General features: G+C 43.1%; 2 protein-coding genes across 2 annotated transcripts; both read right to left on the bottom strand.

Moving 5' to 3' along the window:
- Positions 1-38,484: 38,484 nt before the first annotated feature.
- Positions 38,485-48,411, bottom strand: LOC142791602 (acetylcholinesterase-like). Its single transcript, XM_075885511.1, has 2 exons — positions 46,913-48,411; positions 38,485-38,718 (listed from the first exon to the last, which is right to left on the bottom strand). Exons 1-2 carry the CDS (start codon positions 48,409-48,411, stop codon positions 38,580-38,582), a joined length of 1,638 nt encoding a protein of 545 aa, XP_075741626.1. The 3' UTR covers positions 38,485-38,579.
- Positions 48,412-58,922: 10,511 nt separating this feature from the next.
- On the bottom strand, positions 58,923-64,253 carry LOC142791600 (acetylcholinesterase-like). Its single transcript, XM_075885508.1, has 3 exons — positions 64,111-64,253; positions 59,844-61,343; positions 58,923-59,301 (listed from the first exon to the last, which is right to left on the bottom strand). The coding sequence occupies exons 1-3, from the start codon at positions 64,125-64,127 to the stop codon at positions 59,163-59,165; spliced, it is 1,656 nt and encodes a 551-aa protein (XP_075741623.1). The 5' UTR covers positions 64,128-64,253; the 3' UTR covers positions 58,923-59,162.
- Positions 64,254-72,089: the final 7,836 nt, after the last annotated feature.

The raw sequence follows: 72,089 nt of genomic DNA, 5'->3' as shown, positions 1-72,089 counted from the left end.
CCTGTATATTTTGTAAATGTATTGAAATAACAAAATCGACCGTTGTTGTGGTAGTTCCTGATTGACTCAAGAGCTGCCCTACAATCTGTGCTCTCAGCACTGCGTTGCGGGCCGTACGAAGAGCTTGTTTTCGAAATTCGATATCTTCTCCACACTTCAAATGAGAAAGGGCACCATGTGACGTTTCAGTGCTGCCAAGTCACTGTGGTGTCATAGGGAACGAACATGCCGATACTGCCGCACGAGCAGCTCTTGAAGGTACACGAGAAGAAGCCATACCACTTTCGCGTACCGATGCTGCCAGTAATCTTCGACGACTTGCGCGTGAAGTCACGTTTTTACTATGGTGCCTAACAAGCAACCAGACCACCCAGACGAATCGTCAACACCACCTGTCCTCTTTGATGGCTCTCCGCATGTCCACTGGGCTCAACCGAAGAGAAGCCACCCTTCTTCATCGCTTATGGCTAGGGGTGGCATTTACAAAAACTTATTCATTTGTCGTAGGAATGGCCGACAACGCTCTCTGCGATGCCTGTCGTTGCGAAGAGACGCTGCACCACATCCTGTGCGACTGTCTCTTGTATGACATCCAGAGACAGTCAATGGCGTCCGTTCTTGCGCGCATCGACAACAGCCAAATGTCTGTGGACACTATTCTTTCAAGTGCCCGAGAGAAGGCATTGCAACAGAAGGCGACAAAAGCTCTGTTGAAATTCCGACGCGACACGTACTTGAACAAGCGGCTGTAACAGCAATGTCACACCGCGAAATACAAGACTGGACTATGACTGAGTGTGCGCGAGTGTGCTGCCGAATATGCTGTGTTTATCTCTTCCCTCTCTCCTCTCTATCTTTCATCTCCCCTACCCCCCTCCCATGCGCACGTTAGCAAACCGGCTGCCTATAGGCTGGTTTACCCCCCTGCCGTTCTTTTCCTCCTATTTGCTTTCCTTCTTATTGAAATAGCAAAGTTGAGCCGACGCTTTATTCCAGGAATAGCAAGATGGCGCCGATGATAAAGACGAACAACAGAAAGGCGGATGATGGTTATTTACAAATTAGGAAGTCCAGTGAACGCTTACAATATTTCTTTCATTCATATTCTCCCCCCCCCCCGTTACACTTGGAAGAAGTGCTGGGTACTTTACTTAAAGCTAACGAATGATAAGAATAATCAAGCAATGAAAACACTCTTTTCTCATGCAGTGTATGCCTCATCACACATGGGCGCCTGAACCAAAACAAGCCCACACGTCTAAAAAGTGGTGAGAGCTTTAGGATATTTCTCGCTCCAGAAGGCAAGCATTATGGCCTCGCTGAAAGCAACTAAATACACATTCGATGGGCTAACACTACCTTGCAACCCGTTACCCTTAGCATGCATACAAATTTCCACCTCTCCACCTAGTCTTTTTTTCTATCGTTTACGGTTCTTCAGTCATCCTATTATATGGCCAGACATCGTTTGAAAGGGAAGGACACAATGAAGCGTGGGCAATTCCGTAAAACTATCGTTGTTCAGAACACTTTCCATTCCCGAAGAGATGATCCGACCGATCAGGTTTACGCTGCAGGTCGGGAAACCGCATGCAGCCCCAGTGCTCGGACAAGCAGAATTTCCATTACGAAAAAGCGATTGCGAAAGCCCCAATACAACACACTCGCCTTTCTCTCCCAACTTTATACGCTGAATTGGGGATGTATCCTAAAGGAAAAAAAACAAAAGATGGAAAGCTAGAGAAAACGTTAACATGGACAAGGAAACGTGAGTTCATTCGAAAGAAGACGTTTTACCGAACCTCTTCGCGTTACATCGGTTCCCACTGCAGGTACGCCTATATATGACTTGCTCTATGCGAGGCGAAAGCATTTGTTTGGCTTATCGAAACAATTTTGATGCCCGATTCAAGAAAATGGTGATGAGTAAAAGGGGCTTGTTTCTGAATTTATAAAGAAGGCTTTTGAAGCTCTGCATGCCTAAACAAACAAATAAGTAAAAAGGAAAAATGTATGAGGGCAAAAGAAGGGGGTAGGAAAAATGTCGAGGAAAAATCTCTCGGCCAGAAAGAAGACGACCGAATGTTATGAGTGATTATATTGGAGAAAAAACTGATGACGTACGCCACCTTCACTTCCTGCATTGCGGTGCTCTTCATGCTGGTGGGTCGCATGCCTGTGCGCTCTTTGCTTCAGGCGTGAAAGACGCTGTTCCTGAGGAAGCGTACGTCCTCGCGCTGCTCTAGTGGCTAATGTACTCGGCTACTGACCCGCAAGTAACCGGATTGAATCCCGGTTGCGGTGGCTGCATTTTCGGTGGAGGCGAAAATTCTGTAGGCCCGTGTGCTCAGATTTCGGTTCAAGTTAACAAACCCTAGGTGGCCAAAAATTCTGGAGCCCTCCACTACGGCGTCTCTCATAATATTATGGTTGTTTTGGGACGTTAAGCCCGACATATCAATTAATCATATGTCTACTTGGGACAGGTAGTAACCATGAAGCCGAACCATAAGAGTGAAGTAACTAGAAGAATAAGAATGGACTGGATCACATTCGGCAAGCATTCTCAAATCATGAATGGTGATCTACCAGTAACCCTCAAGAGAACGTATAAAAAAGCTGCATCTTCCCGGTACTTGACTAGAGAGCATAAACCTGGAGGCGTACAAACAGGGTACACCTTAAACAGGGGACGACGCAGCAAGTGATGGAAAGTAAAGTCATAGGGGTAACCTTTAGAGACAAGAAGAGAGCAGAATGGGTCAGGGAACAAACAAGGGTGAAGGATATCATCGGTGAAATCAAGAAGAAGAAATGGACATTGGCCGGGAAAGTTGCACGTAGGCAGGATACCCACTGGCAATTAAGGGTAACTGACTAGAATCTCAGAGAAGGCGAACACACGAAGTGGAGGCAGAAAGTTCGGTGGGCCGATGACATTAAAAGTTCGCCTGTAGAACATGGTAGCAGAAAGCACAACTTGGTGGGTAGAGTATGGAAGAGTTCTTTGCTCTGCAGTCGGCGTAGGCAGACTAATGGTGATGATGATCAATAATCAATCCCCAGGAAGCTTTTCAACGTTGTGCGAGAATACCTTTGTCCTTGAAGAAGGTTAGCAAATTTTGACGAGTCGCATACTGCGCCAAGTCAAGCGCGAAGTATGCCGCCTAAGCTGGCTTTTCCACTTTTAGTCTTCACTACACGTAGGCGATCGAAGCTGATTGCGTGATTTCGCTTTCTTTGCGGTCATTTTAGATATGTCCTGCTTGCAATCTTCGTTACTTTACACTAGTTTTTACACAACAGCTAAAAATACACCTTACAGAGTATGCTGCTGCTTATACCGCACTTGCCTGAGTAGAAGAATCGCAAGCAGAGATTGTTCTTTATGGCAGTAACATACGTAAGGGCATCTATAATAACACGCGTAGTGTTGTTGTTGTTGTTGTTGTTGTTGTTGTTGTTGTTGTTGTTGTTGTTGTTGTTGTTGTTGTTGTTGTTGTTGTTGTTGTTGTTGTTGTTGTTGTTGTTGTTGTTGTTGTTGTTGTTGTTGTTTCACTCTCCTGTTGCTGTTCCAGCGTTTCACCGGCTAGGCCTACAACAGGAATTATTGACCCAAGTAGCACCAAGTAGCACCAGGATGTATCGCAACATCCACAATCCCCCAATCAAATTACTTGCATGAGGGGAACAGTGGAGTTCAATTTTGTAGACACACGAGCAAAAGCGATTGTTTTGTAATGTAGTCTGACTGACATATAAAAAGCCGACGTGTTAAATCTGTAATCAGACCCTCGATGGCTGTCTGTCGTCGTCGTACTGTCAGAGATTCGTTTCGCGGGACAGAGCCTTATCTAATAAAACGTTCATCTTTTACTAGCTTGTTTGCTGCATTGTTCACAGTCATATTAGGTGGCAATAACCTGCACTCGTAAGCTAACTGTAAAGGGTTAGTGCATTAAAATTAGAGGAAGTCACACTTATTAGGTTTGAGTTCAACTGGGTACGGTCAACTGATGGTAAACTAGAAACAAAGAAGGCAAAAAGAAAAGTCAAGAGTAAGTGCTAACTGGGGTTGCCGTTGTTATAATTAGCAAGCTGGGTGCTCGCCCAGTTTGGGTTTCCCTCTTTGAATGCCGAAACTCTTTTGTGGCATTCCTATTCCTTGGTGAACTGAGTGGCGTTTCCACAATCTTGTTTCATGAAAAATATATTCCATTTAGAAGGCTTTGAGGGTGGCGGCTTTTCATTTTCTATGTATTGGTGATTACATCAATTTGCTTTCACTTGTTTTTGTTCCTTGTCAAGTACACGCTATAGAAATACAGAATTATTGAGGTTTGTGGCTTTTTTTTTTGCCTACAGGCTTTCATTACGAACCACGTTGCTCTAAGCTATACGTTGATCGAACTGCGCAACAAATGCACGCTCAAAATAAAAGCTCGCAAGTTGCAGATTATTTCACCAAATCTCCCAGGAACACTTTTTATTAAAAGCTCATATGAAGTGCGAGTACCAGTGCTTCAGATGAGCTAGCCGCTTCTGGTGTGTCTTATATCCATTTTGCTGTAATGCATCGTTACGAAACTGTAAAGAACTGCTTCTGCAAAACATATGCAGCTTTTAATGTATATCTGTGCGTCCATTCGTACAAATCTTTCGCGCCAATTCATGACGTTTTGTTATGCACCACAAAAAATTACAACACAGTCACCTTCCATCCTCATGCTTTGCATAATAACATCGATTCCCAGGATGCATGGCATCTGCCAAAGTATCTATGTACTTAACCACATGGTACGTCCTTTTTTTTAAATGTTGTTATTATTGTAAATGGGCAATAAAATTGTTGGTTTTTTTTTGTAAGCGTTTATTCTTCACTTTAGAAAATAAAACAAACAGTAAAAGTGAAATGTGTGCTGAATATAAACAGTATGTACTCTAAAACACAAAGATCTCAGAATATTTGCACATTTCATGAAAGTAAGGTAGTGTATAGGAGAACGTTTTGCCTTCATTCAAAAATTAGTTCGCGGGCTAGAACTGCCAGTAACTAAAGGTGTCAACTAATATTGAAATCGAACTTATTATTGACTTCAACCATTCCATTCAAACCAGTATTTGCGAACCGCAATATTTAGCCCCTAAATCGTATATGCGATAAATGATGAAAACTCTGAATGTGCAAGCTTTAGAGCAGCATCAAGACATCAAAATGTTAAAGGCAAGCGCCAATGTGCCTTATTATTAGAATAAGTTTAAAAGCTTCTATTGTGATTGATTGATATGTGGGGTTTAACTTCCAAGAACCACCATATGATTATGAGAGACGCCGTAGTGGAGGGCTTCGGAAATTTCGACCACCTGGGGTTCTTTAACGTGCACCCAAATCTGAGCACACAGGCCTACAACATTTCCGCCTCCATCGGAAATACAAAGGCCGCTGCCGGGATTTGATCCCGCGACCTGCGGATCAGCAGCCGAGTACCTTAGTCAATAGACCACTGCGGTGGGGCAAGCTCCTATTCTGTTCATCTCGTTGATAGCTAAATATGGCAGTCATGCAGTGCTGAAACAACATTGGTCGAAACGCGATTCTTGTGTAGTATTGATTTCAAGAAATAGGTTCCTCAATTTTCGAGGCTAAATTCACGGCTCTTCTGGTTAATTACTCCCTACGCGATGGACAAATGCCAGTTACCAACCACAGGTAACACGAGATCAAAATAAAGCAAGAAAAAGGTTTGCACATTCACAACCATTGACTGTCCCCAAGGATTGGCTTGCAAAAAAACAGCTGCACTTCGAGGTTTTTAAGGGCGTCCACGAGTGCCTATCAGCGGCACTGGTAGGGGACCAGTGTAGGCATGAATTATTCGGGCACGAATGGCAGCGACATGGTGACACTTCAATAGCTGAATGGATGAACTGGTTTACGAAACTGCGAGCGATATTTACCGCCCAGCTCTTGTCGACAGCTCGGTGACAGCGAAAGCTGGCATTCAGGCAACACCTGCGCCACTGTGTAAAAGTTTCCGGGCCCGCCTGTAAAGAACGGATTGATTTCCTGCCACCAAAACTTTTTCCGCGGAATAGTTGAAGCCAGAGAGCTTTAGCTCTTGGCAGAAAACCCACAGAATACCGAATGCCATTTACTGAACGGGAATACCTGTTTTGTACTCAACATCTCTGGCACCTATGACCACAGCCTGCTTATTTTCTAATTCATACCAAAGTTTCTTACTTTGTGAGTGGAAAAAGAAAGTTTGCCCATTCAATCGATCCACTTTCACATCCTTGCCGTTGAGTGTGTCCACTGGCTGATAAAACGAAGAGTGAAACGCGATTTCACACCGACAAAACTGCAGCAACTCGCTCCAAAAGGTGTTTATAACTATATTATTTTTGTATTTTGTACGCCTGCACTATGTCACGTCTCTTTGGTGTGTTGAAAGGGACAGACACGTCCGAGTTTTTCCTCGAGAATATTTTTATTTTCTTGTAATAATGAAGAACTTTATTCATGTAATCAGTCCACCGTCTATCGTAGGTCAATAAATCTACAGAGCCAACATTTGCAGAAGCAGTCTAACACGTCCGGACCCCTAAAGTGCACCGATTCTTACAGAGATGCGAACAGTGTTCTCGAGTGTGTCACTCAGTTAGCTGCTTTTTCACAACTGTTCTCTATATTTCTTTCTTGATATTGTTCGTCGAAATGTTAGACCATGTTTCACCTATAATATTAACAATAATGTGACATGGAAAGAAACATTATACGAGTTAGAACGGGCCGTACCATTGATCAAGTGCTGCCTGCAATATATCAAAACTACGTTATGGTACCCGGCGCGGACAATGCGTCTGAAGTGCCAGCCATACTGAACGTCTTCAGGTGTGATATTACAAGTTAATCAGTACTTAATGCAGCTACAACCAAAAGTTAGAGTACATCTACTGACGTCAAAGGTTTGAAAGCCTGGGGTTGTGTTTAACGTTAGCGCTGATGACCAAAAACTTTGGACATTATACCTGTTTGATTATTTCTTGAAGTTCACCTCAATACAAAAACGCAACTCAGTCTGCGGTTTTTCCAAGAAAGCTTTCTTCTCAAATATGCACCATCTTTCAAGAAAGTTCAGGTGGCAATCTTCAGAGGACTTATTCTAAGGCATGGATCATTAATGACATTTCACCGCAACCTTCCAACCAGGCTAAGTCAATGTTTTGGCCATGACCGAAGCTGTATCCAAGAGGTGCACTAACCTGATGAATGATATGAATAAATAACGCCAGCTAAATATTGGCCCCCGCATCTGCATGGTAATCTGCAAATGTCGTCGAAAGACGATAGTCTTGCGTGCGGAGAGAGTAAACAAAACATTTATTTGATGTTCTCCTCAAGAAAATCGGTGAATGGTATTCCGGAGGCGCGGCGTTAGAGTGCCTCGAGCGTGCAGCGGAGGCGAACGAGCACACCAAGCCACGTCTCACGTGGGACATCAGCGCCATCATGTAGGTTTTTTTTTTTTTTTGGAAAACAAAGCACGTGGCCCTGAGACAGGCGTGCGCGCACGTCTGAGGAGTGATAAGGTGTAGAATGCAAGGCGACGGGTAGGTGCTACCATTATGTTGTCTTAGCAAAGCATTGGAAACACTCGCTTCTTCGTGCAAGCGTTGCAAGGTCAGCGCAGTGTGATAAGCGCTATGGTCCTTAGAACTACTTATGTATGCCTTTTCTAGTAAAAGACGAACATCCAGAATATATACGTATTGTAATGATGCCTCAGATATGCGCAATAATTGCTTTTTAATTGACAATCGCACACGCATGAACACTGATTCTTGAGCAAAATTGGTGGGCGCTGCGGATGGGGTCAGCTGTTCGGGGTATCGGCTGGTGTTGTTTAGAGTACCCGGTTCACGGTAACAGTGGATAAACCGACAAATGTACAGACAGACAGACAGACAGACAGACAGACAGACAGACAGACAGACAGACAGACAGACAGACAGACAGACAGACAGACAGACAGATGGACGGATGGACGGACGGACGGACGGACAAACAGACCAAATTTTTCGCGTCGAAGGTCCCCAAGAAAGACTGTCGTCTTTAAAAAAAACATGCGCAGATAAAGAACCTTACTTATTACGATGCTTTCATGCAGTTTTCGGCTGTAAAATTATTTCATAAAAACATGGAAGTTGCACGTCAACACACATTTGTATCCATTGTATACCTCAGCTTTTAATGTTCCCTACGAAGGCTAATTAAGAAATGTTATGACCCATGGATATATACTTTGCGTAATGTTTCATTTTAAAACCCGTAGAATTACTTTCATGCTGAAACGCGCTATCCGCTTATTTTAGTTTGGTTATCAGGTTTCACTGCTTTATGACGTTTCCAGATTGACGCATGTGCAGAGTCTGAAATTTAAAAAAAAACAGAGAAAGCAGAAGTAACAGTGGCCTAAGGTTACCCACATGAGCGCCTGACTTGATAGTTGTCATCCAGAAACAACGAGGTGAATTCATCTTTAAAAATAGATTTGAAGATCAACTTCTAGGAGGATGATTAGAGAGCTGAAATTCATGTCATGTTTTCACTCAAGAACTCCTGGTATTCAATGTACACCCTTGTCCAAACTGCTTTGTCGACAAAAAAAAGAAAAACAAGACAAAATGCGAACAGCAGACGCGACTCAGGCGGCGCAAACACCCAAAACTTGGTCACAGTCGAATAAAATGTTCTTGAAGACTCTACTAAGTCGCGCAAAGCTTGGCACAGTGAGGCGTGGGCCCGTCACTGCTTTTATATTCTCCATCAACCAACCCGCCTGGTTTCGAAATAAGTGGCCTCCTCATCGCAAGTACGCTCTTTCACGGGACACGCCATGGTTGTGTCTGCACGATTGGCCACAGCTAGGCTATATAATAAAGAGCGGAGGTTACGTCGGTGGGCCACGGCCTAGCTACAATGCATGCACGGCTTGGTCAGGTGGTGCGGCATCTGGTCGCTGTGATTGCTTCCACTCTCATTGTCTTATTTTCTCACTCTTAACGCCCATGGATTTTAATGGGACGCTATGCGCAGTGATTTGCCCCGTAGAGCGCGGCTTTCCATAACATCGCGTCAGCTTCTCTCTGCACTTCACATCTTTTGGATTTAAGCTGTCATGGGGTGCTTCGCGCGGTGTCTTCATTGGTTGCAATGCGTGGTGGTCTCCATCGCAAAACACGTGCTGTGCTCGGCAGTTGCTAGGCAACTGCGTGACGAGCGCTTTCTGGCAGTTTTTTTGTTGTTTGTATGATCGTCTGTATCGTAGACAGTGTGCTATGCACGGGTGTCTCCACTGCAAAGTAGTGCGTGCTGTGCTCGGTGGTTGCTAGGCAATGGCGTGGCAAGTTTTAACATGATAGCATTAGAGAGCTCATGTCGCTGAAAACCCGCCGCCGGTGTTACCCCTAGTTCACACTGAATCATCCGCTTTCTACAGCGACCGAAATCCTCCTCCACCGAAACGCAGCGTCGTTTGCACTGGACGAGCCCAGCGCCGCCGAATATGCCATCTGCGATGGTGCGACCACGGGATGACCCCATTGGTTGTGAAAGAAAAATCATCTGTGCGTCTGTGACCGAAAAATAAAGTTACCGAGATAGCCGTGGGAGGCCGCTACTTGTACACGCGTGCGCGCGCGATCACACTGAAAAAGCAGCTCGTTTGAAGAAAAGTGCTCAAGGTCACGAGGCGTGGTAGTTTCTTTGCTCTGCCACACCTCCCTGCTTAGCTTCCAGCGCTTTCGTCGAGACAAGAGAAGAGATAATGCAATTGCCGCACGCGACAAATCTTTGTAACTCCACTCTCACTGGACGACTTAAAATTTTTGCGAAGTTGAATTAGTGAGGCAATAAGCCCTTCTAGTGAATTCATTCCATGGTTACTCGAAAAGGTGCGTCAGGGCCCCTTAAACGCATTTCGTTCGACATGTGTCACGACGAAAACGAGCCCATTCGGCGATAATAGCACGCGCTGGTCCAATCTACTGTGTGCGTGTTTGTGTGCGTACGTGGGTATGTAACAAAACATATTATTAAGTATGCACTTAGCGGTTGAAAGGTGCAATAGGGGCCGGATTTAGCTATCGCATTCAACACTTAAAGGCGAAGCTTAAGGGTCCCCCAATTTTTTTCACAACAGCACTGCCGTCTTTATGGTGGGACTAACAGCTTCGCTGTTAAAAAGGTGAAGCTATATTGTACTTCTGGGTAGGTTTATTTATCAATTTCTATATTTTCTTTTTATATGAGCTGTCCTTCAGCGCTTTCTAATGGCATGTTCGATAGCCTTTGTGATTGGCGCCAGTAAGCTATAGCGCTCAAGCACCTTCCCACAACCACGTACTAAAACGAGCAGCCTTTTAGCTTGGCCTTTACGAAATATATCTCCTAATCACTCTCTATCTTTTTCCTCTCTTCCTTTCGTTACCAATGAACGTAAACTTTAACCAGGTGGTAATCACTCACAGTTAGACAACGCAAGCGTATACCCCACACATAGTGTTGTCAACATTGAGAGAAAAGTGCTTGAGCCACTTTCTAAAGTAGCGAGCGAACTTTTGAATGATCGGGCATCCTTCCTTAAAACTTAACGCGACGTTGATACCATAGGTTTCTGATACACGTTGCCAAAACAAGCATGATATCTGAAAGCTTTTATAGCTTGAATGCTTGTGTGAGGCATTTGCTCTCTTTCCTTTTTTATTCTTTTTTCTTGTCTTTCTTTCTTTCTTTCTTTTTCTCTTTTATTTTTTTTTTCGGGTGTGTTTCAGTGTGGACTTGGCCCCGTAAAATGTAGGAACGGCAACAGAGAATAAGAGAGGGAACGATGCCAGTAAAGGCTGACATACAAAGACACTGTCTTCCCCTGTTCTCACAGCCACGCTCAGGGCTACTTCTTGTTTCTTCGATGACGTGCATTTCTGCCAGGAACTCGCTGATGACAGCGGGTGAGGTTTGACAGCTACGCGCTTATCAAGATGTTTCTGCTTTCGGCGTCGGCTTTTCTGTCATCTTTTCGATTTTTTTGTTTATATTTCAGAGAGTATACATATCATTATATAGAGCGTTCCTACTTTCTGACGCCGACATTGCTTGATGCGCTCCATGTTGGCGGTAAGAACCTTGCCTTTCCGGAGGTTGACAGCGCTGCAGTGTGGCGCCTTTCTCGGACGACAGCGTGCGACTGCCTCATCATGCGAACCGTATTGTTCCTTTATTCCTTCACTTCCGGTCTTTTGTTGAAAGCAATGTGAACGCAGTGCAGGCTCGCCTTCTTGCTTTGATGAGTTTCCTGAACATAGGAAATTGCTCCTTCCATTTTTTTTTTGTTATACCTGCAAAGTGCCATTATACGGTGGCCATGCTGGGATGCGTAAAGACACGTCTAAGACTCTAGCGCTGTGGTCGTGATGAAGGACACGACGCAAAAGTGATGCTTTTTAGAAACATGAATTTTTTAGAGGGGAGTGCTCTTTACAGCATTACGTCGATGCCACTGCAGCCGTACCATGCGACGATATGAAAACGGATATTATTGGTTTTCGATTGATTTCGTACTGCAGTCGTTATAACCCAATAAATATTCGCAACGCATTATACGTTGAGCGCAATAATACATTTAAAATGCAACTCCAAGACTACACTGAATTGATTTGTGTTCCGGAAATATATATCCTAAAACGAAGGCTCGTGCGTTGCAAGAGTCGGTCCCTAAGCACTGTAGAAAACAGTGCTGTGTTCATTGTTGTTGTTGTTGTTGTTGTTGTTGTTGTTGTTGTTGTTGTTGTTGTTGTTGTTGTTGTTGTTGTTGTTGTTGTTGTTGTTGTTGTTGTTGTTGTTGTTTAATCGACAGCTAGCCAGTATTCTTGAGCTCAGTCACATGTTAAATGTAAACATCACTTCTAACATCACTTCTATCATCACTTCTATCACTTCTAACAGTGCGATCTTGCGGGTTAGGTTATTTCAAGTAGTTACAATACAGCTTTGCTCACACCTGACTCGCAGGGAAAGGGTGACAATGTTTATCTTAGAGTTCGGCACGTCTTCTTGTTTCTACGTAGCTTTGAGTCGTGGTTGCAAAGCTAAGATTTTTTAGACGGATAGCTTATACAGTTTAATTCACCAGGTTCAATGAAAAAGGCTACTGTTCAAAGGCCTGCTTTGCTTGGTTTTTCGGCTTGTTTAAATAAACTCTCATTTATTACAGAGAAACAAGTGAGCCAGAAAATTTGAAGAAGAAAAACAAGGTCAAAAAGCAGTTCACTTGTGTAATACATGTCTGAAACAAATTTTTGAAGGAGCTCTGATTGATTGATGTGGGGTTTAACGTCCCAAAACCACCAAATTATGATGACAGGCGCTGTAGTGGAGGGCTCCGGAAATTTCGGCCACCTGGGATTCTTCAACGTGCACCCAAATCTAAGCACACGGGCCTAAAACATTTCCGCCTCCATCGGAAATGCAACTGCCGCAGCAGGGATTTGACCTCGCGACCTGCGGGTAAGCAGCCGAGTACCTTAGCCACTAAACCACCGCGGCGGAACAAAAAAAAAAAGGAGCCCTGAAACACCTTTTTGAGGTAACCATAGAATGGGTTCACTAAAAAAACTTTTTTCCTCAAAAAGTCAATGCCCCAAACATTTTGCGAATACGTTCAGTACGAGCGAAGTTACGAAGATTTGTCCACACTGCAATCACATCCTCTTTTCTCTCGTCCCGATGAAAGTGCTGAAAGCTAAGTAGTGGGGGATGGCAAGGGCTAAAAAAATACGTCGCGCACGCCTCGTGATATTGAGCATTTTTTTGTAATACTCGTTTTTTTTTCTTTTTTAGTTTGATCTCCCACGCATGCGTAGACAAGTCACGGCCTCCCATGGTAATCAATGTAACCACCAAGCGCGCCACTGTCAAATAAGATATTGGCTGATAGAAGGACTTTTCCGAGTCATTTTTGAGCTTCTTCCGTCATTTGTTGACAGAAGAGAAAGCAATGTTTAGCTGATTTTGATAATTTATTGTGAATTTCAGGTTGCGTGCTGCACTGTAATTTTCAGCTCGCGTGTATCATGGGAGCCTCTGCTACTGATCGGCATTGATTTCTGACTATGCTGAAAAAGGTTTGGAGAATCTCTTAAAGATCAGAGATCCTATTGTCGAGTATGCCAGACAGCAACGCTTTCGCACGGAGCAATCTTGCATCGCAGTTTTTAGTTGCCTGGTGCGAAGTCTAAGAATAAGATGTTTGAGAAGAAAATGGAAAGGGTGTCCTGGAAAGCGGTTTTCTAGCCTGCTACTTCTAACGTGGGTAAGGAGAAAGGGAAAAGAAAGAGAAGGAGGAGTGCATGATGTGGGCTTACTATGGCATAGCGCTATGACAGTGTGTCCCTGCTGACACAATGTCCTCCCAGGCTATTGAATCCCGGTTTAGTATGTACGTAATTTGCTGCGACATATTTTGTCTGGAAACTTGCGCGCCGGGAAATAGTATGAAGCTTGAAGAAGCCCAGCGTTGGCATTTCTGTTTACCACTTGTCCCTTTATCTCACGTGTTTTTATTTTTGTGTTTTTGGTTCATTTCAGGAACCTCCACTCAATTTGAAAGCGCCATCGTAAGGTCGTTTTTGTGTCTTGCAAGTGGAAGTACTGAGGGTCCCCTTGGTTGTTGGTGCCCGCATCATCATAACAATCCATATAATGTATGCATTGTAGTTTATGTTATAGTACTAACTCATTGTCATTTTTTTAATTGTATCTGTTGGTCATGAATCGGAAATAGCTGAATTTTTAGCGCAGCGCACTCAATCATATACAAAAGAATGCAGGAAATAACTGACGTTCGAGCACTTCATATCATCTGCTCTGTTTGTTTGTTTGGTGTGTGTGTGTGTGTGTGTGTGTGTGTGTGTGTGTGTGTGTGTGTGTGTGCGTGCGTTTCCTGTGCTGCTAATACCTTATTTCCTATCTTTTCATATTTTTCTTGAAGTGGTTGAACATACGAAAGAAAATATAAAAATACGAAAAAAAACATCCTCATAGTACCACCCTAACATAAAAAAAACGGGGAATATGCAATGCACACCTTGAAAAACACCGGGATATTCCAGCATAAAGACTAGGAAAGTAAATGACGCCACAAATCAAGAGCGTTGCAAGTCGACTAAGAGAGAAAGACAAACCCCAGAGCTGTAGAAAGTCTTTTGTTTTTTGTTTTTCTAGTGATATTCGACTCATCGCACGAGTGTCTAAACATCAGCCGCATCAAACATGACCCGGATCATGCAAGTTTAAGGACATAGCGAGCCATGAGATATAAGAAAGTGCGGGTTGAAGTGAATGTAAACTTGCGTGTAACAACTCTTGATTATGGCGTCCCTTTCAAGACTAACCAAATGGAAACGGCTACACAAGTTAGAATCAACATATTTGCAAAGCGCAAGAAAATGAGTCGTACGCAAGAAAGAAACATCAACAGGAAAGAGCGCTGTGCCAACTTTAACAGCGTAACTGTTCGCTAACACGCTCGGTTATGCTGTAACTATTATACTCGTTTTTTTTTAGGCTGTGCAAGTATGTGGATTCCAAATCGTGCACAAGTTTTCTGTCTCCTGACACGTGCCACTTAAGATGGATGCCATTCTTCAGTTAGGGTACGCTTCATTTGTACTGCAATTATCTGTTATATACTTGTACAAAGCCTTTAATGCAGGCGCGAAAGCGACGAACGCGAAACATGCGCGTGGGACGCGTCTATCATGAAGAAGGGCACTGACACTCTGCAGGGTCATCGTCCTGCAGAGAGCTGGCATACATTCTCCTGTCCATCTTAATTTGCGCTGGCACATCTTGAAAACGAATGGAAGACGTCTGAAGTATGGCGCTTTATTAAGACGCATTTAGGCTGTTCTTTCCGTCTTTGAGCGTGCGTTACTGGCATCCTACGAATACATTACTGTACCCTGCAGTACAACTATTTGCGTATACAGTCTGCTTAATCTCAGTCTAAACCGTCTCGATGACCAGGTGCCACTTCTTTATCACCCTTATAACTTGGAGAAAACGTTCATTTGAGTTGCTTGTTTGATTTGTGGTCTAGTAAAGACACAGTATCTCGTTGTGGGTTTATTCGCTGACGTGCTCTCCACAGACTACTCAAGTGCTGGATATGTTTCTTTGATATTCGTGTTGAGTCAGAGGCTCGTGCACTTCTGCCTACAGCTTGTTACATCAGGGCATGTCAGACAAGCAAAATCTCGTTTTGTCGGGATCATTCTCTTACGTTTCAATGCAAGCATTAGCGCCGTATACACATTTCCTACTGAAACGGGCCTGCTTATGAGGTAACCTTATGTCGATACGTTTCTAAACTGAAGATAATTTAACGTTTTCATTGTGTACAGCATTCAGAATGCAGCCATATCGTAAATTGAAACCCTAAACTGAACGTGTCAATGAGTGATGGTTGTTGCAGCATTGAAAAGCTTCACACGACTTTGTGCGCATCAAATATGTGGACATCTTTGACAGATATAGCAGCGCTGCTCGAATAATTAGGAACGGCACAGTGTAATGTGTTATCGTAGTAGTTACTATAGCAAAATACACTTTAAAGCGCACTTTCTATGAAAAAAATCTTAATGTACTAAAAAAGAAAGAAATAATAAAGAAAGTCACTCGGGAGAGGGGGCAGAGAGGGAGGGGGGGGGGGTTGAACCAAAATACTTGCCATACATGTGTCTCCCAAGGCACACGATCACGTGACAGGTGTTGCCCAAAAATTGCAACGTTTTTAATATAACGCCACCTGGCGCGTGTCACCTGGTGCCAATTTACATGGCTTCGTCCGCGATCTCCGATGAACAGTACCATTTGGCACACACTTTTTTCACAATGTGTCCTTGTTTGAAATGCCATGAAAGTACTTCGCAGTTCTAACAACTAGTATTACTTCTATACTAGAAAAATAGGAATAGATGACAATACTTCTATAAAAATAAAGCATTGTGATGGAGCAGACACCAAAGCTTTGCCCTTGTCTGAAAAAGCGTCACATCGCTTCCTAATTTGACGTGGCGCAACGTGGCGAGAAACCTGATAAATAGCCGTATTATGACCCGCGTTGTACGCAATTATTCTTCTATTCTCCACCGTAATTTCAGTAAGCTTCATTGCGAAATCAACTTAATGAGAACGCTGTCTGGTAATCGCTTTTCTTTTGAAAGCAGCGATTGCTGATGCTGAAAGATTGCCTAACATCGGTCCCCTCTGTATGGTTTACAGAGCCCTTTATAAAACCAAGGTGTCAGAGTACAACTTTTAAATAGTATTTTATTAGTTTAATGAAAGCTTCATAAGTACTGAATACTCATCGACGCACTATTTTTATAATGAACAATCAATTAATGTACCTTGATCTGCGAAGCTTTGTTTCATCTCGATTCTGACAAATTTTTCCAGATAATTGTTCACAAGAAAACAAATAATCATTCCAATGGTGTCTTGTCACCAAAAGTTATTCCCCGAAATTGCCGAAACCATATCGCCTGAGGCTATGCTTCCAAGCAAATATTTACCACGTATTTCAAATTTTTTTATGCATATCGAAGCTTCAATGCATATTGTATAAAATTTATGCAGTAGTTTTGTCACACTTGTAGACGCCCAAGTTTAAAAAAAAGAAAACACGGAAGAATTCCATGAATTTGCAGTCGGAGCAAATCCTAAAATCATACAAAGACCTGTATAGCCAGTCATAATAGGTACAATCATTCTGTGTTGAAAACGAAAATAGTTCAGCTACCTGACAGAAAGCACTAGAAAACTTTGAAGCGTTTATATTTTGTCGTCTCTTTGAAATGGGCCACGTTGCGGTTCTGAAACGAGAATAAAACAAGTGCTTCATTCATCCGAAAAAAAAAAAACTTGTGTATTGACTGCACTTACGCTGCTGTAATGCAACATTTCACAGAAAAAAAATTATATATTTTAGGTATAAAAAGAGCACAAGCACATTTTAGTGATTACCGTTAAATATATTTTTTATGTCATTGCAGCTCAGCTGCTATTCATATTGAATTTTCACTTTCAGCATATGCACATGTGCATATGCTTCAAGGGTATACAGCTTATTCACACACTAAAGCACAGGCGAAAGTGAAAATAGGCCATCGAGAGAGGGAGACAGACAGAAGAACAGACAAAAGTGAAAGCAAAGCGAAAAAAAGATGAAGCCGTTGTGACATCCTGAACATGGCACGCATCTTTATCATTAAAAAAAATAAAATTATTTCAGTGTCACCCACTCAAACGCTACAGATGTCAGTACGGTGGACAATCCATGCTACATTCGAAGTAGTAAAAACACGTTCATGCACTCCTGTTATCAGAAATAACAAATCATACATCTTTGTGCACTGCTTATACTTGCGTTTTCAGAAGTGTTATAGCCTGCTATTTTCAAGTTTCTTACGGGAAACATTCTCGGTATATGTCTAGCCAAAGGACCTCTACATCTGCGCAGAATTCACGACTAGTGGAATGTTTCAACGATATTATACTTTTCTCTCTATAAGCCATGCTTTGCGTTCCGAAAAATCCTGAATATACGAGCCAACATTGCATACATGTTCGTATACCATACACTGTGTTCTCTGTGGGTTCTGAATCGGTTCTGATTAGGGCCAATTTAGGGTGCAGAGTTCTCCTAAAAGGGGAGACCAACAGAAGGAAATGCGATATTCTTCTCCCGATAGTTCTTCCTTCACGCTGAGCTGCAGTTACCTTATATTTGCCTAGAATTGAGCTATCATTTACGACGCATCGTAATAGGTGCGTCGACTGTCGCTCATCAGTTTAGTAAATATTTCTGTTCCGTATTTTATTCTCTCCCGCATAAATGATTACATGAAAGCCTTTTTCCAGTGATGTCATCTGAGTTTATAACTTATGAGGGTATACTTTCTTTGCTGCTGAGCCTGAAAACTAAATTGTCAGCTGTATCAGATAATATCTCTAACACATTCTTGCGTAGGCATGCTGAATACGTTGCACACAATATCACTCCTTCGAAAATTCTCTCGTTCCTGATGATTGGCGGGTGACACGTGTAATGCCAATGCTTAAGAAAGGTAGTCGTCTCTACGTAACCAACTACAGGCCTATTTCCTTAACTTGTACGTCATGTAAGCTATTGCAACACATAGTCACAGATTACTTCACCACATTTCTTGAAGAAGACAGCTTCTCATAGCCATCATAGCACGAATTTAGAAAAAAAATTATCGACCACAGCGCAACTACAATTCATGAGTACACGTCGTTGCTTGATACGGGGAATCAAATTGATGCTATTTTGTTTAGATTTCATTTAGGCGATTGATCTTGTCACGCATACCAAACTCATTTCTGAATTGCATAATCTAGGCCTACTTGTTAACCTAATTGACTGGATTCACTATTACCAACGTAATTGCAAGCAGTGTGCGAAAGTGAATGACTGCATGTCTGGTATTCTACAAGTATCCTCTGTTGTCCCTCAATCCAAAGTTTGGGGACCTGTTCTCTGTTCAGTGTACATAAATAACATTGTTAACCCTATAGACACATTGCTAGTACACATAAAGCTTTTTGCAGATCGCAGCATACTTTTTTAAAACAATGGCTCCTCCAGGTGCCTAGAAACACCTGCAATCCAACTTGTGTGCCATTTCTAATATAGTGTGAATACTTTTCAGTGAAATTGAATAGGACTAAGTCAGTTGTCATGCACATTACAAATAAAAAACGCTATTTTATACATATCTATCATCCCAACAACTCTCCTTTCCTTGAGGTTGCACAATATAAAAATCTAAATTTAACAATTACAACCCGCTTAGTGGTCAAGGCACATTAATAAAACATGCTCATCTGCTTCTAGAAAGCTTCGTTTTTTTAGGCATAAATTAAAAACAGCACTATCAGAAATCAAACTATCGGACTAAAATGCTTTTGTAACACTGAAGTTAGACTATGGTAGTGTGGTTGGGGCCCACCTCTAATTAAAGATATTAGAAAACTTAAGATGGTGCAGCGTTAAAGCAGTTCCCCTTATCTTTAATGCTTTCCACAGAAACGACCCACCAACATGATGATGACCATTAATAACATCCCTACTGTACAATACCGAAGGGCAGCTGCCCTGCTCAAATTTCTACACTCGCTTTAGTTCCGTTAATTCAACATTTATCCAGAAACTCGCACAATAATTTGAATTTCAAGACAAACTAGGCGTACACGCGCTTACACGCTTGAATATTACTTCGCACGTACAATTTTTTTATGATTTTTTTTCTTACCTCGGACCATCAATGAGGGTAACGATTTACCTTTTGAAGTGTTCTGTGATAATTATAAACATAATGCTGACAACTATCTATTTTTCTTTTCTTAACAATACAACACAACCTCTCGACTGTCTCACAGTGCACTTGATTTACATTCTGCAGTTGCGATTTACATTATCTTGCTGTCATATCCATTTATTTTTTGTTCTGAGTTCAACTTCCTTATCATGTTTTTCTTGCTTGAAACTTCTTTGTATTAGATTTCAACTGTGAATTATTTTTTATTATGCCCCCACGCTTGCTCTTCAACCGCAGCTAATGTTTTAAATAAGCAAAAATAAAAAAATATATAGTAAGCTATAAAACTCTCATTGCGTGCATAGCAAGAGCAGCAGCATCTGCTCCGAGACCCCTAGCTGCTGTGCGCCCGTCTAGCTCAAGTTTGGCCGATTGTTTAATTACAACTTTGACGACTACCACGCAGTTTCCTCGCCAACTGCTACACAAAATGATGCTACCGGAACACAGGGTCTCCGTGCTAAACAAGCGATAGAGGTTTGCAGTACAACCACAAGCAAAGCATGTCGAACTTGTGTAAATTAATCACAACGAACAAGCAGACTCTGCCTGTGCCTGTGTTGGCGTTGCAAGAAGAAAGGGGGGAGAGCGTAGGAGAGGAGAGAGGAGGGTACGCGCATGTGCAGTCGCTGTGTCAACCACTTTTCTTTATATATATATATATATATATATATATATATATATATATATATATATGCATATATATATATATATATATATATATGCAGCTCGGACACGTGTACACGTGTGAGGGAAGGTCTATTTTATAAACTGTGGTCACCAATGTTATTCACAAAAACCTACTTCTTATACATTTTTGGTAAGACAAAACTTCAGCCAGTTACGATTTTCGGCATCTCAACCCCTTATTCCCCAACCCCAGTGCAGGCAAGCATACCAGATCCTAACATCGAGTTACCCTTCCTGCCTCTCTTTTTTCTCGTTTCGCTCTCTTTCGTAACTGCTGGACACTCGCAAATCATAAAGACCTCTAGTGAACGGATATCTTGGCGTATCTGACATATTATTTCTGTATTGAGCTTATTCCGTCATCGCCGCAAACATAAACAGAAAGGACCGTGTGCATGACGGGTATTCAGTTCAATCTCGTCACTGCTGGCCGAACGTCGTTGGCAACAGATAACGTACCTGGCCGAAAACAAAGTATTTTACTTTGATATCATTATCGGGTGTACCAAAAAAAAAAAAGGATGTGCATTACCGACCACCCTGCTTTTAACTAATTATCTTTCGACTGATTAAAAATGCCTTCCACCATGTATCCTTTCGCTAGACGGCGTTTTGGTAGATCCTGAATAGGACTATTCACTCACATGCTTTTATACTATTATGTACCCCTTGAAGAAAGTTCTAAGCTCGTCTTTTTCATGCATCTTTTTTTTTTCTGGTTCAGACAGCGAATGGATAAACTATCAAAGCCGAAGAATGGGGCGTTCTCAAAACTCTGATTGAACCTGTCCAAACAAAGCTTTAACTTTCTCCTAAGGCAGCGTAATGAATTCCGTATAACATGGCGCAGTGCGTACATTAGCGACGAGCTTCGAAGATGTATGCTCATAGGGGATGCTCCGAAGATGAAAAACACAACACGGCCTCGGTTTTCCTCTGTGCAGGCCGAGTTGCTAGCGAGCGTTAGCTTTATTTGGGCGACAAGCGAGCATTCATTGGCATATCGATTGTGCCTCGTTTTGAGATGAACAACAATAGCACGAGACAGGCGTTATTCTTCTGCCGGATTGCCGGATGAACGCAGTGTTTCCTACTCCTTACGCTTCGTCGTTCTTCTGCTACCAAATTAACTAGTCTGTGCCCATGATCACATTTCTTCGATAAAAGAATGTATATAGTGCAGGTGCTGGTAACGTCCGCAAGAAGCGCAGGATAATTACTTAGGCAAGCATGTTAAGTGCTAAGCGCCGCTACTTGTCTTCGACTGACCAGCAAAATTTGAGTCGGCGTGTGTAAAGGGTGAACAGCTATTGGGAAGTGCGTTCGCTTGCAAGCTGAGTTCTTCAATAGTCCGGCTGAATCAATACTGACAACAGATATAGAATCGATTTTTGCCCTTGTTGCTTCTGGATATTCTTTCACTGGACCCTGAATGTAAACTCTATGTGACGTATCTTTTAATAAGGGAGCCAGCGCCTACACTATCGCTTTTTCCTTTCTTTCATTTCTCGTTATATAACTTGTTTTGAGTATGCCGCTTTAATTATCTCGTATTTATCTAGACATAGGGTTTCCTTGATGAGTGCATAGCCTAACTCTTCGGTATGAAAGAGCTAGGAAGAGAAGACAGAAATGTTTTTAGTCTCAGCGATTTGCTTCTAAGTGATTACAAGTATTTTGAACATCTCAAGATATAAGCCCTCTTAGAACATACAGCGGAAGGAATCCAGTAGCCTCACGTGTTTACGTTGCCTGAAATTGCGACGGTTTCTTTCGAAATCGAGCGAACTTGCTTGCATTTCACTGTTATACGCGGTTAATATAATAAAAATGGATCTTTATCAGTTAACTAATAACAGGTTCTGATTTTAGGACCTTGTTCTTCAATGTTATATCTAGGTGTGTTCACACTAACCTTCTGTTTTATTCTTTGCTGCTCATGACGCACGCACGTGCCTGCAGATATCTGTGCACAGATATATGCAGGCATGTTCAGCGCTGCGAAAGAAACAACACACTGATTGATTGATTGATTGATTGATTGATTGATTGATTGATTGATTGATTGATTGATTGATTGATTGAGTGAGTGAGTGAGTGAGTGAGTGAGTGAGTGAGTGAGTGAGTGAGTGAGTGAGCGAGTGAGTGAGTGAGTGACAAGTCTCGCCCTTTGTAGGAGTACTTCAAAATATGACAGTGGTCCTCACTACGTTAATGACATTCATAATATTGATGCCGCTCTTCGTTTTATCACACACGCTGATTACACTAATCTTCTTGTTTCTGGTCTGGCTTCACACAAATTAATGGGACAATGCAACTCGTTGATCTACTCGTTGATCTGTCTTTAATCCCCTCACCCCTTCCCCCAGTGCAGGGTAGCAAACCGGACGTGCGTTTGGTTAACCTCCCTGTCTTTGATTTCTTTCCTTCCTCCTCCTGAATGTTGGATTGCTAAGTGTCTAAATATAAATCTTATGAACATTATACTAATGTTATCTCCCGCTAAAAAAATTCTGACTTGCCAACAGATGGTAATGTTGCAGGTAAAGAACTGTAAACTGTTAGGGAACATAAATTACTAGTGTTACTTTTTCTAGTGTTAATTTAAATTTGCATTCCGGACTTTTCTGCTAAATAATAAATAATGCCGCTTAAACTTAAATAATGCCGCTTCTTCGTAGTCCGAGCTTACAGAATTCTTATCGCAGAACAGGGACGCAGGTCGTCTGCTTGCTTACTGTTTTGATTTCAAGAAGCAAAAAAGAGCGCTTCGCTCTTCATCTGATTCATATTCACCCCTGCCTAGCTATTACACTAACTTGAAGTCATGCGATGAAACAATCGAGGAGGTCTCGAAGGATAACGTTGTCATCGCGTGAGTTCCACGACTACCACTTACCCACATGAGCCAGGCGAATGAGTAGTCGCAATGTTTAAAAAATATGTAATGCTCAATCATGAATACTGCTCTGCCTATTTATTCATACTACTCATCAAGGGGCAGAAAAGTCCAGGAACGTAACTACAAAGAATCTGCAAATTACTCAAGGTGGTGGATATCGTTTATGGGAGTAAACATCTGAATTCCTGTTGGTCTGCAAAAACTGCTATGCATCAAGCTTTCGCAAATACCGAGCCTTTTATGCTCACGCTAAATCTCGTTGCCACGTTATGGGAAACAGACGACGGCAATCGACGAGTTTCCCCCGCACACACACGTGACCAGTGTGGAAACGACAACTGCCAATCTCGGAGGCTTTGTATCCAAGCTTCTTGGAAATTACATCAGAGGGCGCCGACAGGTGGCGAAACAGTAGTACGATGTGCTCCGGCGCCGCTGGCCGTCATCGCAAAAAGAGCCATGCTTTCGGCGCCAGACGACAGACTGCCCCATTCAAGTAGGCCATAGTTCATGTACTCCTACATCTTACAGTTAGCTGCTGTCTGAAATTACAACTATATAAGTAGATGAATTCTCGAAACAACCTGTCAAAAGTAGATCACCTTTTTTAGAGTTTCACGTATAGTACCAGTTTGCAAGAAAAAAAAAGAACAAAACAAAAAATTGTGAAGGTGGGTCAAACTAAATGAGACCAGCTTTTTCTTCGAAACAAGGATACCACTTTGTCCACTCAGTGCAAGAAAATCTGCTTACCAGGCACAGCTTTCTTTCATTTCTCGTTTTGTGTGTAGATGAGATGTTCTGCAGGTCACGTGTGTTTCTTTCCAAGACACTGGGCAGCGTCGCGTTGGGGAAGAGATGTCACGTCATGCGAGGACTTTCCGCTCCGCCGCCTGCGACACAGTGTAGTGGGAAGGAGGGGAAGACATGCCGGAGTGATGGACGATCATGCCGCGTGGCAAGACGCTCAGAATTCCTCCTCTTGTGTCATCGAACACTGGCGCTATGCTTTTGACGCCGCGATTTGGCGCGGTCTTGTTATATCCCGGATCAGGTGGCTGCCGCTTTCGCTTTTGCATTCTGGTGCTCTCGTCTGGATATCGCCAACGTGCATTGAACAGTTCCCGGGCCCCCACCGCGTTGTTTTCCCGTGAGTCCCCATCTATTATGGCATAAGAGAGGAGGTTGTGCCACTGATCTCTCGTAAAGCAAGGCCGTGACGAACATAGGTTATGCTATATAGTATTCGCTCAGGTGTTTTTTTTTTTCTGGTGAGCGTGTTTGTATAACGAAGGCATTCCACCTTGTTAGACGCGACTGGAACGTCATGCCGAAAAGAGCATGCTTGGATCGGAGAGTGATCCTCCATGCGTTTTGACTTTGGCCCATGTAATGCAATAATCGTCTTGATAAGAGCGTACGCAAACAGATTTGAAGTCCTCGAGTTCGTCGAAAAGGAAGCAGTTTTCTGTTCGTTGGGCATGATCGGTGTAACGATGCGTTTGGCGAATAACATCAAACTTTTCTAAATCATTTGTTTGGGTGGACGTACAAAGTTTTTTCACACTAAGGATGCTAAGTTAGCAAATTATTTCACTCAACATATAAAGAAGGTGCTACCGCAATACGAACATAGACACACACTAATAATTTTAACTAGCCGCTATATTGAGCCCCGTTGTACAAAACAAGGTAATTTTTAACGCCGATTTAGTAATGCTGTACACTTGTTCTGTCTTTTAGGCCGACATATCACGGCAAGCTCAACGTTCGTATGAGGCCCGGTGCTAGCCTTTACTACTACAAAGACAATCAGGGTAAAAATATTATTTATAAAATAAGTTTGGGACCACAAATGCAATCAAATCAGGAATTTATAGGCTCCCAGTATTTCACTCAGCTAATTGTTTTACATGAGTGTTATTAAACCTCAAGTCACGAATCTTGCTGACATTTAACGCAAGTGCAAAGCATTTTTTGTGACTATTTCTTGTTTTGTTTTTGCACCATTCTTGTACCATAAGACAAGAATACAATAAGTGTTCCAAGAAGTGACCAACCGCCATTCATTTAATTTGGAACAGCCAGCTTCCCTCCGAAATTCTAACGCACTCCAACAAGTGGCGTTGGCTAACACTCCCAGCGTTTCACTAAGCATACTTGAATACCCAAATGAGTAAATAGTAACGATTGTTGAGGTTTCACGTCCCAAAACTATGATATTATCAAGAGAGACGTCGTAGTGGAAGGCTCCGGAAATTTCACCCATCCTGGGGCGGTGGCACACCGGGCCGGAGCACCGCGCTGCCCTAAACTTTTTTAGCCGTGGCACTCGTAGCACAAAATGAAAATTTGCCGGCCCGGCCTCCCTTAAAATCAAAGTGATACCTCCACTCTTCCCTCCCCGTGAAGAAAAGGTCTGCTTGCTCTCCTGATGTGGGGTTCTTTAACCTGCATCAAAACCCACGCACACGCATTATCGCCCACACCAAAAATGAGGACGCCGCGGCCGGGATCCAATCCTGTGACCTGCGAGTCAGCAACCTAGCACCATAACTCCTAGACCACCGTGACGGGTTACACAAGAAAGTCGACGGGGAACGACGACCACCGTAACTCAATTGAAAATGCATCGCTCGAGTAATGCGAAGGTTCTGGACTCGGTCGCCACCGACAAGGAGTTGTCTCTTTTTTTTCGGGGGGGGGAGGGGGGGGGTCAGTGCCTAGTTTTCAAACTAGTACTAAAAATGATGCCACCTATCATTTCCCGACTTCCCTGCGTTTGTTGTTTCCTATGCTTTACGTTGTTGTGCGTACTAGAACAAGAGATTCTCGGTCCTTTCCCCTTAATTCTTAAATGGGTGTGTTGCGTCGCACTGCATGTTTTTATGGGAGCATATCTCGGAATCACAACATACCGCTGACTTGATTTTATTGGGTGTGTGCGATATACCACTTCGTTCAGTGTTCAACGTGTTCCCAATGTTTTAATCTGTGCTCCATGCGATGTCTGCGGCACCAACAAAAATATCAAGAACCTGCTGTTCCACTATCCTCGATTTGCTTCAGAGAGTCAAGTGCTTGCAGACGCATTGCGGTGACTGAATGATCAGCCTCTTTTTGTGCAGATGACGTTACAGCACCGTCCACATCTCTCGACAGCTTACAAGACAGTGAAAGCTTTCCTGGGCTTTTATGGACGAAGCTCCTTAGGGTCGAACCATGTCACCTGTCCTTCGGCATGACATGGTTGGGATATCCATATCAATATGCATAGCCATACGGATATTCATATATCCATATCTATGCGTATATTCATATTCATATGGATATGGATGTCTATATTGATATTCATATTAATATCTATATGTACATCTTAACACCTTTAGTGCATTCTGATTAATAAACTTTGTGTATACTGTACACACGTGTTGCCACGTCTCCTTGCGTGCTCTATTCGCATGCTTCCTTTCTTCCTGTGGGACGACACAGTCAAGCTGACTGGTGCGCAGCCAGTACACGCTTGAAGTTTTCTATTTGTTTTGTTGTTTACGGCATCTTTATATCGCTGCGACATGCTTTAACATCAGCGCCCCTCTAATGAAACACCATCTTTACGCATAAAAATAATATCGTCAGTTTCGCACGACTTTTGAACTCTTCCACGCAGCAAGCGTGCACTCACATGCCTGCTGTGTGGAATGCACGCCTGCATTCCTTCATGCTCCTTCGCGACGGGAAGGGCGTTTCCTCTCTGCTTGAACGAGCAACCAACAGCAGCCCTCACACGCCGGGTGGTGCTGTTGCATGCGCCTTCCAATCGACCAAGATTGGCCGGCTCATTTGGAGAAATATGGAGACCTTTAGGCCCTTCTTTCGCCTAGTCACGCGACACACTTCACATTCACTCATACTAAAAAATGAGAACCGTGCCTGAGCGCAGATTCGTCATATGTAACAACAGTACATTTCGCCACTTCCGGTGTCAACACATTGGCCACTGGACCGAAACTATCCGCCATGGCTGCTTGAGCTACCAACTATTGAAACGTCAATAGAAGGACTTCACAGAGAGCATGAAGTACCAATCGTTACTGCACTGCAGTTGGCTTCACATCACCTGTTCGACAGGCATCAAGGCTACACTCATGCGTACACTGACGGCTCCGTCCCCAAAGAGATTACGACATCAGCATTTATCACTCCGGAGTTACGTGAAGAATATGAATGTTAGTAGGCCATCTTTGCTCTTGAACTACATTGGAGCTCATAGCAATCTTGCTGGCCATAAGCTTTATTAAATAATCAATGATGCCGAGTGTATAAAGTGGCAGCAGCAAGCGCAGAACCGAGCTGACTAGCGTAACATGGGAGGGGCCATTTTCTGCTGTGGGGGCAGTCAGGCTCATGATGATGATGACGCTGAGAAAATTAGTCGTAATTACAGATTATTGGTGGCACTTGCATGAGTGAAAATGCTACTCCAAGACATATCGATGTGTGTATAGTATACGCGATATCAACAGAGCTTTCACAATCTACGAAGTCGGATCATCGAGTGAAATTTCAGTGGGTTCTTAGTCACTGTGGAATCATGGGAAAAGAAATGGCAGATAAGTTGACAAAAATTGCTTACCGTGTTTTATATGCAAACCCGCCCCATTGCTGTGTCTATATCAACCTGATATAAACAAAATTTTAAAGAAAACGAAGCGTGAATTATGCTTGTCCACCTGTTTCTCAGACAAAACAAAGGAACCAATCTTATATGCTGTTCCTCCTAATCTTGAGGGCCAATTAGACCCTTAGCTTCAAAGACGTATTGACACTCTGCTACATCGCTTAAGATCCGCAACTGCTTGCACAAAGCACTTTCTTTTTCGGATTCAGCGTGCACCATCGTCAGAATGTTCCTTCAATCACGACAACGAGTATATATATCACCTGTTGCTGGAATGTCCCAAACACGACACATACAGAAGACGGCTCAAACAGGAATTACACAATATAAATTTCGAATGAACGTTTACGTTTGTGTAAAAACTGGGTTCATGGCCATCTAAAATAAATCGCAAAGCAATGAAAGTGCTACATTGTTTTTCTTTCGAAGACACAAAGATTTGTTAGTGAGCGGATTAGGTTGGAAGCCAGCGTGTCCGCTATGTGTTTGTTTTACCCAAATGAGAACATTTAGACTCACCTATGTAGGACAGTATTATATTGATTGATTGATTTGTGGGGTTTAACGTCCCAAAACCACCATATGATTATGAGAGACGCCGTAGTGGAGGGCTCCGGAAATTTTGACCACCTGGGGTTCTTTAACGTGCACCCAAATCTGAGCACACGGGCCTCGACATTTCCGCCTCCATCGGAAATGCAGCCGCCGCAGCCGGGATTTGAACCCGCGACCTGCGGGTCAGCAGCCGAGTACCTTAGCCACTAGACCACCACGGCGGGGCCGTATTATATGTATATGCCCTATTTTGTTTGTTTATTATTTTGTGACAATCAAATGGCAAGGGGTAGCCATCGCCAAGTGATGGTTACAACAACCTCTTCATTTATTTTCACTTTAATCAAGGAAAGAATAAAATGCATTTGTATGCCAATAATCGAATAAACTTTTAACAGAGTAATTAGTTCACCCATTTCTTCAGGACTTCTACTGAAGCAATTTCATTGTCTTGTACATGTAAAACATTCGTTGTTTTTTCTTGTAGCATCCAAAGGTAGCTAGATGAAGAGGGCGTAAAGTTAAGGCCCCATCATTAGAGTATTTTAGTTTTTCTATAGGCTTGTTACCATTTACATTTTTACTGGTTACCAAAATCGTTGACGATGGCGGCAGAGCTGGAAGCGGCATCTTGTGGGCTTTGTAAAACAACAACTTTTGCCGATATTTTTGGTCGCGTCAGTGTTCTGGTCAAAGCAATGGGAAACAGTAATTACCAAGCTGGCGATGTTTTACATCGGAAGTTATGTAAAACATGTAACTCCCTGCACAAATGACATTGTGTACCTCCGCTTAGACTCTGAGCCATAGGTCTGAGCCAGCGTTGCTAATCACGTATGCTTCTCTCATAACCAGCAAAGCCTAAACGGCAAGAAGTCGGCAGACAAACCGGAATTCTCGACTATACAGATTGTATAGAACGCCACATATTACCATAAGTATGTGCAGACTCTGTAACCCCTCGCTAACTCCTTTTTTCCCCTTTTCTTATCGTTAGTATGCCATTGGACACGTCCCATTTTTAGTCTCGTGCCAGTACAGCGGAATTCTCTCGAGAAATAGGTTCTGCGCCTTCGAGGCGGGACTGGAATACCGGCTGCTTGGGCCACGCGGTGCTCCAACACTATTTTCGTTTTCTCTTTTTTTTACTTTTTTGTTGACTGCATTTCGGCTTTGGTAAATAATGGAACTTTCGCGCAGTGTATATGTCTTGAGTATTTCAATCTAATAAAAACGCCGACCAAAATAAAATACACAAAAATTAAAAAGACGTTTCGGCTCCTCACACGGGAGCCTTGTTAATAGTTGAAAAAAATTTTGCTGAGATATCGCCATGCGAAGATCCATATAAATCTTCTGTTACTAACCGCTGGTATAATAGTGTGAAAAGGTAGTGTGCGGTGCAGTATAGTATGAACAACAGTTTATTGTGTTGTTATTAATACGTGCACGAACAGTATGCTACACAAGAAGGCTTAAAAGGACTGGTTTCATTATATATGTTTCCGTTTTTATTGGAAATTAAACTAAGTTGTAGTAAATCAAGCAACCGGTATCTGGCGGCTTGCAACTTAATTCTCGCAATACTTTTCCATAGAGGCAGCAACACCACCAGGTAACAGCAACGTAAAATGGAACATTTTAAGGCTTTTCACAGTGTATGACAATGCAGTGAGAAGAACAATAAACAAACTACCATTTATGCATATCTTCGTCTTCTTTTCGAGAAGAACTTCTTTGCAGTGCATACTTCAACGACTACTGCCCTGTCTGATGCCGTCTTCGTAACGGGTCGAATGAGGTGCTGCGCATGAATGAAGGTACAGTTGTCAAACTTTAAAACAAAACCATACAGAAATATGTAGCGTTCGTGCTCCTTCTCTGCATTCCGCAAGAAATCAGTTTGGTCACCAGCAGTCGCAGTGCAGAAGCTTGGTGATAAAACGGAAGCAATTGTAAGGACGTACCCTGACGACGCGGTAATTACGGCGAAAGTGGTGTGAACTGGGCGGACACTCGGTTGAATCCGTCGAGCCCATGTTCATGTTTCAGTAAATATAGCACGCCCATGGTCAACTGCCGATGACCAATATATGCAAACTATATCTTCTAAGTGTGATTTTCTTTCGCCGTATATAGTTCCTTAGACTATTGAGGGAAATATTCAGAAACGGGAATTTTTGCGAGTAAAATCACGGGACAGATTTTATAGTATGGCTCACGAGGTACACAGATGCTGCAACTTTCGAGTTTCTAAGGTTCTAGGCCTCAGGGTCTCGGAAGCCACTCCTAGTGGCAACTTGAAGTCGAAGTGTTAGTATGATATAAATTGGCACTATAGGGCTACCAACTCTTAAATAAAAGAAGTTGGGATTTAGGAAGGAGGCACCAACGGCGGTAGTTTACACAGATGCTATACGTGTATATTAAGTCATGAGATTCCCCCTCTACCCATGCGCATGGTTGTGAAGAGTGTAGGTAAAAGTACTGTGAGAATTAGTAATTGTTATGTGCAGTTTAACGTCCCAAAACGTTCATATGGTTATGAAAGACACCGTAGTGGAAGGCTCCGGAAATTTCGACCACCTGAGATTTTTTAACGTGCACCCGAATCTGAGCACACGGGCCTACAGCAGTTTCACCTCCATCGAAAATGCAGCCGCTGTAGCCGTGATTTGATCCCGAGACCTGCGGGTTAGCAGCCAAGTATCTTAGCCACTACACCATGGCGGCGGGGCAGTACTATGAGAAGTACTTTCAATACATTAGGCGACAGGTAAAGTGACCATTTGAAGCAACGGCCTCTCGCCGCATCATTGAATGGACTAGTCTTCGAAAACGCATTATTGCGATGACCCACCCGAAGGGAAAAGACATTGTTAATCGTTAGTTTCTGCTAAGCGTAGATGGCGTAGTCCTCGTCGGAGTGAAGTGCGTTTCACAAGTCAAGGGCGGTTGTGCTTACGACGACGAATAAGAGGTATATGCAGCACGTTTTGTACATTCATTATTACATTTTGGATTTGCTTACTTTGCTGAGCGAACTCCTTACTGCCGATATCTGTGACTGCATGCCTATGGGAATGATCTTTACGCTAAGCCCTAACTGCTCTCATCCTACAACACTATCACTTGCGGCTTGCCTCAAGGAAGCATCTTAGGGCCAGTGCTCTTCAATATCTACTTAAATGATAGTGTCCGCACAAACAACGCTACATTTCTACCGTACGCAGATGAAACTGGTCTTTTTTTTGTTTCTGGAAGAAAATCATCTGGAATTATTGACAGAGCCCAAAACGTACTTTCAGATGTGTTGCGGTGGTCTACTGTTAATGAACTACGAATAAAAGCGAAAAAGAAAAACAAAAGCTGTCTTTTTCAGATCTAGAGGTACGGAAATTATCTCTCACGAATTATTAACCTTGGGTGGAATGCCTGTGGAAATCGCGGAGAAACATAAAGTTTTAGGCGTCACTTTTTCCGCTCATATGACATAGTCATGCCTTGTTGAATCATTTACCAAATCATTACCCTGTGCTGCTGGTGTTCTGTCACGACGTCGGCATTTTCTTCCGCAAAAAGCTAAGGTGCAGATCTACCACGCTCTGTTTTCCTCGCACATAATTTACTGCCCACTTTTTTAGGGCACCACAACCTCGGGCAACGTAAAAAGAATTAATTCGTTGCAAAAAAGAGCACTGCGCTATATTGCCAATGTCCCACGCAGTATGTCAGTAGATTCTCTGTTCCACCGCTATAAGTAATCAGGATAAAACATATGTACAACTTTCAACTATTTTATAACTACTTCTTTGCGAGGAAACAATTTCAAACATTTATTAAAGATTTGTCAAACATAAATATACGACACATGGATTTACGGACCTGAAGGGCTGACAGATGGCTCGTTCCTCGTTCTCGCACAAACTATTTCCTACACTCCCTTAGATACACATAATCCTCATTACTAAATGACAGTAGTGACCCTAACTTTCTTGTGTTTTCAAAATGAGAAATGCGTCAATTTTCGTCACCCTTGCGTGTGTGTTCATTATGTATAACATGTCGCCAGGATGGAATCATTCTGCTGGCGTATTTTCACATTGTATCATAGCATTACAATTTATATCGCGTGCATGAGTATTATTCACGAGTGAATATTTAGTTATTTAGTTTGCTCGATGTCTGCTTGTACTACTGCTCTATTTGTGTAATAACACTCTTCTAATATTTTGTTCATTTCTCCGGCTATAAATGTAAACGCTTGTATTGAGAAACTGTTTTCATGTATGTGGGCCCTCAGGCATTTTCAAGTGGTTTTTTTAACCGGTTTTTGCCCGAGGGACCCAACTTGCTGGGAAAAAAAAACATGTTGGAAATAAATAAATGTATTATATAAATATGAATCCATGTCAAACAGCCCTGATGCAGTGGTAGTTTCTAGTCAACATTTCTTACTTTACTGCGCTTATCCAAGCATGCTTATGATGCACAATAAGTAATATTTTTTGTAAGATATGCTGCGCGTTGGCAACACGACATTGCACACATTATTTTTCAGGCAGATTTTCAGTTGCACTGTCCCTTTTGATAGCAATGAAGCACTCCAATCGTAGAGCTTTATCGTGCAATCAGTGAAGGCAAGGTAATCATTGATGAGAAATATCCACTTTGTCTCAATCGAAAGTGCACGTGTGACCGGACGATAAATACTCACATAAAGCTAGCTTGTTTGCAGCGTACGCGCTTAAAAACTTAAATACGTGCAAAAAACGCGGAATGTCCTCGTTTTTTTTTTTGTTCTTGTTTTTTTTTTCGCGGCTTTCGTTGCTCGGCTCCCTGAAACGATAGCGTTGCGGCAAGGTGTCTTTTGTTGTTTGCAAACGTGCAGCTTAGATTTTCCTTTACGCCAACAGATTCAGAAGTGTACAGAATATTTCACCGTGCATTCATGTTTCCAACACTTACACCTACGCGAACAGGAGCAGCCTTGAACCACACAAAATTTTGAGTGATAGGTTCACCAGTGATGAAGGAATGAAATCCGGAGTTGCTCAGATCATAGTGCACCATAATCCATTTCTCAAAACGCGTGAAATCCGACGAGAACTGCAACACGAGTTTGCAACACGAGTTTACTTACGCTCTACTGCACACCGTCCATGCATCTCGGTTGTTTGTTCAGGGTATTCTGATGCGAGTCGCTGGAATTTCACTGCCGCCACAAACTCCTTCGCATTCATCAATGTTTGTGGTATTACATCACAAAGTAGCATAAACTACCAGTCTTCCGTATGTGCGCAATCACAAACGCAAGACGTCTCGCGCGCAGACTAAGATACTGGGCGAGTGCGACCTTACCGGCACTTGAAGGGAAGCGGAGAAAATGTATACCCGCGAATCTTTCCGCCAGGCGAGAAACGAGCGCTAGTGGTTAAGGTGGAACTTTACCAGCCGACATGTTTCGTCACTAAAGTTCTCGTTTCTCGCATTCAGGATCACTGCCCGAACATTGCTGAGCTCGTCGCTTCCTAGCAATGTGAAGTCACCTCATCGAAATACGCTGCCTACACGTATTGCTTGGTAGTTCATCTCCTGGCTCGATCAGCGCACTTCTATGAGACTCGATGGTCGCGCCGAAACGCCTACGGTATAACGCTCGATGATTATTTCCTGAAAGGTGATGCTGCTCCGAGTGCGCACTTGATAAGTAGCCAAAATGAAGATGCCGCTAGTCACAGGTAGGCACCTTCATCGGAGTAACGTGCCAGTGGCTAGCGTTATAGAGCACTTTAGTCTTTCAGTATTTCTGGTCTTTTCTGGACTATTTAATAGACCACTTCAATGAGGCATCACCACACCTTGAAGACGCTTTGTTCCCTTCTCCCACAGAATATTGTCGAATTCGCCACTTTTCCCACAGCCTAGAAGCTTGCTGACATGTACTCGAACATTATCTCAACTTCGGCATTTCAAGGGGAGTTAGCAGTACGGAGTGTGAAATAGAAGCGAGAGGAGCGAGAAACGCTGAGCATGTCTGCGATGCAAACGGTTGCCGATTGCCCGGAGGTATTCTTATCAAACATGCACTATCTTTTAAAGATTCCGCAACTCTGCCCTTCTACTCTGGCATTTTAACCTTCAGTCTCTGAGAAAGGTGTCTTGATCTAATCGGCAAAGTGCTTCGTCTCAATTCCCTACTCTTTTCATCAGTAAGAGGCAAAAAAGAAGGCAAAACTAGGCCTGATGAGGCTCCCAAGGGCAGAATAACGAGAAGTCACTACGAGCAGCACGTCACGCGGTGCCTGTGCCATCTAGCGCTGAAGAGAAAAGACACGCGGGTTCCTCACTTTTACGCGGCAGCTTCAAATGTGTCACGCTTTCAAGAGGCTGCACCCAAATATAGAACTTACAATAAACTGCGGTATCTTTGAAATGTTTTTTTGACAGCGGAAAGCCGCCCTAAAGCATGTCATGTATCCCAAATGAGCAAAGCTGATTTTTTCATTTTTAAACGGCTCGCTTCTTTGTTAGGTACAACTGAACGAATCTAATGTACCATTATAGTGCAATTATACCAAGGAAAACATAGAGGACATCAACTGTTGTCTTCAATTGTATACTTCAATTAATATGGCGAGAAAGAAAAAATATTGGTGACAAAACACCCAGGATCCTTTAACCACTACATTTGATTCCATTTCAATCATATAAATGCACCTAAATTCACGCCATATTTATTCCACGCCAGCTAAATAAAAATAACGTCATCTGTGCTTTCCTTGATCCAATTTTTTGTTGGATTCATGTACTTTTGTTTTGTATTGTGGAAACTCATTCACATGAACCAATACGCCATCTTGTTATTCCGTTGTCTTACTAAATATACTCTAAGAAAAAGTCTTCCAGCTCTTTCTTGTTGGGGAGGGGGAGGGGGGAATTCTGACTTGGCACGTGTATAGATCTTTTTAAGGAGACACGCGAGTTTTCTTCGCAGACGAATATACTCTCTTCGAAGAGTCGTGTGACCCAGAAAAAAGTTTAAGCACCTCTGTTAAGAGAGTCTCATACAGTGGCGTCCCCTGTTAGAGTGAACATGACTCAGCGTGGCCGCGCTCCGCACCGCGCCAGTGTGCCAGAGCAGTCGTGCATCAAAGCATAGTGACGTTTGCGCACACGGACACGCGAGAGATGCTTTCCATCGTCCGCTACATCGCCTGAATGTGCCATTCCGTAGTAAACAAACGCCGGTTTCACTTGCCTGTAGCACAACAAGAGCGGCACGTTCATGTACGCCTGCGCCCCTTTGGTTCGATACCCGGCGGCGCCGGCTGCATTGGCGCTCCGCAGAGCGCTGCCACGCTGAGGCGTTCATTGTTGCTTAGAGTGCGAAATACCCGAACATAGACAAGAAGTGGACACGGTGCAACGCTGTTCCACGTGCACTTCTTGTCTATGTCCGGGTATTTCGCGCTGTAAGCCACAATGAATCTTCACCAACTAGCCCTGTTTTTAATCACGCTGAAGCGTGTTCACCCTAACAGTGGACGGCACTGTACGTGGCGAGTCAGATCGCTAAAAAAAAAAAAAGAGTCAGAGAAGCTTTGTTTTTCTTGGTGTTCGTAGTCGACCTTCTAAGAGAATGGCACCAACTCGCGTTTACCAGTTCAATAGGGAATGTGATATCACACACGCAAGTTTGGAGATGGTGAAATCGGTTGGTCGAAAATAACTCAAGGTTTAGGTAGTTCTTTCACTATATAAACGACAAAAAGCATTGACCAAAAACTATTGCACTGATTACATTGACGAGATTATGTTTTGTCACCAGTACAGCAACTAGTCATTAAATGGCAGTTCGTATAAGAAAGCCATAAAAATTTTAGATGCAATATTGAATGGTAAGGCTGGCGATAAAATATTCGCAGCTCTGCCCCAATTGTGGTACGACAATTGAAATATATTGTGGGAGATAATTACACTTCCTGAAGGTGGTACGGTTGGTTTTATGAAATCTTCGTTGTGTTTACTTTTTGTTCCTAAGTAATGGTGCAGTCACTTGTCAACCATAAAGCAATTATTTGCAATGAAACATTGCCTGCTTGTTCATTCAACCTGTCAAACACTCTTCCATCAGTTTTATTGTAACCGTTGTTTCCTGATTGGTGCATTAAAACAATCGGACGGATAAATTCTGGATGCGCTTGACATATACTTAATGTCCTTGTCATCCCGGTTTTGAAAACAACCTCGTTCATTTACTCTCAGGTGTCACTCGGAAACGCAGTTTTATAACGGATGTTTCAGCTTTGAGACTCTCTGCACCATTTACTGTGATCATACTCGGTGAAGTGCAATCCAAGCCCTTTCGTAGCCCTTACTGAAGTACAGCTGCTAATTAAGTCTTATGAACGTTCAATTAAAAACAAATTGTAGTGTATTTCATGAAATTAATTTTACTGCACTCATTTCTACTGACTAGTAGTTTATGCACCATGGTCGCAAATATGCTGGCAGCTTTAAATTACTTCTGCTCGTACTTTAACACAATTATTTTTAGGGAAAGATAAATTTGCAAAGGAAGTGTTATTTGCTCGTTCATTGTTGAATCATTGTTGGATAAGAAGCATGTAAGACGAGGGTATATGATCTCCTCAATGCTATATATGGCGTTCCCACAGGAGGTTTTCGGAGGTCTAGAATGGGAGGAGTTAGGGTTGAGAGTTTATAGATAGTACCTTAGTGTCCTGCCCTTTGCCCATGACATTGCATTGCTTGTCAACTTAGGGGCAAATTTCAATTCGTGATTACCTAATTAGACAAGGACAGCAGCAAAATAGGCCTTAAAATTAATCTACAGAAAAAGAAAGTTGTGTACAACAACCTCGGAATAGAACAGCGCTTCGAGGTAGGTAGTACTGCCCTTAAAGTTGTAAAAGAGTACGTCTATTTAGGACAGGTATTAAGCGTGGAGCCGAACCACGAGATGGAAGTAACTAGAAGAATAGGAATGGGGTGGAGCACATTCGGCAAGCATTCTCAAATCATGACTGGTAGATTGCCGCTATCACTCAAGAGGAAGGTATACAACAGCTACGTATTAGCGGTACTTACCTACGGAGCTGAAATCTGGAAGACTACAAAGAGGGGCCAGCTTAAATGGAGGACGACGCAGCTAGTGATGAAAAGGAAAACTATAGATGCAACCTTAAAAGACAAGAAGAGAGCACAGTGGGTCAGGGAACAAAGAGGGATTAAGGATATCATATAGCTTATATTATGAAGAAGAAATGAACATGGGCCGCGCACATAGTGCGTAAGCAGGATAACGGCTGGTCATTAAGGGTAACTGACTGAATTCCAAGGCAAGCGGGTGAGGGGGAGACAGAAATTTCGGTGGGTTGATGTGATTAGGAAGTTCGCGGGTATAAAGTGACAGCAGAAAGCGCAGGGCTGAGTTCACTGGCGGGACATGTGAGAAGCCTTTGTCCTGCAGTGGGCGTAGCCAGGCTGATGATGACGATTATGATGATGATGATGATAGATTACGGGTAGCGTTGGATTCAGTCCCGCTTTTGGACGAGCGCAGTGACCGGAGTGGTTTCCTTGAGGCATTTAGAAGTCATAGCACAAATAACCGAAAGCATTTGGAATATGCCGTTTATTTTTGATGCACGTAATAAAAATACAAAACTCCCATGTGGGTCTAAAACGACTCATCGTTAAACACAGCTCAAAATAAACACAGACGAGATACACGTGCAAAGATGTACCGCTGTCATGATAGAAAGGCACAACGCAGACACCTAGAACAAGAAAGACTGACAGGACTTGGTGCTGCCTGTCAGTCCTTCTGACAGGCAACGCCAAGTCAGCGCCGAGTCCCGTCAGTCTTTCTTGTCCGGCGTTTGTGTGCTGTTCCTTTCTTTGAAGCCAAGCCAACCAGCTCAAGTTTATATCCTTTAGAAGTTGCCGTTCTGTGTGCATTTTGTCCAATTTCATTTTTGCTATTTATTTTGCAGATACCTTCTAATTAGCTCGCTGTTAAGGACTCTATATAATACGCTGTTACTTTGTCTAAGACTTTATATTCAAATGCGAGAAGTATTGCGAAGTGATCCTATATAATACAATACCAACAGAAGAACAGCCACCCCGCCTAAATAATTTTTCAGAAGTAGCCATGCACTGTCTATTACTTTTTATTGTTTCTATTCAGAAATCTATTTGTGGTTATTAGTACCTTATAGCATCGTGTTTAGGCACAGCGATACTCGAGTGCTAAAAGTTACGCCACAAAGCGCATGCACCCCCTTGCATGTAGTCCACAAGGCTGTAATTCCCCGGTTGCAGCCACATAAACTTCGGCTGCTCTGCTGAATACGCTGTCCACTCTAGCACATCAGGTGACGTAGGTTTTCTGCACAGTAAAGACAGTAAAGACATCGTTCACCTCATCTGGTAATTCTGCCAATAAATGCCATCACCTTAAAATTGGATCATCAGGTCACATACCCGTCTATCCGAATATATATCACCATCAATAAATGAGCCGAGGAATAGCGGCTTGCATGAATATTCATGGCTGAATAACTAACTTAATAGATTTCATGCTGAATATTGTGGGAAAGGCTGGAGCTCAAGTTTAAATTGTTTTATTATATGTACCGGCGCTGTTAAACGGACGTTAAAGAAGCACAATCGAAGCAGGCGATGTTCCTGTGTTCTTTTGTGCCATTGAAGAAGTTAGCGGCGAATAACCACTATAGACACGATTTTACTGCCATCATGATTATGTTGTCTTTCATGCGTCACTGGCTGCTCTTTGTTACCTATTAACGCGTTAAAGACATCGTTTCGCAGAAATTCTGGTGGTGGCGTCATTGGATGTGAGCGAAAAAAATTGATAAAGTTTCGATTAAGTAAAAGCAAGAAATTTCAGGTCTGAGTTCGAATCAAACCCGGGTTGTTTGCATGTCAAGCGAGTGTTCTACCACACAGCCAGGCATATTTTGTTTTTCTTTTCCAGTATTCAATAAAATATTTGCGTACTAAAGACACAGATAAAGCAAAAAAGCACAATCACATGTGTACCGTAAGCGCTCAAGCGTTACTATGAAGTACTCAATGGCTAACACATCGTAAGAGCGAGAGTTCTTCACATCGTGTTATACAGGAACAGGGATGAGGCCAAACACCTCACCAAGATGGAGTACCAGTCGTTTCGGAAGTCTAGGTCATCATAAATGTCCTTGAGGTGAATTGACATTTCAATGAAGTGTGTGAGTGAGGAAGTGCTGGGTTGTGCATTACAGTCCTGCATACGTGTCTTCCATAAGCTGTGCCCATTGTCAAAACCGTATTATATGGCACTTCATCAAGTGGTCAAGTGGTGCTGGTAGGAGATAACGTATCGTGTGAGAATTACTGACGAAACTTTTTTTTTCAGTGTTCGCTGAAGGACATCGAAAAAAGAACACAGTGTCTTTGCAGATAATAAAGCAATGTTCTATCGTTTTCGGCACATTACATATGTGGCAGTTAACGGAGGGAACAAAAATATCTCTTTTTCTAACTACGTGTTTACCGGCAATGTTTCAGAGTGGAGTTTATAGAAGAATGTTTTTGATTTCGCTGGAATGTACATTTTTCGCACTCGCCTAGAACATCATGGCCTGGAAGATAGGCGTAGAACTAACGGGAGGCGGAAACAGCATGCTTAATAGATCCTTGTACACTACCTTTCTCGATACTGTGTACAAGTATTCTACGGAAAAGCGAACTTTAAGGAACTGAACTGCGAGGTGAACATGCTGCATGAATTTCCGCAAACACAGGCGTTCGAGAAGTTGGCTGAAACAATTATGCCCAGTAAGCAATCAACAAATGTGAACTGCAAGAATTTGCTGATTACGAGATGGGAACTGTCTCGAAATGAAGAATGATCGTAATACTATTTGCCATAGATAATGGTGTTTAAGTCCCAACCCATCCTGACTCACTGGCCTGAATATGTCGTCACGACGCATAAGCTCAAAACTCAAAGACCACATGAAATTTCCGAAAATCCGGTGAAAGCGCTGTATGTAAAATTTTGCGCAATTGATATGTAGCAATACATAGTAAAGCTTTGTCGCAAGAAAAGTATTGCAAGCTTCGCCTCTCCCAAATATTGAAAGTAGTGGGTAACAAATGTCTGGGCCTATCATTCAAGCTTAGAAACAGACTGCTTTCAGGAATACGCATTTAATCTATACGAATATAATGATACACCGAGGTACATTGGAAGAATTCTTGTCCAATTAATCTCTGCGATCTGATTCGGCGTGCTACCTTACGAGCCAAACCGCCTTCCTTAACTCTTAAAGGCATTTAAACGAGCACCTCATCCAACGCCAAACTTTTCAATCGTAGGTACCACATTTTCTACACTCGGCTTATCTGTGCAAGAAAAGCGACATCGTCTGCATAAGCTATTACTTTAGCTTCACTGCCTAATGTTCTGAAGCCACCAATGCGACTGGACTGTAATATGCTTAAGCACAGTGGTTCTAGATAAAGTGCCAACAAAAGCGGCGACATCGGGCTTCCCTGTTTCTCAGAACACGAAATAGAAACAGATTTCGAGAACTGACAAGTAACGATCAGAGAACTTTGTTTGTGAAGACAGTGAAAATAACCTCCTCTGCTTAGAAATGCAGTGAAAGTAACGTTTGTGCTTTACAAGCACACGTCCTGTTAACATGATTCACGATACATGAAACATTGCAGTAATAATGCGTGGTACAAGCAACATATGTAACAGCGCATAAAACTAGGAAAGACGGCACGGACAGGTTCTAAAAAGCAGTGACTTCCAACTGTTTTATGCCACTGACGAAACCAGGTATTAATGCATGCGCATATATTCATTTATACCAGGCTGGAAAACAGTTGGAAGTCAGTGCTCTTTACAATCTGTCCGTGCCGACTTTTCTAGTTTTATGCGCTGTTACATATGTTGACAATGAACTAACTAGCCCAGCAAGCAACCATCTGTGTGTATAAGCATACATTGCCATCGGGCCTCAGAACATGCGATTATTAATTACTTCATAGTTTAAAGCAAGTCACACACTACAAATAGCGCACACGTTACGGCGCCTATTCCCTTCAGGCCGCTTAGGGGGTGCATATCAAGTTCGAAAAGATTTTGTACACTAAATGTTAGAAGCTACAATCACTTGATACATACGTCAATACAAGCAGTAGTAGCCACTGATACGTCACAAAAAGAAAAAAATGTAGAAATCATATTTTTTTTCCTATCCTAAGTTGGTCCTTTTCTCTTCGCCTTCCAACTTTTGTGCGCATTTTTTAAGCAGATTATTTGTGAGAGTTCTGGCTCTCCGTAAAAAAATGGCAGGAGTAAGTTCGGCAGTAATTCTGACAGATTCACTATCACTATGTGCCTCCCTTACTGAAGATGAAAACTCGCATGCTCTGAGTGCTTTCAAAACATTAGTTTCCACGCCTAACAATTTGATCAAATTTGTCATTGTTTCAGGACATAAGGGCCTATTTGTCAATGAAAGGGCAGATGCGTTGGCAAAGTCATCTTTAAATGGGTCTCTTATTGAGGTATCACTGGCATCCCAATTCATTATAGGGGCCAGACTAAGAAGAAAATTGCTATTAGACGAATATTCTGCATCTTTACTAACGGCCACATTAGAATCAAGCACTTCATGTATCATCGGAATAGTAAAATATGTCTAACTCGTGTAATTTAAGTAGCAATCGCTAGAATGCGTTGCCAGACTTCGCGGCTAAATTTATATTTACGTAGAGCAGCTCTCGTAGCCTCCTCTTATTGTCCTTTTTGTGGAGTAAATGAGTCAACCAAACATTACCTCATTTTCTGTAATAGATACTCTACCATACGCAAAAATATTTATCTGCTATTTACCATCTCCTTAAAATATATTTAAGTGTGAAAAATGTGCTTTCTTTCGGGGCATTGTCTCTTGGCCACAGTGACGGGAAGATTGCTGACGCTTTGCAAGAGTTTATCAAAGGTTCAGAGGTATAAGTTTGGAAATCAATCTTCGCTGGATATTTTTATTACTTCTTCAACCTCACTTTTTCGTTCAAATGCGCCGCTTCGTTTTATTCCGATACAGTTTATGATTTCACTGTCACATTCGTCCTGTTTCATTTTTTTTTTCTTTCTATATAGGAAATAGATCAATTCTAACATTTAATACAGAAGTCTTTTATAGAAACTATCCGGTTCTTGGCCTATTCCCCATCTACGAATCAGTGACAGGATATCGATATCGCATTCAACTCTTTGAAGCGAAGTTTATGTGTCTCCCAATTTTACACTTTCAGCCTTCTGCAAGACACGAACGCTCGGTTACTCATCATTTATTGGCAACGCGCATGATTTATTCCAAATATTTTTCACGTCAAAACAAGTGTATCATGTCGTACGCCCAAGCCCGCATAGACTTGGCCCCCCACGTGAGGTCAAAATCATGATGTGTGCTCAACAACATAAACGTTTCCACCATTTATTACGCCGACAAATATACGTGTCACCGATACTTCACCTATAAACGCGTATGTTTTCTTACTCATGTTATTTCCACCAACCATAACTACTAATATAAGTACTTTCTGTTCATAGGTCGGCAAACCCACGCACCAGTAGACCCCCTCGAACGCACTCAGACTTACATCAAGCCGTGTGTCTTAGTCTGAGTGAGCCAGCGTGAGTAGGTAATATCTTGGGGAGTGTAAGTTCGAGGAAGTCCGGCTCAGATAAGTTTTAGTGAGACTGAGCCCGAGTGAGTCTGAAGCGTATAAGGTATACTTCTTGAGTGAATATGGGTGAGTTACACTTTCTTTTGCCGACTTGTGGTCCTATATAATCATCTTCAGCATTACAATGAGCCCTACCCGGATTCACAATCGTATACTCACGTCTACTTACACGCATTCCAAAGCAGTATCGTTCATAGGTAATTTCAATATTACCTATGACGATACTGGTACCGACGCACGAAAGCAATCGACGATTTACGAATCACTAGACGTCTTCAGAAGAAGATACAACGCCGCAAAGACAAGCTAGAGTCACAACGTTGGCCATCCTTCTGCGCGTCGTTAGATCCCCACAAGCCTTTATCACACTTGTAGAGGACAATAAGAGGGCTCCGGGCAGCTCCCATTCAGCGGTCTCCATTCAAGGCTCTAGCCCTCTCTCAACAGAGATCGGAGGTCGACGTGGCAGAAGAGTTCTGTGCCAAATTATCTGCTCAGCTCGCAGATCCCAACATCTCCACACTCTCACATGGTGGCACGACATCACGAGATCACCACATGGACCAATTTTTTTCTATCCATGAGCTTAAAGCAGCACTGGCTTTCTGTAGAAGGACATCAGCACCCGGGCCCGATGGAATATCATACAGAGCACTGTGTCACCTTAATGAGTGTGCGAGGAGTGCCCTCCTCTAGATATACAATGATTCGTGGCGAGAGGGCACCCTCCAAGTTAACTGGAAGACCAGCCGTTTGGTTCCATTACTGAAGCCTGGCAAGTCCCCATTGGTGCTCACATCGTACCGCCCGATTGCACTGGCTAGTTTCTTGGGCAAGGTGATGGAGAGGATGGTACTAGGACGACTAGAATGGTTCCTGGAGCATCACAACATCTACCCGGACGCTATGACAGGTTTTCGCCGTGGCCGGTCATCAATTGATAGCGTGATAGACCTAGTCAGCTACGTGCAACATGAAAAAGCCGTAAGCGTCTCTGCGCTTCTTTATTTCTTGATGTTAAAGGGGCGTACGATAACGTCACACATGAAGCTGTCCTCGCCGCTCTCAAGGAGGTAGGAGTGGGCGGTCGGATGTTTCAGTGGCTACGCAGCTATCTCTCTGAGCGATCCTTTTTCGTGAGAACCGAGGATGATGGCACTTCGCTACATTACAGCCACCGTGGTGTTCCCCTGGGTGGCATACTTAGCCCTGTACTATTCAACCTGACGCTAATAGCTCTCAATGAGCATCTGCCAAGTACTGTCAGATTGTCAATGTACGCGGACGACATCTGCGTTTGGACGTCTGCAGTAACACGTCTACAGCTGCGAGCGCGAATAAGAGAGCTGCCACTCAGGTTGCTATTTACCTGCGTCAACGAGGTCTGGAAATTTCCTCTGAGAAATGTGCACTTGTGGCATTTACGCGCAAACCAATGCAGAACTACAGCGTTCTGATAAACAGCGAAGGGATACGTCACCTCCGATCATACACGTTCCTAGGTGTTATAATTGACAGAGACCTCTCATGGAGCCCACATGTATCATATATGAAAAGGTGATTGACAGGCATCTGTCATTTGTTCAAGTTCTTCGCTGGAAAGAACTGGGGAATGTCCACAGCTGCTATGCTGCGACTATACAGGATTCTTTTCCTTCTATTCCTTCGGTAAAGCCTACCTGCGTTAACCAACGCAAGTAAAACAAGCATACGAATGCTTTAAAGTGTCCAGGCTCAAGCACTCCAGATTTGTTTAGGCTTGCCCCAAAGTGCATCAACAGCGGCAACTATCGCCATCACGAGGGACCACCTCATCAAGACCCACATTAATGTTGAAGTGCTGCGGACACATATACGACACCTTGCTCGAACCCCTCGACATCACCTAGCCTCTCTACCAGTGGACCGACCATGCACATCTTACCGCAAAACAGTGACCGCACATGGCGAGTCGATCCCAACTTCGTTCTCTCCTGCCGCTAGACCTGTGACTCCGCCATGGTGCCTCGCTCGACGAATGATTAATATTAACATATCTGGCGTCCATAAAAAGGCCAATTTGTCGCCACCGGCTCTTAAACAGCTCACACTACTTCTCTTGTATGAGAAATACCAAGACTCCACACATATATACACTGGCGGATCGGTTCAGCCGGACAGCTCTACAGGAGCAGTAGTGATACCAAGGTTGGCCACGACAAATAAATTCAAGACATCTCACGCAACAACATCAACGGCAGCAGAATTGGCAGCACTTCGTGCCGCGTTGCAATTTGTCGTTGATCAACCTACACGCAAGTGGACTATATTCTGCGACTCGAAGGCGGCACTGCAGTCTCTACTATCAGCCTTACGCCGTGGACCGAACGAGCAGCTGGTACTAGAGATAGCAGAGGTTATACACCACCTGACTGAGAAAGGGCACCAAATTACATTTCAGTGGTTACCCAGTTACTGCGGAATCATCGGCAATGAACGGGCCGATCAAGCTGCCCGCTCAGCCCACACAGAAGATCATAAACTACGACTACCACTTTCTAGGACGGATGCTGCACGAAAGCTCCGCAGGCTTGCTCGCCAGCAAACCACGTCACAACGGAATCAGCCACACTTCAAGCATGCCCGACTGTACTCGCTTGACCCTACGCTAAGTCTTCAAGTCCCGTCGAGGCTTTGCCGAGCAGACCAGACCCTGTTATGCAGGCTGTGGTTGGGCGTTGCGTTTACCAACGCCTACTCTTTCCGTATTGGGATGGCCGACACCGCAGCCTGTGGCAACTGTGGCAAAGAAGAAACGATTCAACATATTCTTTGTGACTGCCTAGAGTATAGTAAACAACGACTGCCTTCGCAAGGAACTCAGCAAGTTAGATAATCAACCTCTGTCGGAACAAGGAATTCTACAATATCGACAAGATGTAACTTCACAGAAGAAGGCCCTGAAAGCGCTACTACACTTTTTGCGATCGACCGGCCTTACTGAACGATTGTAGCTAGAACGCCTTTCCTGTGTGTTTTCGTTTTCACGTGAGTGCGCATGCGTTTTTTTTATCTACCACCTCTTTCTTGCCCCTACTTCCCCGCCCCCAGCGCTGGGTAGCAAACCAGATGCCAATATCTGGTTAACCTCTTGGCCTTTCCTTTTTCTCTCTCTCTCTCTCTCTCTCTCTCTGAATATTTATTGATCAAAAAAGTGAATTACGTACGGGGCCGCCTTGAACTCCACCCCCGCCTACTCTTCCAGAGAATGTTTTGATAGATATATGCTATGTTGTCATATATTTCAATACGAGGGGCCTTACTATTTTGCAACAATTCATAGCTTGTATTCGATGGTATACTAGATAAGAATGTGCAAAAGAAAGCACCTAGCAAGTGAGGTACCGGTCGTAAATAGCATTCACACACCATGGTCTAGAATGCTAATTCTGGACTAACACTCGTGAATAGACTCACTCGAAGAAACTCAGACTCTGATTGAACTATCAGTTTAAGTGCGAGTAAGTCCGGCTGAAAGAATTTATTGAAGTGGGAGTCCGAGTGAGTTCGGCTCAAGAAAAGTTTGGTGAATCTGAGTTCGAGTGAGTCCAAAGCACAAGATACGCTTCATGAGTCAGTCTGAGTGAGCTCCATAATATTTGCCGACCTATTCCTGTGTTGGAGATGCACACTGACGACATTCAAAATTCGGAACGCCTCAATCACGGAAATACTTTAATGCTATGGTGCCACTTAGAACACCGACCAGGCAAATTGTGACCCAAACTAAACCCGCCTATGTGATTCACTGTGCCATGTTCACTTACCCATCCCGAGCAAATGACACCAACACCTCCATGGCATAGTCGCTCACTCGCCGGTCTTCATCGGTGTAGTTAACGGTATTTAGATACGGGATCCCAAAAAAGTACGGTATCTCTTCCATATGCCGCACGTCAACCCACTCAGGCTCAGTGGACTTTTGAGAGCGATGACCGAACACCATGCCGTACACGTTGCCGCCGTAGGCCAAGTTGTCTTCAGCGTAGAACTTAGTGGGGCAGTAAAAGTTGTGCTTGGCGATGAAATCCGCCGTTGTTTGCCTCATCTCCGCCTTGCTCGAAGAATCGCTGTTGTTCAAGTAAGATATTCCTAAAGGAACGATTTTTTTCTTGAGCCACATCTGAAAGGTATCGTATAACGCATCGATTAAAGCGGGGTATTCGTAGTCGCTCAGGTCGTCTTGCAGCAGCTCTCTATCGGTCTGCATGTCAAAGAAAAAGCCACCTTCATTCGCCACGACGGAAAGCACCACATCCACCACTCTAAACAGGCCTTTTTCCGAAGCAATTGACGGCAGGTACGGTATGTACTCGGTGTTGAACGTGGGAAAGAAGGCCAACATACAAGGAGTGGTCGCGTTTTTTGTAGCGTCGACGATATCCTGGGCTGGCTTGCTTCGTAGGCAATCCAAGACCTTTTCCGGGTGCGTTGTCAGGTCTTGGAAGACATCCGCGCACCCAAGTAACGCAGCAATTGAGTTTCCCCGTTTTATGCTTTCGAAAACCGAGTCGACGTTTGAATTACTCGTTTCCGTCCCACTCATAGAAAACATGCGCCGGAACAGGCCACCAGCGTATGGCGACATGAGGTGAAGGTGAATGTCCATGGCTCCAGAACTTTCGCCGACTGCTGTGACGAGGTCCGGATCACCTCCGAACGCTGCGATGTTTCGCCGAACCCACTTCATGACGAGAAGCTGGTCCCACAGTGCCATATTTCCTGGCGCCCCCTCATTGCTCGCATCTAGGAAACCGAACATTCCGGATCTGAAATTGCAAGAAACGACAACGACATCGTTGAGTGCGGGTAATGCGGCCCCGTCGTATCTCGTCTCGTAAGCGGAGCCAACCAAGAAAGTCCCGCCGAAAAACCACAGCAATACGGGAAGCTTCGTCTGTCTCGATGGTTTCGGTGTCCACACGTTCAAGTACAGGCAGTCTTCCGACAGCGGCGTTGGTATGTAAAAGATGTAGGGAACGCGAGGCTGCATGCAGGAGGCCTTAACGCTGGTCGCGTCGTAGGTTTTCCCCCACGGTGGCTGGGGCACTGGTTTGCGGAAACGGAGCTCTCCGGTAGGTGGCAACGCGTACGGAATTCCGAAGAACACATCAATTTGCTTTCCGAGGACAGTTATCGTCGTGCCGCGCACCTTTCCTTCCCTGGTGGATACTACGACGCCACCCAGCGGCGAGGCCAGTAGAAAGATAACAACTACGAAGAGTGGATCCTTCCATACGCTTGGGCTTTTCTTGCTATCCTGCATGCTGCGTGACAAAATTTGTTCTTTTTTAAACAACTAAGCCTTATGGCAGCAAAATTACTACCATATAGTATACGGCTCAATCACCCACCTAAGTGTTTTTGCTTTACATACTGTGTAGTGTACCAGTACATATGTATCCAGGCACATTGGTGAGGAGAACAGTGGTGCTCAAACTGCAATCGCGACCTATTTCATCCGTGTCATGCGATCTAGAAACTTCCGCATAAGCTTTCCTCGTTTTATGACTATGCCTAGACAGATTGACGTTAGATGTGCTCATATCACAAGCTTTAGGCGAGAAACGGTTACTTAAAGTCGAATACAACGTGTGTTCTAGTTTTGTTATTTCCGCTTTTATCGCCCAATAATGCATCGACCTTCGATTGAATATGAATAATGTAATTTTTCACTCAACGTTCATTACTACACACATTAAGATTTTGCTCTGTACAAAGCTGAAAATAATCACTAAACAAAGTTCATATTCTATATGTGTGAAGCCCTGTACTATTTGCGTCAAAAGGTCGTCGTGGAGTGTAATTACATTTTATTATCAAACATCATCATCATCATCATCAGCCCGACTACGGCCACTGCAGGGCAAAGCTGTCTTCCATAATCCTCCAATCAACCCGGTCTTGTGCTTTCTGTTGCCACGCCACACTAGCGAACTCTTTAGTCTCACCGGCTCACCTAACTTTCTGTATCCCTTTTATGCGTTTGCCTTCTCTGAGAATCCAGTCAGTTACCCTTAATTACCAGCGGTTATCCTGCCTACGTGCTGCGTGCCCAGCCCATGTCCATTTCTTCTTGATTTCAACTATGATATTCTTAACCACGGTTTGTTCCCTGACCCACTCTGCTTTGTTCTTGTCCCTCAAGGTTTCACCTATCGTTTTCCTTTTCATCACTCGCTGCTTCGTTCTCAATTTACGCTGAACGCTCTTTGTAAGCCTCCAGGTTTCTGCTCCGTTGATAAGTACTGGCATAATGCAGCTGTTATATACTTTCCTCTTGGCGGTTAGTGGCAGATTACCATTCATGATTTGAGAATGTTTGCCGAATGTGATGCACCCCACCCTCATTCTTCTAGTTATTTCACTCTCATGGTTCGGCTCTTCGATTGCTACCTGTCTTAAAAAGACATATCCCTTTACAACTTCCAGCGTCTCTCCACCTACCTCAAAGTGCTGTTTTCTGCCGAGACTGTTGCACAGTATTTTAGTTTTGTGCATATTAATATTCAGACCTACTCTTGTGATTTCCGTGTCCCGTTCTGTAATTATGAGCTGTGATTCGTCCGCTGAGTTACTCATCAAGGCAATGTCATCAGCGAATATGTAACGCTTTTAGAGTTCGAGGAAGAATAGAAATCGCTCTCCGGCTGCTGACATACACGTTGATGCGCGGACCTTGTGGAATGGTTCACAAAAGCACACAAAAAATGTTCCAGCTACCATATTGACATAGCGGAGAACCGCTAAGGACGATTTATGAGAAGTAAAATACTTCATCGGTCAGGGGTATTACATTCTGTCTTTAAGATACGTGACGCCCTACGCCGTGGCCTATTCGTAGAGCGCTGTGAAGTGTACGTAGACGCGCAGTTGTTCGTACACTGTCAACGTAAACACGCTTAGTACCAAAGCCAACGAAGACGTATAGGGTGGCAGTAGGCCTGCAACTCTCTTAAGGGTAGAGCGCCTACCTACGCTCTGGGAACAGAACATCGATAAAGCACATACAAAGCGTAGGCATAGTAATGAAATAAATGCCCTAATGACAGAAAACACAACTGAAAGTGAAGCAAAACGAGCCCTGCAGGGATTATGCGCGAAGCGTACATGTTCCGACGATGCTTACAATTGCCACAGTTGCTGATTGTGCTTCACTTAACTACAACGGGGATGAAAGCTTTGCTAAACCTTCAAACAATTCGACACTGATCTAGCTGGCAAATGCAAGACGTTATTACGAAGCGTGGATACCACATGTTAAAACACTGTTAAAAAAACATTATTCAACTTTGTTTATTGTTGTTCGTTCTATTGCTTCTGTCGTTATGGTTCCGAGCAAGTTAACTCCAGAGAGAAATTTTTTCCAGTTATTCGTTGTATAATTCTCTTACTTATTAGCAACGTAGAAAGAAAAACTTATGCGTATAACAATCAGCCGCCAAAGATGATGTGGAAGGCGTGTCCTGTTCATTATTACAGTGTTTCAATATTTCGAAAGGTTCAAAATCATACCACACTAAAAGCGCAACGTAGTTCTGAATTGTAAATACGGCCCCTTTCATTCGCACAAAGTGTATCTGACGCCTATAAGAGGCTTCATTCAGTGGGACTTCATAAACGTGCTTCATGACTTAAGATGTAATATTATAGACAGTTTTACCCGATATTTCACGTTCCTATTAACCACACTGCTTGTCGTCAATAAATCAAGAAGTTGCATTATATTTCACATACCCTTCGGTGCAGTGCATGGCTGGAAAACATGTGTCTCACCCTCTAACAAGTGGCACGCTTATATTGCAAACGCTGTACACGTTGTGGTGAATTGCATTTTTTTTTCCGTCGCCGACTTTCATCCTGCTGAATACCAAGCACGAAGTGGGCTGAGAAAAAACTTTAATTACCGGCCAACCACGTGCAAGGTAACAGGAACAGCTGCTGTCAAATGTTCAAGCTTCGTGGCCGCTGCCGAAAGGCTGTTGTGAATTTGTACCATCAGAACTATTCGCAATGTTGTTTCTTTTCTTGTTTCTTTTTCTTTCTATTGCACTTCCAGGTACCAAACATATACGAATATGGAACTTCAGTGTTTGCATTCGGTTATGTTCTCGTTACCAAACCAAATGCGCTTCCCGGGCTCCTTAAAATTGCGAAGCATTTCTTTGCTGTTCAAAGACACTTTGACAGTTTCTATCTATCTATCTATCTATCTATCTATCTATCTATCTATCTATCTATCTATCTATCTATCTATCTATCTATATATCTATCTATCTATCTATCTATCTATCTATCTATCTACTTACGTCCAAATGTTCTCGTGTTCGCCTCCTCATGATATACCAAAATTAGCTTAAGAGAATATGAGTTTATGTCAAAAAGGATTTATGGGTCATGAAGTGACTATCATGAAGTGTATGACTTGTATCACGTGAAACCTTTCATTTGCGTGTGGTGCATAACCGCATGCAATAGCCTGTGAAATGCGGGTATGTACCACACGTGATTAACTGTCTATATTAACGAGTGAGGGTGGGTTAGGACTAAAACACCTTTATCTAAGGCAAATAGTGTCCCGATTGTACTTTTTTCGAGACAATTCCCGTCCTGTAATCCGTTCCTTCTTGCAGGTTACACTTGTTGATTCTTTACCAGATTTAATTTTTTCATCCAGCTTCTCCGAACGCCCATGCTTGTGGGGATTCATGCAGGAAGTTTACCTCGCAGTTCAGTTCATTAAAGCTCGCTTTTCTGTAAAATACCTGTACAAAGTATCGCGCAAGGTGATGTATAAAGACCTACTGAGTGCACTCTTCCCACCTCCATTGTACCGTTCACTGTACTCCAATCTTCCAGGTCACGATGTGTTGAAGCGAGTGCGCAAAATGTACATTCCACCGAATTCAAAAACATTCTTCTATAAACTCCACTCTGAAACATTGACGGAAAACACATGGTTAGAAAGAAAAGGTATTTTCATTCCGTCTATTAACTGCCGTCTATGTGATGTGCCGGAAACGATTGAACATTGCTTTGTTAGTTGCAAAGATGCCATACTATTTTGGGATGTCTTTCAGCGAGCACTGAAAAAACGTTTCGTCATTAATTCTCACACAATACGTTATCTTCTACCAGCAACGGTTGATGAAGTACCATATGATATGTTTTTCCTCATGGGTTCGCACAGCTTGTGGAAGACACGAATGCAAGACCGCAATGCAGAACCCACCACCTCTTCAAGCGCACACTTCATTCAAATGGCTATCCACCTAAAAAACATTTACGACGAGCTAGACTTTAGACCGGACTGGTACTCCGTCTTAGAGAACTGCTTGACCTCACCCCTTTTTTGTTTGTATAACACGATGTGAAGAACTCTCCATGTGAGGAACTCGCGCTGTGTTAGCCATTTAGTGTTTATGAGTAACGCTTGAACGCTTACTTTCGCGATTTGATTGTACTTTTGTTCGCTTGATTTTGTCTTTATTGCCCAAGTACTTTAATAAATACCATGAAAAAAAAACGAACCGCGAGAACAGACTTGGACACTTTAGCGCGGCAGCGTTAAGAGGCCGTGTCACAGAAAATTCATTGCCGGCGTCGGTAGTGTTGCTGCAAAGGGAAAAACCCCGAAAAGGTGGATTCACACGAGGGTACGGAGGAGGAATTTTCGCAGCGGATGGCGCATCACGTGACGTGCGCGTCATCGAAACGTGTCGACCTCGCTTCATCCGCTCTCCTCCGCTCGCGGCACGGATGGAAATGTGCCGCCACTATTTCGATCCCTCCGTTTGGCGGGCGTCTGCTCTTGATCAAGAGTATTCAGCGTCGAATCTGTCAACACAGGTCGGATTGACATGGGTAAGAAGCAGGTAGCCGGCTTAAAAAGCACTCGGTGACAACTTTTCTTGGCATTGAAGGGAAAGCTACGGAGCTGACGGAGCTGTACACGTAGCACTACGTGAAGTAGTCCGTTTTGTCGCGCGTCTCGTAACGCCGTGGAAAGGGGCGGGGGCGCACCATCAGCGTTTCATGTAGACGCATATGCCGCTTAGCGTTTGAGGAGGGGAGGAGGAGGAAAAACCTTTATTGATGCTGGCTGTGCCAGGTAGCCCTTATCCCCACCGGGCTGGTGGACATCCCTAGTCCGGGACGTCATTAGTCGAGGCCGCCACCCGAGCCCGCTGCACTAGAGCTCGCTGTTCCTCTAGTGTGGAGCTATTGAGTAGGGTCGTCTCCCAGTCCTCTTTGGTGGGGTTGGGAAAGGGGGTTAATTTTGGGTTCATTTGGCAGGCCCAGACCATATGGTAAGTGTTGGCCACTTCCCCACAGTACTGGCACTGCCCAATTATTTTAGGGTCATAATATTTTAGTATGGCTGGACAGAGCAGCGTATTTGTCTGTAGGCGCCGCAGGATGCGCTCCTCCGTTTTCGAGAGTCCCTTCGCCGGTGCGGGATACAAGCGGCGTTGCTCAATGTAGTATTCTTTGATTTCTCGAAACCGTGTTAAAGGTGTGGGACGTTCAGGTCTATCAGGGGAACGGGGAGTTTCACGGGAAGTAAGCACGCGGGCCGCTGCATGTCCAGCCTCGTTACCCTGTAGACCCTGGTGTCCCGGAGTCCATATAAGACGTTTTGGGATAGGATCGCGGTTCCTGATGCTGAATTTTAAAAGTCTATTAGCCAAAGGAGAGATTTCTCCTGCAAGATAGCTCTCGCAGGCTCTTCGAGAGTATGTAACTATTTGTTTTGAGTTTGGATGGGATACTGCCAGTGCAATGGCCACCTCCTCCGCTTTACTTGAGCTTGTGGCTTTGAAAGTGAGGCCGTCCACCTGCGTTCCTTGATGTATTACCGCCGCCATGTAGTATCCCCTAGGTGACGGCCCGGCTACATCGACGTAATAGACCCCATTACGGGAGCCAAGCCGTTGTTCAAGTGCCTCAGCGCGCGCTTGCCTTCTACCCTGGTGCGCCTCCCTGGTCATATTGCGGGGAAGCGGGGACACCCAGAGTTTTGTTCTCCAAAGTTCAGTAATACGCTCCGCATTTTTGATTTCGCATTTGTGCCGGATCAAGAGGCGGTCCAGTAGGCGCCTCCCGGGGGGCGTCTGTGTAAGACGCGTATATTGATTTGTGAGGTGGGCTTCTTGGAGCTCTTGTATAGAGTTAAAGACTCCCAATGCAGAGAGTTTCTGATTTGAAGTGCTGATGGGTAAATCAAGTGCGCGCTTAATTACTTTCCTAAGAATAGCATCGACTCTGTTCTCTTCGTGTTTAGTCATTCGTAAGTACGGTATTGAATATAGAATCCTGCTAGTTACAAAAGCATTGGCGAGCCGAATCGCGTCCCTTCCTCGTAGCCCCCCACGCTTGTTTGACACTCGGCGGATCATGTGCCCTACCTGTTCTCCAATTTTCCGTAGCTTGTCTAGCGTGGTGCTGTTTTTCGTTCTGTTGTGAATCAGAAGGCCAAGGATTCGTAGTTCTGAAACCTCTCGTATTGTTGGCGTTTGAGGAGCACGTAAAAAGGCGGGACTTTCTCACGCCTTCAAGAACACGCTACCACAACAAATAAATTGAAAGAAATACAAATATATTAATGTTTTCAGCTGCGTCCTGTCTCAATTAGCTCCACGTACAAAACAAAGGCGGAACATTTATATTTAACGTTAAAAATACGGATGCCACTTTGGCACTACCATCACTGGTGGTAGGCTGCCAGTGATTTGGCTTCGTAGCTTTCCCTTCAGTGCTAATAAATGTCGAGGGTATGCACGAGGATTCCGCGAGCGTAGCTCCGGCTGTGTGCATGTGACGGGTCCGCTGCTGCGCCGGATTAAACTAATGACGTGGTGACAATTTTGTCAGCGGAGCTTCGGGATTTCGCCCTCGCGTGTGAATCTAGCTAAAAGCGCGAGGAGTCAAGGCCTTACATGACGTATCCGTCGCAGCGGATCAGCGCGAGGCATTTTGTCGCAGCGTCGCAGCCTCTGCGAAGCCGCTCTCTCTCTGTCTCTCTCTCTCTCTCCATATGGAGAACGGTTCGACGCCACGTCAAAAAGGCACGTGCCGACGCGCTGCAACGGATACGTGGGGTTAAGCCTAAGTGAACAAAAGAAACAATACTACGAAGGGAACAAAAGAAACAGCGTTCCTGGCTCGGCGTGGCGAGTTAACGCAATATCCCCCCCGCCATTATTGCGTTACGCAATGATGGCGGGGTGGATATTTGGTTTGGTAACGGGGGGTTGTGTGCTCGAGGCGGCGTTTCGATAAGTGAACTCGTCTTCTTCGAGGCTACAAGACAAGTCCCACCTGTCGAAACACCGGGGTTCGAGAACACCACCCCTGTTTACGGAATATTTCATAGCCAGCTTTCATCTTCCCCTTCCTGCAATGCCTAGTAGGATACAAAATAGAAAGACTGAAAAGCGTGCGTGATTGAAACAACTTTTAGGTCCACAATAGACGTGAGTAAACTCATCGTTACCTGGCTAAGGCCATTAGGAGGCTGTCAGATTAAACCTGACAGCCCTCGCGCGGGCCCTCTGGATTTCCAGGATCAGATATCTCCTGTTGAGCATTAATGATTGTCTTTTTTTTCTAATCAAATCAAAGTTAATTTACATCGTCAAAGATGAGTGAGCTTGGGCGAAAAGAGAGAGAGTGCTCTTGAGTAAAGCCTGAGTCCCCTTCTAAAGGCGTGCGGTAGAGACACGCAGGTGTGTCAACCAGTATGTTACATATAAGAAAACTAAGTATCATCTCCAATTCTGTCATCGAGCCAGCGCGAATTTAATCACAATAATCAACTTATAAGCTACGTACATAAACAAAAAGTAAAGGTTCTGACAATCGAAACATTGTTTGATACAAATAATTACCATCATGAAGATACATAAATGTATAAATAAGCACTAGAACTCGATCACTAAACTTACTTTTTTTAATTGATTGGTTCAAAGCAACAGAACAATAAAAACGAAAAAAACAATAGAAATGGGACATTCCTTTTCAGGTACAGCATTTATATTCGCAACAACTATTTACAAGAACTGTTTTTAATATCTCTTATACTGCGTTCCTCTCGTTACATTTTGCTAGTGTTGAGCAAGTAAAGCAAACAATTACCGTAACAATTGTGGTCCATGTTCGGTTCTGCAAAAAGTGATGTCACAAAGGTCTTCTTTTTAAATGAAACAGAACGGAGTGTCCTTTAAGATTAGAGAGATTTATTTAAACAGGCTTTTCATGTTTTTAAAGCTAGTTTCTAGCCATAAAATTTATGTAGAGGGACAACGTAAAAAACTATATATATATATATATATATATATATATATATATATACGGGAAAGAAGTGTATACATAAGGGCTCGTTTTTTCGTGTTTTGACACAATAATAATAAGATCTAACAGACAATAATGCCAAGGAAGGTATAGAGGAAGTTATTAGAACAAATGTAATGTAAATAAGAAGAAAGAAAAGTGCGTGAAAAAATAACTTGCCGTGAGCAGGAATCGAACCTACGACTTTCGAATTACGCGTTCGATGCTCTCGGCAAGAGCAAGCTGTCCCAGGAGACAAAAAACCTCATTAAAAAGCATCAAAGCATGACAGTCTCTAGTACAACAGACAAAATAGAACTGGCAGAGCTGTCTAAGTTGATTAATAAGCGTAAGGTATCCTATCTAAGAAGGTATAACATGGAGAGAATTGAACACGCTCTGAAAAACGGAGGAAGCGTCAAAGCAGTGAAGACGAAACTTGGGATAGGCAGAGATCAGATGTATGCACTAAGGAACAAAGGAGGCAAAATAACTACCAATATAGATAGGATAGTTAAAAAAGCGGAGGAGTTTTACAGAGACCTGTACAGTAGCCGGGACAACCCCGGCCTTAATACCATAAGAACTAGCAGTAACCCAGATGACACCCCACCAGTAATGATAGACGAAGTCAGAAAAGCCTTGGAGAGCATGAAAAGAGGTAAAGGTGCTTGTGAGGACCAGGTAACATCAGATCTCCTGAAAGATGGAGGACAGATTGTGTTAGAAAAACTAGCCACCCTGTTTACGAGGTGCCTCCTGACGGGAAGAGTACCAGAGTGTTCGAAGAATGCTAGCATCATCTTAATACATAAGAAAGGAGATGACAAGGACTTGAAAAATTACAGGCCGATCAGGTTGCTCTCTGTAGTATACAAGCTATTAAATGGTAATTGCTAACAGAGTAAAGAAAACATTAGAATTCAATCAACCAAAGGAACAAGCAGGATTCCGAACAGGCTACACAACAATCGACCACATTCATACAATCAATCAAGTAATAGAGAAATTCTCAGAATAGTGGACACCACTACACATAGCCTCCATAGATTACGAGAAGGCGTTTGATTCAGTAGAAATATCAGCAGTCATGCAGACACTGTTGAATCAGGGCGTCGATGAAGTATATATAAACATCCTGGAAGAAATATACAGGGGACCAACTGCTACCATAGTGCTTCATAAAGAAAGCAACAGAATACCAATCAAGAAGGGTGTAAGGCAGGGGGACACAATCTCCCCAATGTTATTTACCACGTGCTTACAGGAGGTTTTCATAGGCCTAGAATAGAAACAGTTGGGGATAAGAGTTAATGGAGAGTACCTTGCGCTTCACTGATGACATTGCATTGCTGAGTTACTCAGGGGACAAATTACAACTCATGATTATGGAGCTAGACAATGAAAGCAAAAAGGTGGGTCTTAAAATGAATCTGCAGAAAACGAGAGTAATGTACAACAACCTCGGAAAAGAGCAGTGCTTCGAGCTAGGTAATAGTGCACTTCAAGTTGTAAAAGACTATGTCTACTTAGTGCAGGTAATAACCGCGGAGCCGAACCACGAGATTGAAGTAACTAGAAGAATAAGAATGGGGTGGAGCATATTTGGCAAGCACTCCCAAATCATGACAGGTAGATTGCCACTATCTCTCAAGAGGAAGGTATATAACAGCTGCATCTTGCCGGTACTTAGCTACGGAGCAGAAACCTTGAGACTTACAAAGAGGGTTCAGCTTAAATTGAGGACGACGGAGCGAGCAATGGAAAGAAAAATGGTAGGTGTAACCTTAAGAGACAAGAAGAGAGCAGAGTGGATTAGGGAACAAACGGGTGTTAAGGATATCATAGTTGAAATCAAGAAGAGGAAATGGACATGGGCCGGGCATGTGGCACGTAGACAGGTTAACCGCTGGTCATTAAGGGTAACTAACTGGATTCCAAGAGAAGGTAAGCGGGTTAGGTGAGGCAGAAGGGTAGGTGGGCAGATGAGATTAAGAAGGTTGCGAGTATAAATTGGCAGCAGCAAGCACACGACCGAGTTTACTGGCAGAACATGGGAGAGGCCTTTGTCCAGCAGTGGACGTAGTCAGGCTGATAAGATATATATATATATATATATATATATATATATATATATATATATATATATATATATATATATATATATATATATATATATATATATATATATATATATATATATATATATATATATTTATATTTATATTTATATATATATATATATATATATATATATATATATATATATATATATATATATGTGTGTGTGTGTGTGTGTGTGTCTCAACCACATTTCGAATTTAGCTGTCATCTTTCCATAAAAGGAGGGTCATACTCAAAAACACAAAGAATGTGAAATGACAATTATAAAAATTGTCGATTAAATATTAACAATTTGGGCAATCATTTTCATGAGACTTAGTATCGTCGGGGTATTTCTTTTATTTCTCTGAAAATTGTACTAAAGAGCTATCTATGTCTTGAATGCTCTTTTGACAATAGGTCCAATATTTTTGTTAAAGTGCACCTGTCTATCCTAACCAAGTAGTTTTTTTTTACCAAAGTGGTTTTTCGAGAAGCATTACTTTTACTAATCTGTAAAGGCATTTTATATCCGTGGTGCAGGTGCCATGACCACGCAGCTGAGTTCACATGGTCATAATTCTAAAGCTTTCTCCATACGTCGCACGCATCGCCATCATAAAATTTTCTCATCTCGTAGTTCCCTGGCTCCAGCCACATGAAGTAGGGCTCTTCAGCCGAGAATGGCGTCCATCGTGTGCCGTTGGGTGCAGTCGGTTTACTGCGCAAAAGAATATTGATGAGGGGACGATGACGCTACATTGACAGTCGTGAAAGACATGCAGAGGACGCTCAAGTCATTTAATTTAACTCATGCCCCCCCCCCTCCACTTCTTTGACCGTTGCTTTAACTTGATAACAGAAAGTTTAATGTGTCTTTGCTATTTTTATCTATTTCGCTTATGACATTCCCCTCGACGTCACCGTCAATATGCAGTATTTGCTGTTCACCATGTACTGTGCCAATAACAATGATCACCTAACGGTAAGACCACTAAATGCACATCTGAGCCAAATTCATAGACTGTCACAGCAGTGCCTTAATCAAAATTACCGACAAACAGAAATTGGTGGTGGAGAAGTGTGCTTTCGCTAGTATAGGGCACCCAGAATTTGGTCACGTTGAACAACCTCAGGAGCTAAAATTTATTCCTTAGTAAAACTGCATGTTTGATAATATGCATGGTATGATTACGAAATCTAACACTATAGAAGAATATTCATGAAAGAGGCTGTCATAAATGTAAAGCGCCGCGTACTTACCCGTTCTGAGCAAATGAAGCCAGCATCCTCATGGCCTCTGCGCTAACCTGTCGGTCTTCTTCATCGTAATTGACGAAGTCCAAGAGGGGTATTCCAAAGAAGTATGGAATCTCCTGCATATGTATCACTTTAGTCCATTTAGGGAGCGTCGACTTCTGAGATCGATGTGAGAATACCATGCCGTAAACTTGACCGTTTCTCGCCGAGAAATTTTCAACAAACACCCTGCTGGAACAGTAAAAGTGACACTTTCCGACAAAGTCTGCCGCTTCCTGCCTAAACGCTGCCTTGTCTGTCACTCGTGAATTTTCCAAGTACTGGAGCCCCACAGGGAAAATACTGCTTTTGACAAATTCTCCTAGCACAGCAATGATGGCTGGTATGAATTCCTCCCAATCGTACCCCGAAAGGTCGTCCTGCAAGAGCTTCTTGTCGGGTTGCATAACGAAGGCAAACACGCCTTCATTTTCTACTACTGAAACCATCGCATCTACGACACGAAAAAAGCCCTTTTCGGTAGCTAAAGAAGGCATATAGGGCACAAATTCAGTGCTGAAGGTTGGCAGAAATGCAAACATATTCGGCGACGTGACATTTTCCGTAGCTTCAGTAACGTCACTTGCAGATGACTTTCGAAGGCACTGCAGCACTTCATCCGGACTGGTGTTCAGGTTCTGTAAATGATTCGCACAGCCGAGCACTTCGGCAACATCATTACCAGTTTGCATGCTTTCGGCAATGGAGTCGACGTCCATATCTGTGCTTTCAGTGCCGCTCATAAACAACGCTCGGTGAAATAGACCAGCGCTAAAGGGTGACATGAGATGCAGGTGGATAGCCATAGAACCGGAGCTCTCGCCGAACAGTGTCACAAGTTCGGGATCTCCTCCAAAAGTTCTGATGTTTCGCTGAACCCATTCCATCACCATCAGCTGGTCCCACAGGCCGACGTTTCCTGGAGCCCCTTCGTGGTTGGCGTCGAAAAACCCAAACATTCCTGAGCGAAAATTACAAGACACGACAACCACATTGTTAAGTGCTGTCAATGGGGCAGCATTGTACCGGGTCTCATACGCCGAGCCTAGTTTGAAAATTCCGCCGTAAAACCACACTAAGACAGGCAGGTTCATTGCATTTGATGCATGCGGTGCCCACACGTTTAGATGTAGGCAGTCCTCGGAGAGAGCTGTGGGGATATCGAAAATCCAGGGAACCCTCGGTTGCATGCAGGAATCTTTGGCGGTTGTTGCGTCGTAAACACCTTCCCATGGTGATACCGGCTGAGGCTTCCGGAACCGCAGTTCTTCGACGGGGGGAGCAGCGAACGGAATTCCGAGGAATACGTCTACGTCCCTTCCAAGAACGTTTTCGCGTAGGCCACGGACTTTTCCTTCCGTGGTGGTGACGACAACATAATCATCTGACAGTACAGTAGGCATAAGAAGGGTCAATAAAAATGCAGCTGTCGACGTGTACATGGTCCACTTGCTTGAACGGGTGCTGTGGGTAAAAAAAAGACCTGATATAATATTTTTAGGAACTGTGGTCACAAGTTTCGTTTACTGTGATCCTTATACTCTGTTGAACGACTATTGTGGAGTTTCAAATGGTGCTGCATGCAGTGCCAGTTATCCAAGCCAACAGTAAGGCCAATGCATGTGCTTTGACGCTTGATGCTCCTCTACTTTATATGGGAATGGGCGCCAAATTTCCACAGCCTTACTAGTACCATACAAAGAGGGGCGAAGTTTATATATAATAATAAATCACTGGCCAGTTGGAATACCCCATTCACTTTCCTGGTGAGCACATTGCATTAATAAGCACCGCGTGATATTTCTGGTTGGATGCTCTGAATATTAGTACAAGCGTGATCATACCGTAAAAGTGCAGAACATCTCAATGCCCACAAAACTTAGTTTCCCCTAGCTTACTTGATGCACGTGGGATATACAATACTCTTTCCCCTCCTAGCAGTTTTCGTAATAGCTTATGCGTTAACGTTAATTAACATAGCGGAAATTGCAGAAGAAACATTGACTCCACACCGTTCGTGAATTTACCTTTTATGACGTTCAGACTATAGAAAGAAAAAATGTGAATCAGACCATATGCATTAATAAGGAGCAAATATTTCTTCTAGCTGTCACTAAGGTAAAAAAAAAACATTGAAACTCGCGTATGGCTACCTCAAAAGAAAAAGCAACACCGCCTAGATAACCTGCCGAATGCTGTAATAAAATTGCTTCTTATAGGCTCTAGGGTTCGCAATTTCGCGATAACTCACAACTGCAAACTTTCCATTGAAACCAGTTTTGAATTTCCGTTTCAATGAGGATTAATTCGCGGATGAGAGAGAAAATACACCAGCATAGGTGAGCGCAGATTTCCAAATGTGCTCAAATGCCGCCATCTTGGACTAACAACGTTGCAGTTTGGTACTCGTATCAAATAAACAAATAAGTGCTACGGCGAACTCACCCGAACGAAATCACTTTGCCGGTACATTCAACGTTTCATGACCATGCTCATTTCATATTGTGACATAGAAAATCTACAAAACAAACCCTTATCAGTCTGAGATAGCGGCCCCCATGAGTCTAAACGGAAATCGTGAAGCAAGTTTGATTTCAACACTCTCCCCCCCCCCCTTAACTTCCGTTGGTCGGAAACGTCGAGTTGGCATGAGGAAGCAAACAATACCGTCGGTCTGACAAGCGATATTTGCTTTTATTCGCAGAAGGTAGCAACCATGGTTAATGGGGAAACAGAGGGTATGAAATGGGAGATTTCGTGCTCTGCGCGAACACACAATAAGGTAATATTATTCCTCATAAACTGCTGCAGCGCACAAATAGCCTTTCATATCTTCAACATACTCTGTAAATGTCGAGTCACTGTAATGATGGTGGTTATGAATTAACTTAAAATGTTCTTCTAAACGTCGAGTTGGCTTGGTGCGGTATTTAAAAGGATTAAAGTGGATGCTTGGGCGTGTTCGTATTACATGGCGGATACAAAAACATTGCAAAATACAGGGAGCAATACAAAAAAAGTCCCCGCATTTCCACGTAGTGATTTCTGATCAGTGGTCGAAGCTCTGGAGGTAAACCGTGCATCCTTTGTACATTTTGCCCACTCTTATCATGATACTAAGATGTGTTCTAGTGGGATCATATATATACACTATATGCACAACGTGTAAATTTTTACATAATACTACAGTATACTAAGCCCTCCGCACACATTGTTAACCAGCAAAAGCTCAAGCGTGAGGATACGGTGTTTAGTAGTGGGTTCAATACGACGTGTCACTGAAGCGTTTCACAATTACTAGTTACATTTTCGTGCTTCTTAATGGGATTCAACAGAGCTTTCACTCGGGTTTACCACATTGTTTTTTTTTTCACATGCCGCTCATTGTGTCTCCCATGTTCATGGTCATACAGGAATGTAATGAGGGGTGGTATTTCTCGAACAACAGGCGGTCACAGATGTCGCAATCGAAGCCAATGTTCCGCTGGAGAAATTCCCACCGCAAGCCGCCTTCACTCCGGCGAACGCGCTCCTCCAATCAGCACATTGACGACGCGACGCTGCGTTGCTGTAAGCGTCTGACATCGACAGTCAACTCGGCGGGTAGGCCTCAAGAGAAACTGTTACGTGCCGGCTCAGTGCCACGGCTGCGACGACGTCGCTCACGACGTAGCCAATCGCGCGCGTGCTTCGTAACGACGTAACTTATAACACAGCCAATCGAGACCACTCATGACAGCGATGCCGGATGGATGTTCGTTTCTCCTAGTCGTATACAAGTTACACTGTAAAGAACAACAGCGCTTTTGTTTGTGCGTTCACTTTTTTCCCGCGCTCAGTCTTTTGCGCTGTTCCATCCGCTAAAATGATTACTTCTGCTGTTGAGTGCAACTACACGAAAAGCGTTTGATACTCTCCTCAGGTCTCCAGGTACCGCATAACGGTGCAGCAGTCGTTCGAAGACCTCAAAAAGTATTCTTTCACCAAGAAATCTTATACGCGTCAGTTGGCAAATGACTTGGGACGTTATTGTGTTGCCGTTTTTAGTCCACAGAGTTTAGCGGATTATCGCTCAAGATTTTTTATTGCTTGTTTAATTCTTTATCTCTTTACTTACGTTATTTCACTAATTCTTCCAAGAAAATGTCACTCCTTGAATAGTCTAGCATAATATTAGTGCCGCTTTGGGAAAAAGTATTCATGTAGAAAAAACGAGTAATTGCGTACTCACCTTAAAGTTAGATGCATGTTTACGTTGTAAGTAGATTGCTTGTTGACATTTGCCAGCGTTCGTTTAGCTTTTCTTTTTTCTTTCTGTGTAGTTCGTTGCACCACTGCGAGATTTACGACCACTACTGCTATTCGTTGCTCCCTTTTTGTTGCATATATTTATTTGCCTCCCGAACCACGAAACAACTTCATACCAGTGCTACGCGTAAAAGGAAACTGGCTTTGCCGGTCAAGTATTTATATGCATGGCATACAGCTCATGCTGCACCGGCATGCAAGGAATGTGAAAGGCTTTTCTTTTGTAAATTTAATGCACTGTCATTTCGAAAGCCGAATAGATAGCGGCTATTTCATACCATAGGACAACTGAATAATACTGCACACGATATAAACTTGCACAAAAAAAAAAATAAAGCGGGACTAGTATGTAACAGAGTTCGTTAACAAGACTGTCATGATGACTAACCGGTGAAAATCGCTAACTGATCCTTCTGTTCATCGTTCATCTGCGAGTCCGCAGAAATTGTTACTCGTAATCTTGATTCATCTGTATGAGTATCCTGATTTATTTTGATTAATGTGTAATTTGTGTGCTCACTAAACATTATAATTCTTAGTTCTAATGGCGTTCTTTTATGATGCGACCTGCCCAACCCTCAACAAAGTTTTTGCACATCCTTTCACCAGTTACTGCTACGTCCCCTGGTTTTTGTACACTCTTCACGCTCTTAAATGTTGTCTTTCAATTAGATATATACTACCATATGGTCAAGGCACGTGATAAATTCAGTGCCGCTTATATGCGGTAAATCACACATGAAAGCGACAATAAAGTGTGCAAGCATGTCATTTTTCTTACTTCGATTTCTGCAGAGCGGAAATACACTTGGAATTTGGAGAAGCTGTTGGTGGCTCGTTCCATCGCACACAAAAATTGGAGGACGCTCGAGACTCACCTCAAGAGTGAAACACGATATCATCGTCGGGCCCCTTTCGCATCACTTTCTATATCAGTAGCCTCGCTTTGATTATCGAAGAACACCTCGACCATGCGGCAAAGAAGGCTCTACGACTAACATTATTATATTTAAAACTCTCATACTAATCACTGCAAGTACAACTGTGAAGTGCCACCACAATTCTTCTTTTTGAGAATGAGCGAAGGGCCACTAAACGCGTCGGTAAGGCAACACGTGAGTTTACGCTCGCTTTGTGGATGCTTTTTTTTTTCGGATAGTGATAAAACATGTCGGAGTGCTTTGTAATGGGTGGGTCTTTAAACCCTAGCTCATTGCGCAAATCCCATGTTTTAATGTCAGGCGGCATTTGGCGCTTCTGACACGAAAAAATACATGAGTTAAGGACACACCTCCTATGACAATCGTGTAGGGTTCTTTTCAAAAAGCATCTGCAAGAAATCTCTTGGTTCCGCGTTAAAATAGCTGCTTGCTGCGCAGAATGACGGAATTTATTTCTGACTCAAACCAAACTGTTTATTATTTTTTGACACGAAAGTGTTTTATGCCAGTATCCACTAACCTTTCAGTCACATATTTCCGTCACGAATATGATGCTAATAGAAGGCACACAAATAAACTAGAAAAAAAAACTTGCAGCAAAAGTTACCACCACTGTAAATTCAATCCATGGCATTTCAATTTACGGTGATACGCTCCCGGCACTGTGCCAACAACGCCACTGGCATTATTTTTTTTATTGGCAGTCCTCCACATCTGTCAAAGCACAATAACTATGAGAAAAATGCACACCAGCAAAATACACATTATTGGCTGACAACTAGCTACTATTACACTATTGGTGTACTTTTAAAATTCCTTGAGTGCTGTCAATGATACGCCGCTGGTCAGCAACTTACAGGATTTTGCAATTTCAACACTTCCAGATTCCACTACGTACAACGACTAAAGTAAACACGAGGTGGTCTCGCGTCCGGGTAACAATGGTACTCACCATGCTCGAGTTCCACAAACCGGGGAGGCTAACAAGTGTAATATGATCGTACTGAAGTTCATCATCATCCTCTATGGCGAAAACCTGCAGGGCCGTGAGGATCTATGGGTAGCTTCTATTTCAACGCTTTTTGTGCAGTGTTCCAGAAGTAGAGCCCTTCCCAATGCATTGGTAGATGGCGGCACAGGCATTTTTTGAAACCTCCTTAAAACGTCCGCCCATTAGTCTCTCTAGTACACGGGACTCAACTGTACACTCATGAGTACAGTACACCCTTGAGCCTCTACAGAACACATGAAGCTCGGTAGCTGAGCTGTAGCATCAACAGCGATAGATATGAAGAGTAGTTAGTTACTGTAAATGATACTAAGATATTCTGCATTTTGCGCATTAAAGTCATATTTGCGAGAGTCAACTGCGGGAACTTGGATCAATTTACGCTGCGCTTTATAGTCAGCTTGCGACCATATATGTATTGTAACAGGGTCGTAACTTGGCCGAAGAGAGCAAATAGTATGTCATGAGACAAAACTGTTTAATCGTATTTGTGGCTGGTAAACAGAGACTTAGATTACAGCAATATACACCGGCACTGAGAGCGGCAAAGGGAGCGTCGACCTTCCATCAACTGATCATCGTTGGGACGCGCCGTCTTTTATACATCACGCGTTGAAATTTCCAGCCTAGTCACTCGTGGTCCCGCAAGTTCTGGAATAAGCTTGAGTGTTGGCGTCACGCAAAATCTCGACAAAATCATCTACTACTATCCTGAAGCTTCTAGAACGTGGCAGGCGTGGTTCGCTCTCAGCGTCAGTGAATGTTTTCGCAGGTGATAACTGAACACGGTGGAAGTAAAAGGAGAAAAACGCGTAGCAACATACTTGATTGCTATGTGTGCAAGCTATAATACGATACGCTAGATTTAACTTTACGTAGACGAAGTGTTCGAACGCTTCAACCTCTTCTCTCACTTATCTTCTTTGCGGGCTTTCTAAAACCCGTGAAGTTCTAGCTGATAATTGTGTCTGTCAGGTTTATTCATTTATTTATTTGTTCGTTTGTTTGTTTGCTTGAAGCCGAACTATCCTTGCTGTTGACAAAGAATACTAAAATGTAGGTAGTGGCATGGTTATGATGTCAACGTATCCCACACGTAGAAATTATATTTAAAAGAACCCGGTCTTCGTTAGTCACATGCAGTGTGACAGAAAGTGAATTAGTTTACCAGAGTTCCGGGTACTTTGGTGTTGTGCTCGTTGTTTCGCGTCCCATAGCAACAAACAAGACGCATAAAATCGAGTGAATTCACGAGGGCAGCCTGCGGTGACACGATGCGTAAGTTCACAGAAAATAATATTTCAGTTGATTTCATTGATACGTGCGGTTTGACGTTTCATAACCACCATATGATTATGAGAGACGCCGTAGTGGAGGGCTCCAGATATTTACACCACCTGGGGGTCTTTAACGTGCACCCAAATCTTAACACACAGGCCTACAGCATTTTCGCCTTGATCGGAAATTCAGCCGCCGCAACCGGGATTCGATTCCGCGACCTGCGGGTCAGCAGCCGAGTCCCTCAGCCGGTAAACCACCATGGCGGGGCACAACTAGAGGGCCATGTTAATTTAGCAACACTCAGTGGCACGCATAGACACAAATATTTTGTTGTATAGAGGTCGTTATTTAAGCTGATCTCGTAAGATGCATATTCATCAAAAAACGTACCCGTACATACCCTATAAAGCTAAAGCGACAAGTCTGTAAAGAAAATTCTCCTTAAATACACAATATTACACCAACAGATTGTCGTGAACCCCAGAGCCTCTATCAATCTTATTTTTCTTATATAATTGAGAAATTCAAAAGCTACTGAATTTCTCCCACTTGTAGTTGAACAAGCTGAGTGCCTTCATTTTTTTTTTTCGCTGCGTGAATGACATGTGACTGTGCAGCACACACCTTTCTCCATCACAATATTTTTTCGGCTTGACCTCATACGCACACATGGGTTTGTGTGATCTGCACACATAGGGGTTTAAAGAACGTGTTCCACTTGTACTGGTAAATGACAAAAAAGAGCTTACCGTTCCTTACATTTCAGACCATGTTCCAATTTTTTTATTTATTAAGTTCCTAACAAATAACCATCTACTTACATGTTATCAACATGGTCTTAGCGTAAGCTTTTTTTACTGTATCAGCTGTAAAGCTTTGTTGGTTTCCAAGATAATAAGTATGTCAGGCAATATCATTGCGAATTTCGTAGGTGCTAAAAAAGCTCTCCAAACTTGCATCACGCAGCAAGCTTTTTCAATGAATCACGAGTTTAGACATCCTGTTTTTTACCTAATGGCGGCTATTGTGTCAAATCACATACAATTTGTTTCGGTTTGTTTTTAGTCTTTCTTCATTTCAGACTACCTTCAGTGCATGGTAATCGCACTCTTTTGCATGCCGTGTCGTCGGCAGAGCGTCGCCTTGCATGGATTCCACATGTCATCTCTAGCCCCTCCTATCGAAGAGGATGATGCCACGGGATAACGATACCTATAACGAACTATACTGCGGGCCCTTCAATACAAAAATCTCGTGAGGCAGTCATGCCCTAGAATTGTACCAACTTTTACAGCAGAATTTCACCAATGGCGAAATTCCACTTCATAGCACGTTCACCTCACAGGCAGGATTTCATTAGATATATCTCGTTTGTGCACATTTAGAGCACAAAATTTTAGTTTCCTATGCATAATCCTTACAATATTCTCAATCACTTTCAAACTGTTGTTTTCGTGCTATTCTGCTATCAATTGCCCTTGCGTCACTAACAACCATATATCATCGTGATTGCCTTGAACTGCACATGGTAATGTGCTGCGTTCTTTATAACTGTTCTACACATAAGAATAGCAATGTCATGTATTTCCTCACTCCTCACTCATTTCAAGCTAGACTATTTTCCAATGGCTGGGTGTTTTAAATAATGTTGTCTGCCATGATGCACCGATGCATCCCATGCGTAGTAAGTTGGGACGGTGACCGAATGACAGTAATATATTCTCCTCGGCAATCACATCAAAGAATGGCTGCTTGCTCAATTCAGTCAGTGGTATAATATCATATGGCGGACGAGAAGCTTCTTCATTGCCCAAAGAGATCGTATAGCTGATAAAAGCTAGTATATTATTATTACTGATAATTAAGCATAATTACAATCTGTCTGGCGCAAATGTGACATGAGAACAGCGGTCTCAAATTCACGTGAACTTCTGCTTGTTTAAGCTCTAAGAGGACAAAGTTTCTTACTAGTTATAGTTTGAATCCATGACGACCATTTTATAAAGACCTTCCTAATAAGTACTAAATAAATTACAAGCCGGAACGAAGGGGTTAAACTACTATCGGACGTCATAGATAGACCTATCTTGTGGGGTGAACGTTTAAACAACACTGCTCGAATATGCGCATGTGTAATTTGTCTTATGAGTGTTTACGCAATTTTGTGTCGTCCTTCATGTCTGAAAAGTTTTTCTTAGTACGAACGTTACGACAAATCAGTGATTTGCGATGACAGAAAATCTTTTATGGCATTGGGAAACGAAGCCACATTTATGAAAATGAAGCCAGACATATACGCTCAAATGAAAGACTGACAACTGTGGCATACGCAGCTGGTCATTGAAACATTTTGCCTTGACATGTTGCTCTTATTATCCTCCCTTTTCCCCAGAGCGTCGTATTTAACCGACATAGATAAAATGCAGCTGTATTATGTGGAACCATTGTATATAAACTGGCATTGACACTCAGGATATGGCACAACAAAAAGCTGCCAGGTTCCTATTTTTTTAGTTTTAATTGACTCCGCCGGTATTGTAAGTAATCGACGAAAAATAAGGATCAAAACGTATTTTAGCGTTATCAGACATGAACGATAAATGCACGGTAGGAGAGGTGCCGTTGTGTCGTTGTCGTCCGCATCTCCTAGTTTTACGATACCTTTTGGTACATTTAAAAGGCCACTTTGTCATACATGTGGACAACTCAGTTCTAAGAACAATTGACAAGCAAAATTTTGCGGTAAATAAGTTGCAGGAAAGCCTTCTAGGTAGACTAGTCTTCGCGAGAGAGCTGATATGAACAACAACGAAAGCTGCCTCCTAAAAACAAAATAATAAGGCAAACATTTTATGATACCTCAAAGCGTAGCACATTAGTTTTGAAGGGAGGTACGGTTGTCTAAAAACGCTTAGTTACTATGCGTGATTTAGTCAAGAAAACAATAAATTTACTTGCTGTAATATAGACATCGGATTGCGTCTGGTTCGCCATCAGAGAGCATAAGTTTGACGGCAGCTCCTGACCCATCCTTCCCAAATCCATGGTCTTGCCTAAGGCACACACTGACGCTACACTTTTGTAGCGTCTATTATAGGGTCATTTTCTTGTTGTAGTTGCGAGAAAAAACAACAGTTTTCAAAGGTTCAAATCTTCATGTTCTTATTTAGAAGCAGTGAACATGTCGCCTTATCTGTAAAACAAGGAAACACCCAGCTCTGATCGGAAATCCTGGCCACAGAGTCTTTGTCCAAAGGTTGCACACATCACCTTCATAAAATTTTGTCATGCTGTAGTTGCCTGGCTCCAGCCACATGAAGTAGGGCTCTTTGTCGGAAAATGGTTTCCACTGGGTCACGTTTGGCGCACATGGTTCACTGTGAAAAAAAAAACAAATAATATGAATAAGAAGGTGACTGCGAAAAACTGAATGCCCTCTAGGAGGAAATATAGTTTTATATTCGCATGTTCAGGCATGAATTCCATCAGTTGTCTATGCTCCTTCGTATAACATTAGTATGCATCCCAGTATTTTTCTCATTAGGTTGGGGGCGGAGCAAGGGACTGAACAAAGGAAAAGGAGGAAGAAAAGAAACTGAAGGAACGGAGCTAGGTAAGCTAGTTCTCAGGAAGTCTGGCTACCCTGTGCTGGGGAAAGGGCAAAGAGGATAGAAGATGATAGAAAAGACATGCTACCAAAACAATAAAGAGAAGTATACAGAATGTTCAAGTGCTCCTATTTATTTTTATTTGCGTTCACAACAGACTGTGCTCCCTATAATATGCTCTTGGATATACTGGTATTTGTCTTTTATTGTATTACGTACCAAGTGTTTTTATTGTATAAAGCTAAGGCTTTAAGAAGCGCACCACCATACACTGTCTTTAGGGGTAGAAGTGTCTATTACAATAAAGAGTAGTGCAGTGGTGAAAAACAACAACTCTTCTACATTGAAGAACCTTGGTGAACATCGGGCAATGTTGAAGAACCTGAAGAAGTCAACATTACTTAAAAGAAACCCATCGCATCTTGCATCGTTGTCATGGGGTGGTAATGGCGTTAAAAACTCTGGAAATAATTTTTTTCTATGTAAGAGGCTTTCATAGAAGCAGGTGCCACTCGCTTACCCATTTCGAGTGAATGAAGTTAGTATCCTCATGACTTCCACACTGAACTGTCTGTCCTTTTCGTCATAGTTAACAGAATCCAAGAAGGGTATCCCAAACGAGTGAGGAATCTCACCCATGTTTGTCACTTTGGGAGTCTCGACTTACGAGATCTGCGCTGGAACACCATGCCATACACTTTACCATTTCCAGCCAAGTCACTTTCACTAAACACCCTGCTGGGACAATACAAGCGATCGTTTTCCAGGAAGCCTGCTGCTGCCAGTCTGAACACTGACATGTCTTTAGCTTGGGAATTTTTCGGGTACTCGAGTGCCATGGAGAAAATACGCTTGCTGACGAATTCTCCCAGTAAGGCCTCGACTTCTGGTACGAATTCCGACCAGTCGTAGCCCGATAAGTCGTCTTGAAGAAGCTCCTTGTTGGCTTGCGCGACGAAGGTAATTGCGCCCTGATTTTTCACCACAGAAACCATCGCATAAACGACACGGAAACACCCCTTTTCGGTAGCAACTGAAGGCAAGTGCGGGACATAATCAGTAT

The sequence above is a fragment of the Rhipicephalus microplus genome, unplaced genomic scaffold, assembly GCF_043290135.1.
Source record: "Rhipicephalus microplus isolate Deutch F79 unplaced genomic scaffold, USDA_Rmic scaffold_176, whole genome shotgun sequence".
Lineage (NCBI taxonomy): Eukaryota > Metazoa > Arthropoda > Arachnida > Ixodida > Ixodidae > Rhipicephalus > Rhipicephalus microplus.
The sequence above is the reverse complement of the archived record's forward strand: the minus strand, read 5'-3'. Positions and strand labels throughout refer to the sequence as shown.

Bases quoted from the DNA above. Each gene is read 5' to 3' on its own strand.
- LOC142791602 (XM_075885511.1), bottom strand. From the start codon at position 48,411: ATGCAGGATAGCAAGAAAAGCCCAAGCGTATGGAAGGATCCACTCTTC. The intron at 38,719-46,912 runs GTAAGTGAACAT...TTTACTGTGCAG, and splicing joins GTGTCATTTGCTCGGGATGG to AAAACCTACGTCACCTGATG.
- LOC142791600 (XM_075885508.1), bottom strand. The intron at 59,302-59,843 runs GTAAGTACGCGG...TCTTTTGCGCAG, and splicing joins GCTTCATTTGCTCAGAACGG to TAAACCGACTGCACCCAACG.